Raw genomic sequence first — 72089 nt, 5'->3', positions numbered from 1 at the left:
TGTATGGCATTATGCCTAATGGAGGTACCTGTCCTCCCCATGCTCAATCCCCAAAATCTCCGGGAGTACCCCAACCTGGATATGGCAACCCTAGTCCCTGGCATCTCCATCTCAAAGGTTCAGGTATTAGGCAATGTGAAAGACTTCACCTGAGACCGTGGAAAGCTGCTGCCCATGAAATCAGACCATAACAGCTTTAATAGAACTGACTCATTCAAAGGCAGCTTTGTGTTTTCATGGGGCTCACAATCAATTAATCTCGACAAAAATAGCCAAGGCAATTTGATCATGCATATGCAAGCAAGGAAAGATGATCAAAGTAAGTCCCCCTGCTGATGGCGTTTTGTGTTTGCAGTATTCCTAATATCAAGCTGGTGTTTTGGGCGCAGAAGCAGAAATTGGTGATGTCCGACACTCTTAACTGTACTGGGGAGCATCTGGAAATCTAATATGGAAACCAAGCACAATGGAATCCAACTGTAGACTACAGAGCAAATGTTCTTTAAATCCCTCCGCTTAGGTGTCCTTCATCCTTTTTTTGCTTGTTCCCATTCCTTTGCTCGAGAACATCATCTGCTTTCAAGGCCTGCCTTCTGTTAATAGCATCCTTGAATGACAAAAATAAAGAAGATGGCTTCCTTAGTTAAAAGCCTGGGTACAGAGAAGTGGTTTCCAAAGGAAACCTACTTGGGGAAATCAATGAAATATGAACCAGGCACATAGGGTTGCCAACCTCCAGGTGGTGGCTGGAGATCTCTCGTATTACAACAGATCTCCAGCCGTCAGAGATCAGTTCACCTGGAGAAAATGGCCACTTTGGAAGGTAGACTCCAAAGCGGTACCCCATTGAAGTCCCTCCCCTCTCCAAACCCTGCCCTCCTCAGGCTCCACCTCCAACAACTTCAGGTCTTTCCCCACCCAGAGCTGGCAACCCTATGGACACTGCCTGCTCTAAACCCAGGATCTCTGAGAACCCTCTGCAGTCAAGGTATTTTCAGCTGCCTGCTCACTGTTTCTCATGTGCTGCAGATCTCTGTTCAAAGTCCCTACTTGCAAGAAGATGTCACAAGACTGGAGAATTTGGAAGCTCACTGGTCCCTTCTGGAAGATGAAGCATCTAGCCATCTTTAAGGCAAAACTGGTTATTCTTGTCCTGAACTTCCTCTGTGAAGGTAGGTATTAGAACCTTTTAGAAACATATTCTTTGGCTGCGTACAACAAAGTTAGCTTCTGTTTGCTTTCATTCGGACAGGAACTGGTCAACAAACAGACCTCAGCAGATGTTAGGGTTGCCAACCTCCAGGTGGTGGCTGGAGATCCCCTGCTATTACAACTGATCTCCAGCCAATAGTGATCAGTTCACCTGGAGAAAATGGCTGCTTTGGCCACTGGACTCAATGGCATTGAATTACTCCACTCTCCAAACCCTGCCCTTCTCAGACTCCACCCTCAAAATCTCCAGGTATTTCCCAACCGGGGGCTGGCAACCAGAGTTGGGGACAATGCTGTCATCATATACTAGAGTGGCCAAGTCTGGGTTGGGAAATGCCTGGAGGTTTGGGGGTGGAGCCAGGGAAGGGCAGGGTTTGGGGAGTGGAGGGACCTCAGCAGGTAAAATGCCATAGAGCCCACCCTTCAGAGCAGCCATTATCTCCAGGGGAGCTGGTTTCTGTAGCCTGGAGAGCAGTTGAGATTCTGGGAAATCTCCTGGCCCCACCTGGAGGTTGGCAACTCTATGTAGTATGTTTCTGTTAAAATTTCTGCTAAAAATTTCCAAGGTGCTGCTGGGGTGGTGTAGGGTTGCCAGCTCTGGGTTGTGGAATACCTGGAGATTTCAGGGGTGGAGCCAGGAGATAGTGGGACTTAGGAAGGGACCTCAGCATGGTAAAATGCCATAGAGTCCACTCTCCAGAGCAGCCATTTCCCCCAGGGGAACTGATTTCTGTAGGGTTGCCAAGTCCCTCTTCGCCACCAGTGGGTGGTTTTTGGGGCGGAGCCTGAGGAGGGCAGGGTTTGGGGAGGGGAGGGACTTCGATGACATAAAGTCCAATTGCCAAAGCAGCCATTTTCTCCAGGTGAATTGATCTCTGTCGGCTGGAGATCAGTTGTAATAGCAGGCGATCTCCATACCTGGAGGTTGGCAACCCTATCTGTAGTCTAGAGATCAGTTGCAAAAGTGGGAAATCTCCAGGCCCCATCTGGACGTCAGCTACCCTAGGGTGGTGGTAGGATGTGTGTTCACAGCACCTTCAAGGCTCCCATAACATGTCATGATTAGACCCTTCATATTCACTACTGCCTTTCCAGCCCTTCAAATGAAATTTGGAGAAGACAGTGAAGTTCTGTCCATCTCAAGGAGAACAATTCCAGCTCTTTGGCAGATATTAACACATTCGGAAACCAAAGGTGGTGGCCCCATCTTTTGCATAGTTGTTTGAGATTAATTTTGTCTGACAAGGCAAACACCTTGGAATATTTTTATACATGAGCTTTCAATTGCTCTTAAGGTTCTCTTGCACAATTTATGTGAGCATCTGAGGATGTTTTGTTTCACAACGGTTAAAGCAGTTACTGCTTTAAAGGAAATGCCACACAGCCAAGAATGCTCATTTGCATTACAAATATCTCCCCCCCCTTTCTTTCTTCTCTTAAAAAAAATCTGGCCTCTCCAGCACATCTACTTGACAATCTGGTCTTTGATCAGTTTCATCATCGTTCCTCCTTTAATTCAGATATGCAAACGAGCTGATTCAGCACAGCTGAATCTGCTCAGGACAATTGGAGAGCCGTCGATTGAGCGGGTGGACTTTGTGAGCGCTTTCCACAGAGATCACCGCCCTTTACTTGTTAGTCATTTTGGTGCCTGTCCGGCAATCCAGAAACCCACTGCAAATTAAATCCCTTCCTTCCTTGCAGTGCTGTTCCTGGCATTATTAAAGCACAGTAGACTGAAAGCCGGACCAAGACGTGTGTCCGGCATGCTGGCAGATACAACGGGGCCAGATAGCATAGTCAGGAAACTAGTCCAAGGTCAGGTACTGTACTGTTCAAGTTGGTTGCCAGGTGGCTTGGAATGGCGGGCAATTGCCCGCCAATCCATTGGCCGGCTCACAGCAAAGATCGCACACACCGCCTTGAGCGGCGTGATCCCGTCACTTCCGGAAGCGCCACAGTGTGACGGGACGATTTACCACTCAAATGGGGGTTTGAGTGGTAAATAGTCCCATTGTGCTGCGGCACTTCCAAAAGTAAACCGGAAGTGACGGGATCGCGTCGCTTGTGGCTGTGCGGGTGTGATCCCTTCCCCAAAAATCTCTCGCCGGAGGAGAGGGGGGACCTGGCAACCCTATGTTCAAGTCCAGTTCCTCGCAGAAGGGTAATCCAAATTCAAGGTCAGGTTCCGTTCCGAGATCAGGGTAACAGAAGTCCAGGAGTCCAGAGAACAAAGACACGAGGTAGCTACAAATGGACGAGTTGCTCCCATACAGTGCCGAACTTGTTGCCTGCCTAAATAGGCCCTATCTGCATGCAGACCAGCTGCTGGCGAAACGTCAGGAAAGAAAATTCCAAGACCACGGTTACACAGCCCGGATAACCTACAAAAACCAATGAACTCTGACCGTAAAAGCCTTCGACAATACATCCAAGACGAGTTTAAATTCCTGTTCCCACCGCGCCGCCTTTATCCGTTGCATGTGATAAGCCGGGATCAACGGGCATGCCCAGTCGGCGCTCGAAGCAAGAGGACGGCAATTGGTCCAGAGTCCATTAGGGAGGCAGGAGGAGTGGGGAACTGGCTGGCAGCAGGAAGTGGATTCAACACTGATTGCATGTTCCCACTTTAAGCTCCGGATGAGAAAGACGCTTCATTTTTTTACTTCGCAGTGTAAGCGGATCCTCTTACTGTGGAGAAATTGTGCTCTGATGACACTTCGGAAATCCTTCTGTTGAGAGTAAGTGGGAACATGCAAGGAAAGCCCGCAGAAGTCGGCGCCGCAAACGCCCAGTGTGGACATCGCAAACGCCCAGTGCGGACATCGCTGAGAGCTCTATGCAGAGCCTGTAGCCTTGCACTTTTCCATTGGCTTTCTATCATTGCCCTGATCTTCCGGCATCTCTGCTCAAGTGGTCTCGGCGACCCTCCGGGTGATGCCACCTCTGGCTGAACCCCAGATACAGCCGGTTCTCCTGAGCCGCCGGGCTGCAGACCCCGTGAGACTTCCTGCCCTTCACTCCTTTCACTGTCTTCTGTCTGTTGTGGCTGCTCCTCACCCTGCCGTCTCCCTCTAGTTCCTCTTCATTGGCAGGCTGACCCAAGACAACGTGGAAAGCAGGCTCAGCGTTGGTACTCCATTGTGAACTGATCCTAGTTTTTCAAGGTCAAAATCAGATTCTAAGCAGAGGCTCCCTGAACATTGAGCAATTCGAGCAAGACAGGTTTTGCATGTGTCCTGACGTGGCCCCTCAGCCCCCTCCCATGATTCTGGGCAGGGAGGTGCTGCCACAATGACCTTCTAAGTGCCCCCACCAAAAATAAATTATCCACTGTGTGTGTGTAGGGATGCCAGCCTCCAGGTGGGGCCTGGGGATCTCCTGGCATTACAGTTCATCTCCAGACTTCAGAGATCAGTTCCCCAGGAGAAAACGGAGGTTTTGGAGGGCATTGTACCCCACTGAGGTCCCTCAACCTAGATTTGGAAACCCTATCCCCTATTCCCCTTTCTGGTAACCAGGGGTAGGGTTGCCAGCTCCAGGTTGGGAAATACCTAGAGATTTTAGGAGTGGAGCCTGAGGAGGGCACAGTTTAGGGAGGGAAAGGACTTCTGTGGGGTATAATGCCATAGAGTCCACCTTCCAAAGCAGCCATTTTCTCCAGGGGAACTGATCTCTGTTGCCTGGAGATCAGTTGTAATAGCAAGAGATCTCCAGCCACTATCTGGAGGTTGGCAACCCTAGTCTAGAGTCATACTATTTGGCTGGTACACCAAATAATCCCCCAGACACCACAAACAGCTTTGTTGCCAGGTCCTTCTTCGCAACTGGCAGGAGGTTTTTGGGGTGGAGCCCGAGGAGGGAGGGGGTTGGGGAGGGAAGGGACTTCAATGCCATAGAGTACAATGGCCAAAGCGGCCCTTTTCTCCAGGTGAACTGATCTCTATTGGCTGGAGATCAGTTGTAATGGCAGGAGATCTCCAGCTAGTACCTGGAGGTTGGCAACCCTAGTTTTTCAGTACACTCCAGTGTGTTGAGTACTTGTGAAAGGAATTGGCAGAACCACTGAAGGACCAGTGCCAAACGGGACTTATTTAGTCCTCTGTTCACACGCCAGTTAACTGTCCTCTTTTCTCTCTGGAAGGTTTCCTGGGCCAGGACTCAGATTATACACTGATGATGGCTCCCTCTGTCTCCGTACGTCGAGGTCTCTGGGTGCACGTCCCCTGCCAGTTTACCTTCCCACGCCAGCCCAGCTCTGAGAAACCGCAAGGCTACTGGTTTAAGAACAAGTACCCAACCCGCTCTCACCCTGGTCATCTCGTGGCTACCAGTGACAAGAAGGCACCCATCGATAGATCCACCGCAAACCGCTTCCAATTCATAGGGGATCCCGAACAAGGCGACTGCTCCTTCAGTGTCACCGACGCTCAGTGGGAGGATGAGGGAAAATATTTCTTCCGAATTGAACAAGGAGGTTTGAAGTACTCTTATGTCAACCACAGCAACCGAATTCATACTTCGGCTTCTGTTTCCGTGTTAGGTGAGAGGTTTTCTATTTATTTGTTTTATTTTCTTGTTCCCTGTGCCCTAGCCTGGATGGCCCAGTCTAGTCAGATCGCAGAAGCTAAGCTGAGTCAGCCCTAGTTAGTATTTGGATGGGAGACCACCAAGGATGTCCAGGGTTGCTACGCAGAGGAAGGCACTGGCAAACCACCTCTGCTCATCGCTTGCCTTGAAAACCCTGTGGGGTCACCTTAAGTCAGCTATGGCTTGACAGCCCTTTCCACCACCACTACTGAGAACTAGCATGGTGGTGTAGTGTTTAAAAGTGGCAGACTCTAATCTGTAGAACTGGGTATGATTCTCCAGTCCTCCACATAGTTGACAGATTGTAATCTGGAGAAACAGGTTTCCCACGCCTACACATACAGCCTGTTTAGGGTTGCCAATCTCCAGGTGGTAACTGGAGAAAAGAGGCACTTGGTACTAATAGAATTTGGGAGAAAATAAGTACCAACACAACGTAAATGCAACCTAAGTTTAGTACAGTGAAAAAGTGCACAGTGAACAAACAACAAACATTACAAGCAGGAAAAATACATGGCTCTCAAAGAGTCTCACGGAATCTTCAACAATCTTCACTGAAGTTCTTACTAAAGTCCAAAAGGCTTCAACAAGCAAAGTCCATAAGAAGGACGGTGGAAAAAAACGGATAGTGTGAAACGCAGTCCGGATTAACTTTAACGTTTTCACCGCCGCGCAAGCGGCTTCATCAGCACACCGTTCTAATATTGGGAGACAAGGCTCCGCTGAGCCTCTCCATGGTCCCGGTCATGACTGAGTCGCGAGGGAGAGAGGGACGGAGGGAGGGAGACGCTCCCTCCGCGCAGCCCGCTCTCCCCGCGGCGCTCCTGACTCGCGCCCCGCCTGACCCCGGAGATGCGCCCTGCTCCTCCCGGCACGCAAACGCCAACCTTGCAGCCGGCTTGCCGGGACCCTCCCTGCCCGTTCCCTCCGTGCCCAGCGCCGGGTCTTAGCGCCCTTCCACCCACACCCTCCCCTCCTCTCCAAGAGCCCAGGCAATCTCCGCTGGGACAGGCTGCGCGCTCGCCCCGCCCTGCTTGTAATGTTTGTTGTTTGTTCACTGTGCACTTTTTCACTGTACTAAACTTAGGTTGCATTTATGTTGTGTTGGTACTTATTTTCTCCCCAATCTCCAGGTGGTGGCTGGAGATATCCCACTAGCTCCAGGAGACAGATATCAGTTCCCCTGGAGACAATAGCCGCTTTGGAAGTTGACTCTATGGCATTATACCTCTTTGAAGTCCCTCCCTTTCCCAAACCTCGCCTTCTTCAGGCTCCACCCCCTCCCCCAAATCTCTAGGTATTTCCCGACCTGGAGCTGGCATCCCTAAGCTTGCTGGGTGACCTTGGGCCAGTCGCAGTTCTCCCAGAACTCTCTCAGCCCCACCTACCTCACAGGGTGTCTGTTGTGGGGAGGGGAAGGGAAGGTGATTGTAAGCCGGTCTCTATCGCCTGGAAATCAGCTGTATTAGCGGGAGATCTCCAGCCACCACCTGGAGGTTAAATGACTTGGGAAAAGTACCAGTATGTAGACATAAAGCTGTTTTGTATGGGTTCGTTCATGGTATATTCTTGCATTTGTGAACTTTTATACAAAAAATTCAAAAAAAAATATTGAGCTAATGTACAAATGATATCATTCAGATAACATTAGACAAGGTTTCACAATTTGTCCTTGTTTCACTGCCACTTCTTCAGACATCTGTCTCTCTACTGATTCTTATCCCTGTTTACTATACAAAACAAAGTTCATATCATAAGTTTACTCTTCCTATATTAGTTTATACACTGTATTATTCAAGCAAAATAATATTCCTATATTTACCCAAGAACCTTGACCTTCAGTTAAACCTTGACAATTTCTGTAAGCTTTCTGAATGTAAAATATATGTAAGGAGCAAAGGAGTATAGCAGCTAAAGGCAACTAGCAGGATAGAAGATTTATTGTGTGATAGTAACTATTAACACAGACCTTGGTAAAGAGGCGTGAGCCTGGAGCAGCACAGTTGTCGAGGTTTAACTGAAAATGTTCTTGGGTAAATATAGAAATATTATTTTACTGGAATAATACATTGTATAAACTAATATAGGATGAGTAAACTTATGATATGAACTTTGTTGTGTATAAACAGGGATAAGAATCAGTAAGGCTTCTAAGGAAGCAGCTAAGATTCACCTGTGGAATTTAAAGAGACCGACTTCTGAATCAGCAGCAGTGAAATCACGAAACCTTGTCTTGTCTAATGTTATCTGAATTATATCATTTGAACACTAGCTCAAGATTTACCGTATTTTTCGCTCCATAAGACGCACTTTTTTCCTCCTCAAAAGTGAGGGAAAATGTCCGTACGTCTTATGGAGCGAATGCCGGCTGGTCGCGTGCGCATTGGGACGGCGCGAGCCGGTGTTCCTTGCCCCGACGGCCAGCTGGGAGGTGGGCGGGGCCGCACAAAGCAAGCCAGCGCATACGCCCAGCTGGCTCTGTGCGGCCCCGCCAGCCTCCCAGCTGGTTGTCGGGGCGGGGAACGCCGGCTCGCACCGCCCCGACGCGCACGCACCCAGCCGGCTCTGTGCACCCCGCCCGCCTCCCAGCTGGTCGTCGGGGCGGGGAATGCCGGCTCGCGCCGTTCCGACGCGCACACGCCCAGCCGGGCATTCGCTTCATAAGACAAGTTTTTAGTGGAGGAAAACAAGATTTTTTCTTGTTTTCCTCCTCTAAAAACTAGGTGCGTCTTATGGAAAGGTGCGTCCTATGGAGCGAAATATACGGTATGTTACAATTTTTGTACAAACGTTCATAAATGAAAGAATATACCATTAATGAACTCATACAAAACAGCTTTATGTCTGCATAGTGGTACTTTTTCCAAGTCATTTAGTCCTAGGTACTACTCCCCTCTTTATATTGTTTGGTATATACCACCTGGAGGTTGGCAACTCTACCGTTTTGCCCTTAATGGTATGCTGCAGGGGTGGGAAAAGCTTTACTTATAATTACATCAGCAGATCTGCACTCAATGTTGATGTGATAATAACGTCTCATGGTAACTCCCCAAATTGGTCACATGGGCACATGAAGCTGAATCAGACCCTTGGTCCATCAAAGACGAAGAAGAATTGGGTTTTATACCCTGATTTTCTCTACCTTTAAGGAGTCACAAACTGGCTTACAATTGCCTTCCCTTCCTCTCCCCAGGCTTCACATGTAGGAGTGGGGAAACCAACCCGTTTCACCAGATTAGAGTCCGCCGCTCAGGTGGAAAAGTGGGGAATCAAACCTGGTTCTCCAGAATAGAGTCCAGTGCTTTTAACCACTACACCATGTAGTCTGTATTGTCTACTCAGAGTGGAAGCCGCTCTCCAGGGTCTCAGGCTGAGGTCTGGCACATCACCTGCTATCTAATCCTTTTTAACTGGAGATGCCGGGGATTGAACCTGGGACCTTCTACATGCCAAGCAGACGCTCTACCGCTGAGCCATGCCCCCTCACAGATCTTTTGCCTCTCTTGATGTCAGAGTGACCTGTTCTTCTGGGAGAGACCCAAAAGCTGTTTTTCTGATAAAATCATGATCCTAGAAACTTGAGGGAATCATACCTTCCAGTCCCTTCTTGGCCACCAGAATAGCAGCTACTCCTTGAATGTTTATTTCTCCCCTCATGATTTCTTCCTTGGCTTCCCCCAACATAAACCTGCTTTATACGCAGGGGAGGATTTTTTAAAAATTTCATCATTGCTATATCAAAACCCACCTACTGGTGCACCCACCCCCCATTTTCCATTTCAAATCTCTGGTGTGCAAACTGAACTGGTGAGTCTTCATTTTCAGTTTCCTCGTGCCAAATATCCCCCATATTTATATGCATTTTCCAACAATATTTGTTCCTTTGTTGGCCAGACATTATACGTCTATCATACACGTAAATTCTACAAAGCATAAAAGACTGCATGGTTTTCGTACCAAAACTGTACAATGCGCTCTCAAAACCTAACAGGAAAAAGCAGAGACTGTTGCCTAAAATAGAAAGAAATAGAAACAGGAACCAAAGAGGGAACGTTAATTTGTCCTACTTAATGTAGTACCGGGGGTCTGGTACATACAGCTCATTATTAGCTATTCTGACTCGCAATAGTTCCCCAAGGTCTCTGTCAGGGAAAGGTCTCTCCCGGCAGCTGAAAGCCTCCTTAAGTAGAGATGATGGGGAATGAACATACAGTCTTGCATGCAAAGTAGATACTTTTCCACTGAGAACCAATTTCTTCCCCTAGGAAAAGTCATATTATCATAATCTCGAGCTGACCCCGAACCAGGTTTCTCAGTCTCCTCCCAGTGTCACTTGCTTTAGGACAGTGAGCGACTAAGATAGTTGAGTTGACCAGAGAGGGGGAATGTGTGGTTATAGAGGAAACTCACACCCCTCCAGGGATTCCTCCCTATCACCCCCCAACACCCCCCCCCCGCTTTTCCAGACTTTGGGGTGTGATAGTGTCCGGCCACCACCCCAGCATCTATTAACTCTCTCCCAGAAAATGGACTGCAGTGGAAGGGTGGAGGTTCCTGTCCCGATTTACTGCTGTTCCAATCAAACTTGGGGGGGGGGGAGAAGGGAAGGCCCCATGGCTACATTAAACTTTGGCACCCCTGGCTTCAGTTTGCTTTATGTTCTGTTTCAGGGTCCCCTCAGGTTTTCAGAATACTGGCGAATGTAACAAGCCATGGACACATTGGTGAGATATATATGAAGCTCCAAAGGCTTATTTTAGCCACCAAATCCCAGAAAACGGATGTTCCTGAGCCCATTTGAAAGCATCAATAGGAATCTGAATGGGGGGGTATATATCTGTCTGTATGTCTATCTATCTATTTTACTTGTGTGTGTGTGTTAAGTGCCATCAAGTCGCTTCCGACTTATGGCGACCCTATGAATCATAGTCCTCCAAAATGTTTTATCTTTGACAGCCTTGCTCAGATCTTGCAAACGGAGGGCTGTGGCTTCCTTTATTGAGCCAATCCACCTCTTGTTGGGTCTTTCTCTTTTCCTGCTGCATTCAACTTTTCCTAGCATGACTGTCTTTTCCAGTGACTCTTGTCTTGTCATAATGTGACCAAAATATTTTACTTAGATATTTTACTTAGATATCACATTTCCAGCAAAGTTCCTGAGGTTACACACACACACACACACACACACACACACACACACACACACACACACTTTATTTATAGTTCACTTTTCTCATTGTTAGACAATGCAGTCAATAGGATGAGACATAGAGATAAAAGCATAGAATCACAGAATCATAAGAGTTGGAAGGGGTCAGACAGGCCATCTAGTCCAACCCCCTGCTCAATGCAGGATCAACCTAGAGCATCCCTGACAAGTGTTTGTCCAGCCTCTGCTTAGACTGCCAGTGAGGGGGAGCTCACCACCTCCCTAGGGAGCTGATTCCACTGCTGAACAACTCTTACTGTAAATTTTTCCCCCTAATATCCAGCCAGTACCTTTCCACCCACTATTTAAACCCATTATTGCGAGTCCTATCTTCTGCTACCAACATGAACAGCTCCCTGCCCTCCTCTAAGTGACTGCCCTTCTAATGACTTAAAGAGAGAAATCATGTCCCCCCTCAACCTCCTCTTCTCCAGGCTGAACATTCCCAAGTCCCTCAGCCTTTCCTCGCAGGGCTTGGTCATCCTTGTCGCTCTCCTCTGCACCTTCTTGATTCTGTCCTCAGAGATGTTTACCCTTCTTTTCTCCTCAATGGTGACCCAAAGTAGCTTATGCAACACTCTTAGCTCCTCTTCCATTTTATCCTTACAACAACCCTGTATGGTAGAGGTTAGGCTGAGAAACTGGGAGGCTTCTGTAGCAGAGTGAGGGTTCGAACCCAGGTCTCCCTGCTCCTAGTCCAACATGCTAGCCATACAGATAGAGCCAGAGGTTCATGTTTCACTCACACCCAAAAGTAAATACGCACACACACCCCAAACCAGTTGAGATCCAAGAGTTCAGTGATGAAGGAGCGCATTGTCTCTCCATGGGATGGGAAAAAGGGAGTGCTGATTCAGGATCTGAAATCCCTCAGTGTCTGTACTTTCATGTAAAAGTATCAAGTACCCATTCCTTTATCCTGACGTAAATCTATATAAACCCCAAACATAGACTGAGTGCACTATTAGGCTTGGTAAGGCAGGAGAAGAAGAGTTGGTTTTTATGCCGACTTTCTCTACCACTTAAGGAAGAATCAAACTGGCTTACAATCACCTTCCCTTCCCCTCCCCACAACAGACACCCTGTGAGGTAGGTGGGGTTGAGACAGCTCTAAGAGAACTGTGACTAGCCCAAGGTTACCCAGCTGGCTTCGTGTGTAGGAGTGGGGAAACAAATCCAGTTCACCAGATTAGCCTCCGCCGCTCATGTGGAGGAGTGGGGAATCAAACCCAGTTCTCCAGATCAGAGTCTACAGCTCCAGACCACCCCTCTTAACCACTACACCACCTTTTTGAGTTCACATACACAACCTTGACATGGGGAGGTTGTGCTATAAACCCCTGCCCAATTACAGATCTCATCTCAGCATCCAAGTGAGGTTTCCTTAGCAACAGGCACCCCAAGGCGATCCTTTCAGACTTGGATCCTTTTGTCTTTCAGCTTTGTGCTCCCAGGAAGCCAAAGGAGATCTGGATTTGGCGGTGGCTCGAGAAGGTGAAAGCGTCAGCCTACAATGCAAAGTGAAGAGCAGGCCTGAACCCACCCTGAACTGGACAAAGGGGAACAAGACCCTCAGTGGGAGCAAAGAGGGCAAAGAATACAGGCTCTTGGTGTCGGAGGTCAGACCAGAGGATGCTGGGGAGTACGAGTGCCAGGCAGAGAATCCATATGGCTCGGCCAAGAAGACCCTCCAGCTGTGTGTGCAATGTAAGAACTGTGTCCCTTTAAATGGGGGCATTCATCTTCCATTGGCCACTCATTTCCCCCTCCCCTTGGCATTGATGACAGGCAGAAATCGTTCCCTTGGAGAAAAAGGCTGCTCTGGAGGGTAGACTCTGTGGCATTTTACCCCATTCGGGTCCCTCTCAAAATCCTGCCCGCCCCAGTCTCCAGGAATCTTCAGGAATTTCCCAGCCTGGAGTTGGCAACCCTAGCAGAACCTCTATGCAAAACACATCTTCTGCCTGCCACTAAACACACCACTTTGGACAGCCCCCTCCCACCATTTTTGCACATTTCCAAGACCAAAATGCAGTTTTCAGTGTATTTGCATCTAGTTTTCAAATCCATCCATTGACCATGCAGAAGGGGGAAATTTACCTTAGTTGTTTAACCTTCCCTAGTTCTTTTGTTGCTTGTAAACATTGTGCCTGAAAGGCCATTTTGCATCCTCTGCCCACCATTTTCCCCATGTATGGTTATGTCTCCCTACTAGGGTTGTCAACTCCCAGGTGGTCCTGGAGATCTTCTGGAATTCCAGCTGATCTCCAGACCACAGTTTCCCTGGAGAAATGGCTGATTTGGAGGGTGGAATGTATTATACCCAGCTGAGGTCCCTCCCTTCTCTAAACCTCAGCCTCCCCAGGCTCCACCCCCAAAATCTCCAGCTATTTCCCAACCTAGAGTTGGCAGCCCTACATCAACCCTTCTCTCACTCCATGTATGGAACGATCTCTTTGATTACTAGTTACAGGTGTATCTCCCTCATCCCGTACCTCTCCATTTTCCTTGATGAAGGATATGCTTACCATGACCAGTTTCTGCCCTCTCTTCAACCTCCCTACATGTAGGGTTGCCAACTCTGAGTTGGGAAATAACTTGAGATTTTGGGGGTGGAGCCTGAGGACGGTGGGGTTTGGGGGTAGAGGGACTTCAGTGGGGTATAATGCCATGGAGTCCACCTTGTAAAGTGGCCATTTCCTCCAGATGAACTGATCTCTGTCACCTGGAGATCAATTATGATCCCAGGAGATCTCCAGCCACCCCCTGGAGGTTGGCAACCCTATTTCTGCATCTGATTTCATTGGCTTTTTTGCACTTTCTCAGATGGCCCGAGGCACAGCAGCACCCAGCGAAATTCCACCTGTCAGCGTGAGGGCAACGACATCGTGTGTACTTGTTCTGTGCATGCCTGGCCTCCACCCCGGATCCAGTGGCAAGTGGACGGGGAGGCCATCAACAACAGCATCCCTGGAGAGGCTTTGCGAGTCACTTTCCAGGCACAGGGGAAGGAACTCACCAGCTCCTTAATCTGGGCAGGGAGTCAGAACGGGGACCGCAGCATCATCTGTTTTGCAACCAATCCTTCTGGGGTCTACACCCTTCAGTTTGTACTCAGTTCCTCCATAACAAGTGAGTCTCTCTCACACAGATTTGTTCCTGATAACTGGGCATGCCAACCAGGATTTAAAAACAAAAAAGAAAGATGTTGGAGCTAGGGTTGCCAACCTCCAGGTGGTGGCTGGAGATCTCCTGGGATTACAGATGATCTCCAGACAGCAGAGATCAGGTCCCCTGGAGAAAATGGTCACCTTGGAAGGTGGACTCTATGCATTATACCCCATGGAAGTCCCTCCCCTCCCCAAACCCCACCCACCTCAGGTTCCACCCCCAAAATCTCCAGGTATTTTCCAACCCAGAGCGGGTAACCCTAGTTGGAGCATACCCTGGTTCAGAAAACCATCCCACATTCATCTCTTTGCAGTCTGGATGCTCACAGCTCAGCTAATCATGTTCCTAAGAGGTTCTTACTTAAACACAGGGCATCAGGTTTGTTGGGGGGGCAGTCCAGTGGTAGAGCATCTGCTTGGTGAGTAGAAGGTCCAAGGTTCAATCCCTGACATCTCCTGTTAAAAGGACCAGGTAGTAGATGATGTGAAAGACCTCTGCCAAAGACCCTGGAGGGCCACTGCCAGTCTGAGTAGAAAATACTGACCTTGATGGACTGAAGGCCTGATTCAGTATAAGGCAGCTTCATATCTCTTTTGGTTTGTTCTATCTGAAGAGGCTGCTCTTAATGGTAAATAAGAGTTCTGAGCTCAATGGAGGTGCAGAAGTACTCCTAATAATTGCTTAGCTATCATCCAAAGAGATAGAGTTGGCCGCCTTTGCTTTCAGACCTATATTACAAAGCCAAAGCAAGGAGAGGAATTGGGCCTCTTAGACTCTGCCTCAGTCTCTTCTTCTTCTTCATCATCATCAAGTCTTTATTGCATTAGCCAATAGCAACAATACAGAATAAGGTGGAAATTCCACAATAAAATTAAAATAGTAACATAATTTAACATAATATTGTCGAAGGCTTTCACGGTCAGAGTTCATTGGTTCTCGTAGGTTATCCGGGCTGTGTAACCGTGGTCTTGGTATTTTCTTTCCTGACTTTTTGCCAGCAGCTGTGGCCGGCATCTTCAGAGGAGTAACACTGAAGGTACCTTTGTTACTTTTTGCAGGACAATGATTTAGCTCAAACCCAACCCCTTTCTGACTATATATTGCTCTTCCTACACACTTGACACTGAGAGACACTGTCCTTCAGTGTTACTCCTCTGAAGATGCCGGCCACAGCTGCTGGCGAAACGTCAGGAAAGAAAATACCAAGACCACAGTTACACAGCCCGGATAACCTACGAGAACCAATAATTTAACATAATTTAAATAATTAGACATTTCCCATGGAATATGCAAATGCAAATTCATCATTACAATATATATCTAATAGGAAAGAAAGAACATACAATCCAGAGACAAATAAAAGATTACAAGTGACCCAGAGTGACGCAGTCATGGGTCAGACAGATTATGGTCAGCATGCCCCATCATCTTTTTATGCTTCATGATGGTGGCAGCAAATCTTGCAATTTGAAAGTAATGAATTTGTCTCTGTCTTTCAATACCCAATTTCTCCTGATCTGACCTTTCTGGGAAGCAGGATAATATGGTCCGCAAAAATCTATTATGTTCAACCTCATATCTTGGACATTGAAATGTAACATGGGATAGATCCTCAATAGACTTTTGATCATGGGCGCAGACTCTTTTCCTATATGGGATCCCACTGAAACGGCCTTCCAAGACTGCGAGCGGTAAAATATCTAAGTGTGCCCCTGTGAAGGCCTTTCTATACTTGCAGTTCTGTAACAGATAAAGTATGCTGGGAGGAGGGAGAGGAAGATAGCTGTCTATAAAGTATAGATGTTCTCAAATTGTCTTCAACACCTACATCAGTTTGAGCACTCTGGTCTAACAATGTTTGTTTTATGAGTAGTAACTGCATAGAATCCAAGGGTCCTCAAATATTCTACTGAGAAGCCAAGACTAGCTACTATTCGCAACACAGAACTGCATCATGAGTAGGGTTGCCAGCTCCAGGGTGGAGCCTGAGGAGGGTGGGGTTTGGGGAGGGGAGGGACTTCAATGGGATATATTGTCATAGAGTCCACCTTCCAAAGTGGCCATTTTCTCCAGGAGAACTCTGTCGCCTGGAGATGAGTTGTAATAGCAGGAGATCTCCAGCCACCACCTGGAGGTTGGCAACCCTAGCCATGAGTTATCCTTCATCTCTGCATACACCAAGGTCAAAAGGCCTGAGGATGTACAGAGGAGGCTCTTCAGCTAGTAATTAATGGTTGTTTTATAATCTAGGGTTGCTATCCAGGGTACGGATAATTCTACTGTAATCGTAGCTGAAGGTGGAACAACTAGCAACTGGCTTGCAAACTTGTTTTGAGAAGATTCTAAAGATTGGAGATTTCCAAGGCCCAAAACCGCTGCTCCATACAGAAGTTGGGGCAGTAATTTCATTTTATAAATTTTACAGTTGGAGGAATCAGACAACCTTTTCTTCTATAAAATCAAAGCAGGCCAAGGACAGCTTTTCAAGGTTTGCTTAGCATAGTCAATATGGGTTGTCTAAGAGCCTGTCTGATAGGGTTGCCAGCTCCCGGTTGGGAAATACCTGGAGATTTTGGGTGCGGAGCCTGAGGAGGGTGGGGTTTGGAGAGGGTAGGGACTTTCATGCCATAGAGTCCAATTGCAAAGGGGGCATTTTCTCCAGGTGAACTGATCTCTATTGGCTGGAAAGCAGTTGTAATAACAGGAGATCTCCAGCCACCACCTGTTGGCAACCCTACTGACTGATGAAACATCACCCCTAAACATTTAAAGCTATACACCTGTTCTAAGGGTTTCTCATCCATTGTCCATTTCTAATAATGCTGTCTTCTACCAAAAACCACCATCTTGGCTTTATCATAATTAACATGGAGGACATTTTCTTTACAGTTGGAGCAGAACTGTCTCAACAGTCTTCTAAGACCCATTTGGGTATGGGAAATGAGCAGGGTGTCATCTGCATAGAGAAAAATTGAAATGGTTTTCTCACCTACTTTGCAGTCTCTTCTGATCTCATTTTAACATTGTAGGGGCTCATCCCAACATCCTGATCTCTGCTGTCTGCGGGCCTTTGATCACAGCCAGCCTCTTCTTGCTAGGAATGTGCCTGATCCAGTGAGTTGTTTCTCCCCTCTGTTTTCTGTGCCTGCCATTTACTCCCCAGCCCAGTTCCAAGCAGTTCCTGCCTGACTAGGGTTGCCAGGTCCCTCTTCACCACCGACGGGAGGTTTTTGGGACGGAGCCTGAGGAGGGCGAGGTTTGGGGAAGGGAGGGACTTCAATGCCATAGAATCCAATTGCCAAAGCAGCTATTTTCTCCAGGTGAACTGATCTCTATCAGCTGGAGATCAGTTATAATAGCAGGAGATCTCCTACTAGTACCTGGAGGTTGGCAACCCTATGCCCGACACCATCTAGCTCAGGGATCCCCAACCTTTTTGAGCCTGTGGGAACAAAACTGATCTCTATCAGCTGGAGATCAGTTATAATAGCAGGAGATCTCCAACTAGTACCTGGAGGTTGGCAACCCTATGCCCGACACCATCTAGCTCAGGGATCCCCAACCTTTTTGAGCCTGTGGGCACATTTAGAATTATGACATGGCATGGTGGGTGCAGTAACAAAACGGCGGCCATAAAATTGCTGTTGCAGGAAGCGTGTTACCATAGGCTCACAAACACGTGATCATACATTCAGCTTAACATGGGGAATCAGCTTGCCCATTTGCGCAGGGCACAGCAAACCAAGATGTTTTACCTAAAAGGGTGGCTGTGAGTAGCACTTCTTCAGTAGGAAAAGGATGGCAAAGAACTGATTTAAAAGTTATATATTCATTGAGGGATTTGGTATAATAGTGTGTCTGCGTGTGTTGGTGGTGGCACACATTCTTTAACCCCATTAATAGAGCAACATCTTACAAATATTCAGAAGAAGAAGAGCTGGTTTTTATACGCCAACTTTCTCTATCACTTAAGGCAGAATCAAACCGGCTTACAATCACCTTCCCTTCCCCTTCTCACCTCCAGTCTGGAGCAGGAGTTAATCTTTGAGCTAAAGGGGTGGAAAATGGGGAATAGTGGTTTGGAAAACTGGGGGATAGATCAGGGGGAGAGCAAAGATTACCTGTCCTATTCTGGGAAGAAATCAGATGGAAGAAGGAGGGATCCATTGTGCGTTGGGAGTCTGCTGCAGTTCACCTGGTATCCAGGATCGGAGAGACTCTCTTCCCTGGCTCTAAAGCCAGGTTAGTTATACAGTTTGTGGCCCATAGCATAAAATGGGTCCTTTTCAGGAAACAAAAGATTACGACAGAGGATAAAGAAATACTTGAGTAAAGTAATCGAGAGAAAACTAGAACTGACTAAACGGCACAAGGAAGGGCAGTTTTTGTTTGAATTAGAGTTCAGGATTACAAACGCTGGAGATATTAAGGTGTGTCATGTATTGGGCAGGAGCTTTGGGGACAATGGGAAGCTTTGAGTCGGAGGCTCCAGACTGTCACGGGGCGTTTAATGTCCAAATTGTGTTAATGGTCAGTGATTTCATATCATGTACAAGGCAATACAGGGACAGGCATCTTTGTCTTCTTGCTTCCTGTGGCTTGATTGCCAGGTGGTGGCAGGAGATCTCCTGCTATACAACTGATCTCCAGGCAACAGAGATCCGTTCCCCTGGAGAAGATGACCGTTTTGGCAATTGGACTCTATGCCACTGAAGTCCCTCCCCTTTCTATACCCAGCCCTCCTCAGGCTCCACCCCCAAAATCTCCCGATATTTCACAACCTGGAGCTGGCAACCCTAGCACAACCTGATTTCACCCAGAGAGGCTTCCTTGGAAGCAGTTGCTGTGGTCGTCATCCCAGGATCCTCTGCTGTGTTCACCGCTGCACTGCTCCCTGTGAGACACGAAACATGGCACTCGCACTGTTTGGTGTGTGCCTTGTGGGACTTGCTCACGGTGTCACTCCGGCAGTACATCCATTCAGGCTGGGAGGGAGGGTGTGCAGATGAAAGGGGAGCTGGCAACAAGTGGAGCCAGCCACAAAATTGGTGCCACAACTTACCTCCAGTGACACAGCGTAGATCCATGTGCTGCGGTGGGAGCAGTCACCAAAGCAACTTCTAAAACAGCTGCACAGCCAATCAGATCTGCAATGGCAGATTGGAAGCCCTGCAGGGCAAAAGCCCTACCTGGCCCCACCCTAAGGTTGCCAGGTCTCTCTTTGCTACTGGCAGGAGGTTTTTGCGGCAGAGCCTGAGGAGGGCAGGGTTTGGGAGGGGAGGGATTTCAATGCCACAGAGTACAGTTGCCAAAACAGCCATTTTCTCCAGGTGAACTGATCTCTATCAGCTGGAGATCAATTGTAATTGCAGGAGATCTCCAGCTACTACCTGGAGGTTGGTAACCCGACCCCACCCACTTCCTAAAAATACTTGGTGGGCATCGGAAAAGGGGTTGGCGGGTGCCATGGCATCCACGGGCACTGCATTGGGGACCCCTGATCCAGCTAATCACTGTATTCTGATGAAATTTACTTTTAGGCTTTGGAAGCGGAGGAAAGTTTTATCCGATTCACATGGCCAACAGGCAGCCGATGACACCAGTGAGATCTACAGCAACATGATGCCCAGGGATGGCATTGCACGCAGCTGTGTCCTCCAGGATCCTGCTGGCCGATACAGCGGGGTTTACGTCAACCTGCAACCCATGGAAAGCGTGGCATACAGCTGTGTTCTTCCGGAGTAAAGTAAACCAACATCTGGAGTGAAAAGAAATATACAGAAGGGCCCCAATGGCACGTCATCCAAATTCATGCACTTTTATCTGAGATTAAATAGGAATAATATTGCCCTGTTGATTCTGCACTCACAGTTCCATTCCACATGTGGATGAAGACAGCAACCGCGCAAATACATGAACAGATATTGAATGACTGTTAATCACACTTTTCAGCAATACTGAACATTAATTCCCAAGGTGGTTTCAATGTGTCACTAAAGCAGGGGTCGCCAACCTTTTTGTGCCTGTGGGCACCTTAGAAATTCTGACACGGTGTTGTGCACAACCATAAAATGGCCGCTATGTCAGAAGGTGCCACGGTGCCCATGGCCACCACATTAGGGACCCCTGCTAACTAGAATAAGTAATCACTATGAAATCATGTCAGGTGTTTGTCCTGTAAACAGGGCCTTTGAGAGGAATTTCAGGGCCCCTTTCCTTCTCCATTAGCCATCTTTTTTATCCACAATGGTTTTAACCATAAGGTCGGAAAAGGTATAGAAGTTGAGAGAGGGGTGGAATGGAGCGCTTCCCTGATTTTCTGCATTTGAGGACTTCTGCCCCATACTTCCTCCTACATAATAAAAAGTGAAAAGATAGATCAGAGAGAAGAATGCACATTTGGACATCTTTATATGCTACAATGCCCTGACCTGGATGGCCCAGGCTAGCCTGATCTCGTCAGATCTCAGAAGCTAAGCAGGGTCAGCCCTGGTTAGTATTCGGATGGGAGACCACCAAGGAATACCAGGGTTGCTGTGTGGAGGAAGGCACTGGCAAACCACCTCTGTTAGTCTCCTGCCATGAAAACCCCAAAAAGGGGTCGCCATAAGTCGGCGACACACACATATGCTACAATGCAGATCAGGAGGGAAAAAAACCCACATTTTAGCAGCCTTTTATTTATACTACAATTTGGCAATGTGTAGGAGGTGAAAGAATTATGAATGAAAAGTGAAACAAAATAGGCTTTTTATTTATTTAAAAAGGAGCTTGCCTTGCCTTTTTTGTGAAAAATGTCTAATGACAGAATCAAAAGTAATTGTTCTGGCAATATTTCATTCAATTCTCAGCCTGGCCAAATCCACAAGACATTCTTGAGACATTGTAGACCTTAAAACATTCTTAATCAGCTTGAGTTTGCGAAATGATCTCCTTGCAAAAGATGCTGTTACTGGAATTGTTAAAAAAAAAATCGTAATCTGACACACCCATTTGGAAACAGGTCACCAAGTCTGTATTCTGTTAATATTTTCCACAGATCCAATGGTTTTAACTGTGCATTTCCAAAATTTGCCTTATGTACTGAAGGTAAATGCTGCATATTTGTCGAAAAAATCGTCATCATTAGGATGGCCAGCTCTGGATTGGGAACTACTTGGAGATTTGGGGGAAGGAGCCTGAGGAGGGAGGGGTTTTGGCAGGGGAGGGACCTCAATGCCATAGAGTCCACTATCCAAAGCAGCCATTCATTTTCTCCAGGGGAACTGATCTCTGTTACTGATGGAGTGAAAACGACTCAGCATACCTGGACATTGGGGGCACTAATTTACTCTAAGTGCATAGGCATTATCTCTTGAGTGGGATGCTCCTCTTTGTCTGAACCTGGGAGCTGCCCTCTGACCCCTCCTCCTTCTCTCTCAGTAGCCACTGTCTCTCTTTCTCTCTTTCCACATGGACCTGTATGGAGGCAGACGTTTCTACAGGTCTCTCCTGTGGAAACAATATATCATACTTGCACTCATGTGATGCTGGATTAGCTAGCTACTTGTATACGGAAATGTATTCTTTAGATTAGTCTATTTCTTTCATCAACAGCAACAAGAATGTGAACCAAATATACTTAAATAAATGTAACTTTTACTTTTTGCAATTTACTTCTTGGGAGGATTGATTTTTACTGCACTCAATATCATGCTTCCATGATGGGGCAAACTCTGCGATATCAACCACCCAATAGTTACCTGGAGATCAGTTGTAATAGCAGGAGATCTCCAATCACCACCTGGAGATTGGCAACCCTAGAGTCACGTGATCTTCTAACTGGTACATGCTTAGGGTTGCCAGGTCCCTCTTTGCCACTGGTGGGAGATTTTTGGGGTGGAGCCTGAGGAGGGCGAGGTTTCGGGAGGGGAGGGACTTCAATGCCATAGAGTTCAATTGCCAAAGTGGCCATTTTTCTCCAGGGGAGCTGATCACTATCGGCTGGAGATCAGTTGAATTAACAGGAGATCTCCTGCTACTACCTGGCAGCTGGCAACCCTATGCATGCTGCTTCTAGTGGAAGACCTTGAGAACACAATGTAACAACAATGTAAAGAATATGCTACGTAGGTCAACATAAGGTATAAACACTAGTCTTCATATGCAAACTTTTTATGGGCCTCCAGGAAACTCTCAAACCCTTGGGGTCCCTTTGGGCCTCCTCTGGGCCCTCGCTGGGTCCATGGGCCCCGGTGCAATGCACCTGATAAACCCCCCTCTCAAAGGGCCTGCCTGCAAATGGGAGATTTGGAGGGAGGTGGGTTGTTTGCAAATGTCTGAAAGGCGGTTGCTTTGTTCTGTACCATTCCTGCTATATTCATGCATACCCCTGAGTTTTCAATCCCCTCAGGACCAGCTTCTCTTTTTCACTCTATCCAAGATGAAGACTGATTTTGCATTCAGGTATTTGACAACCATTTTTGGCTTTGTCTGCAAACTTTTTTTTATAAATACCATTTGCACAGCATGACTGCAAAGAGTTTTAGCCTATACAAACAAGCCAAAATGGTCTTTTCTAAGTTACAATTTATTTGTGCAAACCTTTGGTAGACCATTATCCATAGAAAATAAAATCATGATTTCTCGAACAGAAAGTAATTCAAAAGGCAAATGTCAAATGAGTGAAATGTCTTACATGAATGTACGTTTTACCAGGCTCCAAGGAGTTGCATTGGGTGGAATTTATTAACAGTGAAAATGCAGGCAAATTAAAACCAGCCTCGTGGAAGCTGTTAATTTATTTACAACATTTGTATCTCATCTTTCCGCTCAGAGCCACCAAGTTGGCTGATAGCATAATAAAAAAAACTAAAAGCAAACCCTGCGGAAATCTAAAACTACATAGATAAAGGAGAAAATCGCTTCAAACGTGAGGCTAGAAGGAGGTATCATGGAGGGAACACCAGACAAAGCAAAGTCTTCATCCACTGGCAGAAGGCAGTGATGGAAGGGGGGGCAAATACCCTTGAGGAAGATGTTCCATGATTTTGGCAGCCCGACTGAGCAGGCCTTCTCTGTGGTTGCCTCTGCTGTGTGTGCAGCAATCTTGATCACTGGCAAGGGGTGGCCGGCAGATTCAACAAAGCCATCTTAATGGCTAGCTTGACCAGCCATGGCTAATTTGAGGTGAGATTTGCAGTTTTGTAGCCAGTATAGCACAGACTTTAGCATGTTTTGGCCTAGGACTGGGGAGACCAGAGTTCAAATCTTCACTGTACCACGAAGCTTACTGGTTGAATTTACCGCCTTCTCTGGCAGGGTTGCCAACTGCCAGGTAGTAGCAGGAGATCTGCTAATACAACTGATCTCCAGCCGATAGAGATCAGATCACCTGGAGAAAAATGGCCGCTTTGGCAATTGAACTCTATGGCATTGAAGTCCCTCCCCTCCCCAAACCTTGCCCTCCTCAGGTTCCACCCCAAAAACCTCCCGCCGGTGGCGAAGAGGGACCTGGCAACCCTGTGCTCTGGACCTATAGGGTTGCCAGACCCCTGCTAGGGTGGGGCTTGTGCGACCGGGGGCGTATGTGTGTGTGTGTGGGGGGGAGCCGGGAACCTCTCTCTCTCTTTCTTTCCCTCCCTCCCTCTCTTTCCTTCCTTCCTTTCCTACCTTCTTTCCCTCCCCCCTTCCTTCCTTCTCTGAATAGCCTCTCCTAGGGTTGCCAACCTCCAGGTGGTGGCTGGAGATCTGGCAACCCTAGCCTCTCCCCCCCGCCGCCGGGAGATCTACGCCCGGTATGGCCCCCAAATGATGTTATAAATATGCAAATAGCCTTTGCCGGGAAAAAGGTTCCCCACCCCTGATGTAATGCCTTTCTAATGCCTAAAGGGGAAATTGACCTGTTTCAAACTGGATTCTGCTTGCATGGAGATTATTGGAGCCTGAACAATTAGTCATGTGGTTCCATATGAGTTCATGGTGGAAAGCTGCAGCCAGGTTTTAAAGGCAAGAGACAGAGGTGGTTTACCACTGTCTGCCTCTTCACTGGAATTTGTTGGTGGTCTCCCGTCCAAGTACTAACCAGGGCTGACCCTGCTTAGCTTGACATCTTGATATCTGCCAAGATTGGGTTAGCCTGGGCCATCCAGGTCAGGGCATATGAGTCCGTACTGGGGGAGGGGGAGGAAGAAGAAGAAGAAGAAGAGGAGGAGTTGGAGGAGGAGGAGGAGTTGGTTTTTATACCCTGCTTTTCTCTACCTTTAAGGAGTCTCAAAGCAGCTAACAATCACCTTCCCTTCCTCTCCCCACAACAGACACCTTCTGAGGTAGGTGGGGCTGAGAGAATTCAGAGAGAACTGTGGCTGGCCCAAGGTCACCCAACAGGCTTCATGACACCATGCTAGCTCTCATCTTTATAGGATGTAGGATTCCGCTCCTGAAGTAAACTTTATCTACAAGTAGCTTTGGTTGTTGTTTGGGTGGCCTTCATCATTATCACTGGCATCATCCTCAGTTAGGATGGAGGTATCCACAAAAGCTTTCTTCAGCAAAGCATGAACGGACGTCTTGCAGACGTCCTGGAATTTCTCCCCAACAAAGAGATAGAGGATGGGGGTGACGCAGAAATTCAAACACATGACGATGATAAAAATTGCTCGCAGATACAGTCGTAATCCATCAGGTGTTTCCTTGAACAGCAACGAAGCATGGTAGAGATGATAGGGTACCCAGCAAATGAAGAAGGAGGTCACGGCAACCACCAAGACTTTGAAGGGCTTTCCGTTCCTCGCCAGCCTTTTCTTCTTCATTTCCCATCCCAGTCCACAGTAGCAGCCCATGATGATGCAGAAGGGAATCACAAAGGCCAGCAGGAACCGAACCAAAAAGAGAGTCCAGTGAATGCGATGCTTCAGGGCTTCTATTCTGGGACCATCCCCGTCACTGGAGATGGCATAATTGTTGGCACATTCAATTCTGCCATCCTCTAGCACTCGAGTCTCCCGGAATGCCAGGTAGGGAACACTCAGGACGAGAGAAGTGAGCCACACTCCTGCGATCAGTCTCCGTGCCCGGGAAATAGTGCGGTTATACTGGGACCAGATAGGGTGGCGGACAAGGAGGTAGCGGTCCAGGCTGATGATGGAGAGGAGGAAGACTGTGGTGAACATCCCCAGTGAACCGACAGAGTTGATAACTTTGCACATCGCTATGCCAAAGACCCAGTGGAAGCCAAGGAGGACATGGACAGCCAGGAAAGGTAAGTAGGAAGAAGAGGTTACATAGGTGAGAATCAGGTGGAGGAACCAGAGGGTATTCACTGTTTTCTTCATCTTAATCCCCAGCACCCATAAGAAAAGCCCGTTGACCAATATCCCCACAAGGAAGGACACTAACATAAAGATGGCAATGATCAGGTTCATGGGACTTATGTCCACTGGGGAATGACTGGTGCTTATGACTGTGGTTGAAGCATTCTTCTCTGAGGGGACAGTGATGCTGGTTTTCTCCATAAGGTTCTAGAGGAAGATGAGAGAGAGAGTTAAGACAAGTGCTTATGCTATTTCAAGGCATGGGATCTGCTAAAGTTTTGATCTTCCATACCACTAGAATAACACGAGAATCCTCAGGCCACGTAAAGAGAGAGGGTGTGCTACAGCTACTCCCTATCCCAATTAATTGGCTAATTAATCCTGAGGCAACAATTATATGGGAATGAGCCTATTTCAACTTATTCTAGAATCATAGAATCATAAGAGTTGGAAGGGGCCATACAGGTCATCCGGTTCAACCTCCTGCTTAATGCAGGATCAGCCCAGAGCATCCCTGACAAGTGTTTGTCCAGCCGCTGCTTGAAGACTGCCAGTGACGGGGAGCGCACCACCTCCCTAGGTAGCTGATTCCACTGTCGAACAACTCTTACTGTAAAAGAGGAGTCTGAGTGGTAAAAGGCCTGTTGCGATACGGCACTTCTGGGTGTAAACGCATCGCAAGGGTCCATTTACCACTCATACTCCCAGTTTGAGTGGTAAAAGACCCCTTGCAATTCGTTTACACCTGGAAGTGCCGCATCGCAAGGGGCCCTGGGAGTTTGAGTGGTAAACAGTCCCTTGCGATGCGGTGCTTCAGGGTGTAAACCGGAAGTGACATGGCGTGGCGGGCAGGCACGCGTGCACGCATTGCCCGGAAGCCAGGTGGATTGGCGGGGGTTTGCCCGCCACCACCTGGCACTTGGCAACCCTAGAGATGGTGGTGAGCACAACCATAAAATAGATGCTACAGGAGGTAGTGCCAACAATAAAATGGCCATTGTGGGAAGTGGAGCCCCCACACACACACACTGAAGAAGCCCCTGTGTAGGGTGCAAGAGGAGCAAAAAATTCCTGGGAAAGTGTAGAGAGGATAAGAAGAAGAGCTGGTTTTAATACCCCGATTTTCTCTACTGAAAGGGGTCTCAAACCGGCTTACAGTCACCTTCCCTTCCTCTCCCCACAACAGACACCTTGTGAGGTAGGTGGGGCTGACAGAGATCTGAGAGAGCTGTGACTAGCCCAGGGTCACCCAACTGGCTTCATGTGGAGGTGTGGGGAATCGAACCCGGTTCTCCAGATTAGAGTCCACTGCTCTTAACCACTACACCACACTGGCTGAATAAGAGCAACCCTGCAACAGCAGCTGTCACTTAAACAATATCATTTTAAGCGGTACAACCAATCAGATCTCTAATGTCCAATCAGAAGACCTGCTCAGAAGGAGTTCCACCTTACCCCACCCATTGTCTAAAACAACTTGGTGGGCACCAGGTAAGGTGTTGGTGGGCTCCATGGCACCCATGGGCACCCTGTTGGGGACCCCTGCCTTAGAAGCACAGGAAGGAGTGGTGCTTCTGGGATTATACAACTATCTAATCTGAGGGTTGGCGGCAGAGGAGAGGAAGAGAGACAATGTGGTGATAAAACACATGAAAAAGCAGAGAAAAACAACAGGGTAGCGAATAGCTGAGAATGGCAATATAGAATGGCAAAGTCCATGTAGGCCTAGAATAAACAATATGGTGCAGATGCAACCATTCTCTTTTTCATAAAACTTATTTTACTCACAGATTTTCAAAGATTTTGTATCCTCCTCTTCCCTGCCCTGCCCTGCCTATACAAGAAATGCAGACAGCAAGAAGATAAGGGCATGCATACTGAGATCAGAGGAGATCTGATTTTTTTTCCAAATGGAAAAAAAAAGTGTTTAGTTAATTTCAACAGGAGTCTTGTGGCACCTTAAAGATGCACAACATTTTATTCCAGTGCAAGCTTTCGTGGACTTCAGAAGCAATGAGTGACATGCTGGGAAACAAGGTTGCCTGGAGATCTCCTAGAATTACAACTGATCTCTAGACAACAGAGACTCGTCCCCCTGGAGAAGGGCTGCTTTGGAGGGTGGACTCTATGGCATTATAACCGCTAAAGTAGGGGTGTCAAACATAAGGCCCGTGGGCCCGATCTGCCCCCTTGAGAATTCTTATCTGACCTCTGAGGCAGCAACCCCACCCCACCCACTCTCAATCTGGGCCGGCGAAGCATGACCCGACCGGACCAAGTGGCATTTATGTCATAGCCAACCCTTGTGACAATTGAGTTTGACACCTAGCGTTGCCAGGTCCCTCTTCGCCACCGGCAGGAGGCTTTTGAGGTGGAGCCTGGTGAGGGCGGGGTTTGGGGAGGGGAGGGACTTCAATGCCATAGAGTCCAATTGCCAAAGCGGCCATTTTCTCCAGGTGAACTGATCTCTATCGCCTGGAGATCAGTTGTAATAGCAGGAGATCTCCAACTAGTACCTGGAAGTTGGCAACTCTATCGACACCCCTGCGCTAAGGTCCTTCCCCCTCCCCAAACCCCAACTGCCCCAGACTCCACCTCCAAAATCTCCAGGACTTCCCAACCTGGAGTTGGCAACTCTAGTTGCGATGCCATGATGTGCCCCTGCCGTGGCTGTGCTATTAACCTGAAAATACTAGGTCCTAAGCAGCCAAATAAAGCCATAAAAACTGACAAGACAATGCAATGAACATTTCTGCACAGATAATAATTTCAGGTAAAAATCCTACCGTTTGCAGACTGTTGTTAGACTGGCACTTCAGCTACCAAACGGTAGTTGCCCTTCGACACCTGTGGAAGGTTTGCAGAATCCCTGGAGCTGTCCGCAGAGCCCTTCCTGGAACAGATCTTGGGCTACTGGTGTCTGATATAACTCGGAGGAGGCTCAGGAATCCTGAGAAGCCCCCGTTGGGTCAGACAGATCTCACAGTGCTCAGCCGGAAGCAAACTTGCAGAGCCCTTTCTGGCCAGCCTTTCCACCCACGATAACCACAGGAAGTTCAATCTATCTGTCCCTATCTAATTACAGGGAGAGGGAGGTGTTAAAATGACTGCAAAGGGGCAATTGTTCGGGTAAGGCAGGCTTGCTATCTTTTAACAGCGGAGCCTGCTTTCCTGCATGCTGGCTCTGGAGTTAACTATACACTCAAGAAATACTTTCAATTTTTCATAAAAACATCAGAGGTTGATCTATTATTCACTGAAGACATTAACAGAGCCATAGTTGCATATCCTGCTACTTTATTTGTCCATTTAATTACATCTGAGCAATCTTCTGCTTTCCACTTTCTTGCATAGGCTACTCTTGCCACTGTCACCCCATACTTAAATAACCCATTATATATATATTTGGCATATTGTCTGGCAAAATATGTAACAACATAATTTTTAGATCTAACACAAATTTGATTTTCAATATTCTTTGCATTTCATAATGTATCGTTTTCCAATATTTTCTTGCTTTTTTTGCAGAACCACCACATGTGATAGAATGTTGCATCTATGCTTTGACATTTCCGGCACTTTCCATCAAATCCCTTACTGGCCTTTGCGATACCTTTAGGCTTCATATTCCGAGAGATGGAACTGTTGTCATTATGAAGAATGCTTCACCAGCTGAACTTCTACCATAAAGCTTATTCAAGGTTCAGGAGCTTGGACAGGAAAAAAGAGAAGTCTTGCTTCCCACCTGGACACTTTTCCTAATGCTTCTGCTCATATTTCATGTTCCTCTGTAATATATTTAATTACAAACCAGGCCATGGAATGTGGATTAATAGATCTGCAAAATGGAGTTAGGGACAAATAAGGGGAATTTCTCAACAAACCTAAAGGAGGTCCTAAAAGTGCAGAATAATCTGAAATCCAAATGTAATACATCTGGGGATTTAAAAATCCCCAAAAGAATAGGGGGGGAAAACACCTGTAGCTGTAAGAAAAGAATGTCCACTAAGATCTCGGTAGTCAGTTTGGAGATCGCAAGGTAAACACAGCAGTATTGCCGAGCCTTCTGAACCTTGATTTCTGTAGCAAAGCCATTTTGTGTGTGTGTGTGGGTGGGTGGGTGGACTTTGATGCTACAACAGCCCTAGAAAGTATCTAGGGCTGCCAACCTCCAGGTGGTGACTGGAGATCTCCTCTATTACAACTGATCTCCAGGAGACAGGGATCAGCTCCCCTGGATAAAATGGCCTCTTTGGAACATGAACTCTATGGCATTATACCCCATTGAAGTCCCTCCCCTCACCCAACCCTGCCCTCCTCAGGCTCCACCCCCCCCCCCAAAAAAAATCTCCAGGTATTTCCCAGTGTGGAGCTGGCAACCCTAAAAGTATCCCAGCCCCAGCCCCTGTTATGTCCCCCGATGGAGGAGGACTCACCAGGACAGAGCTAGCAGCAACCGGAGACTCACTGTTGCCAGCCCCTCTTTCATCTGCACACCTTCCCTCCCAGCCTGAATGGATGTGCTGCCAGAGTAACGCCATGAGGAAGTCCCACAAGGCATACATCAAACATGGGGAGCAACTGCCATGCTTTGTGTCTCATGGGGAACTGTGCAGTGGTGAACACAGCAGAGCATGCCGGGACGACAACCACAGCAGCTGCTTCCAAGGAAGCCTTGTTGGGAGAAATCAGGGCGTGCTGACAGCAGTCAAGCCATGCCAGGCAAGAAGACAAAGATGCCTGTCCCTGTATTGTCTTTTATAGGATAGGCGATCGCTGACCATTTACACAATTCGGAAGTTAAGTGCCCCGTGACATGACTCACTTTAATATCTTCAGCTTCTGTAATCCTGAACTGTAATTCAAACAAAACCTGCCCATCCTGGTGCTGTTTGGTCAGTTCTAGTTTTCTTTTGATTGCTTTACTCAAGTATTGCTTTATCCTCTGTCGTAATCTTTTGTCTCCTGAAAAGAACCCATTCAATGCTATGGGCCAAAAAATTGTACAACTAACCTGGCTTTAGAACCAGGAAAGAGAGTATCTCTTAGGGGTCTGCATTTGGTAAACCTGAACCGGGAAAAACCTGAAAAATACCTTTTCAGTATATGGGGGGCTTTTTTTAACCGGTAAAAAAATGGCAGCAATAAAGGGGACCTGAAAAAGCAGATCCCGAATAATGCCGAATTTTTTTCAACATTATTCGTGGCTGCTTTGGCCCCCCACCATTTTTTTCCTTTTCTTTCCCTCCCCTCCTCCATTCACCCTTACTTACCTGCTGGCTGAGTCAGATCCCTGCCTCTGTGGACTTCAGAGACTGCAGGCTTGTTTGTAAGTCTCTAAAGTTTAACTATATACTTTACAGTGACTACATTCAGTTTACCCTCTAATCTTTGGTCCCTCTCCACTTTTTTCATAATCTCATCTATTTTTAATCTAATTCTTGAAAGTCCTTACCTTCCTCATGATGACATGTTGGGTTTTTTCCCGCACCTTCAAATGAAATGAACTATCTCAGGAAAGCCCCTCACTGTTCCCCATTGCACAGATGAAAATAGGGACACACATCTATATTTGTGGCATCTGAATTCTCACACCACAGGTTCTCACCCACTCTGCATCACACTTTTCTGAATGCTGGTCTTAAACAGCTGGTCTTCCCTTGCCTTCAGAAATGATATTGTCAGTGATGGAGCCTTGTGAATTTTATTACAGAGAGAGTCTGCAATCTTACAGGCAAGAATTTTGAAACCACAAAAAGGTAATCCCTTGAAAGACAATTAAAAAAAAAAACTGCTGTGATGGGTGGCCTCAAGAAAATCTCAACTGGTTAGATATCCAGACTCCATGAGATTAGGAATTTACTTGTCTTTCACAACGGGGTAATGATTCTCCTACCATTCCTGCAGGAAATCTTAGAAAAGATTTGGAGTTTACTCATTTACTCATGAAGCTCACCGGGACAAGACTATTGAACCTGAGCTTGTCAAGACAGATGCACAGCCCTGGGTAACTAGTTGACTCTGTCTCATTGTTACTGGATAATTGGGACAGATACAGGCTGCCTTAGCCTTGCTAGGTCTCAAAGATTTCCAGATTGAACTCTGACAGACTCACTTCAGCCTAGGGTTGGCAGGTCCCTCTTTGTCATCGGCGGGAGGTTTGGGGGGCAAAGCCTGAGCAGGGTGGGGTTTGGAGAGGGGAGGGACTTCAATGCCATAGAGTTCAATTGCCAAAGTGGCCATTTTTCTCCAGGTGATCTGATCTCTATCGGCTGGAGATCAGTTGAATTAGCAGGAGATCTCCTGCTACTACCTGACAGTTGGCAACCCTAAGTAGGAATCCCTAAGGTCCCCAGACTACCTGTAGATCAGTGGTTTCCAACCTTTTTTTGGCCATGCCCCACCTAAGCATCTCTAAAATCCCCCCCCCCCGTGACATAGAATTCTTAGCGGGCTTTCCCCCTCTCCACTGTCACCAGCTGACCGCCATATACATTCTGATTTTAATTTTAAAAATGTGTATGTCACAATATATATATATATACTGTATATGAAGACCCTAGAACCGTAAGAAATGCAAAAAAATCACTGTTAATAACTCATTCTCGAATTGCCCCCCTTAAAAATCAAATTGCCCCCCTGTAGGGCATGTGCTGATTGTTGGGAACCACTGCTGTAGATCGTGGACCTGGATCTTCTGGAGACACAAGCTATAAATAAATGGATTGTGATTAATTTAATCATGGCTACTGTCAACATCAGAAGTTAGCAGCTCTTCAGCCAAATATAAAGTGACCATGATATTCAGTTTGAGCAGGATTATCATATGGAACTAAGGGGTGGACTATGTAAAATGGAGCCAGAACCAGAACTCCAGTGGCACATTTTCAGCTTGAGGATACAGCTGGTTAATCCAGTCACAAAGGAAAGTGTAAAATGCTCAACAGTAAACTGAAAGTTGAAAACTTCAACAAATTGTTAGTGAAAGAAGCAAATCCTGGACATTTCTTTTATAATTGTTTAGGCCATGGTAAAACTAATAAGTTGAAGCTACCTTAAGCACAGAAGGCCTTTTTAAAGATAAACTAGCCTGTCATTTTCTTTCAACAGTTTTTATATGCTGATTTTCTCTACCTTTTAAGGAAAATCAAACCAGCTTACAATAGCCTTCCCTTCCTCTCCCCACAACAGACACCTTGTGAGGTAGTCAAGTCAAGTCAGGTTTATTAATACAGTCTAGTTGACCAGCCAGAAGTAAGTTTATCATATTGTCCAACTTGATAAAACTGTAAAAACGGTTAAAAAATTACAAAAATTGTGAGGTAGGTGGGAGTCGTGGGACTGAGAGCGTTCGGAGAGAATTGTGACTAGCCCAAGGTCATCCACAGGCTTCATGTGGAGGAGTGGGGAATCAAACCCGGCTCTCCAGATTAGAGTCCACCACTCTTTTTTTTTTTGTATAAATTTTATTAGGTTTTATACTATAAATTTTCCATTGCAATAAACAACATCTATAACAATATAAAATTTCAATTCTAACTTAAAGTTGTTATAATTCCATAACATATAGTAATAAAAAAAGAAAATGGAAAATCTGTGACTTCCCCCTCACCTCCATCTGCCTCTTAATAAAAAATTCATCCCGTCGTAGTTAATCTAATCTTGATGCTCTATCAATATCATTTAACAAAAAGAAAACCATAATCTGTTAGTAAATATAATTATACTTATTCATTATAAAAAAGACAAAGAAATCCTCTGGATCAGATTAGAAAATATTCTTCCATTTTTCCCAATTTTAACTCATATTCACAATAATGCATCCACGCCTCCCATTCCCCCAAAAACCGAGCCTCACTTTCTTCATTTAAAATAGCTGTGAGTTTTGCCATTTCTGCCACTTCAAACATTTTAACAATCCAGTCTTTTTTCTCGGGAGTTTCGATCCCTTTCCATTTTGCTGCATAAAGCAGTCTCGCAGCTGTTGTGGCATAAATCAAGAAGGTTCTTTGTGTTAATAAGTCGTCTGGAATCATCCTCAGTAACATCATTTCTGGTGTTTTGGGTATATTTTTTTGTAATATTAGTCTCAATTCATTGTAGATCATGTCCCAAAAGTCTTTAGCTTTATCACAGGTCCACCACATATGATAAAAGGAACCAATTTCTTTGTTACATTTCCAACAGATAGGGGACATTGTTTTGTAAATCTTTGCAATCTTCTTAGGTGTTAAATACCATCTATACATCATTTTATAAATGTTTTCTCGCACTGACTGTGCTTTTATTCCTTTTAGATCTTTAGACCACAGTCGTTCCCATTTATTTAAGGCAATATCATGTCCCACATTTTGAGCCCAATCGATCATAGTTGGTTTGATCGTGTCCTGCTCACAATATAATGTTAAAAGGAGATTATACATTTTAGAAATCAGTTTTGTATTATTATCTAATAGAATCCTTTGAAAGGAAGATTTTTCTTTAGAAAATCCTTTTTTGACATCTTGTACAAAAACTGATTTAATTTGATAGTATTGAAGCCATTGTAAATCGTCCTTAAGAAGTTGAAAGTCTTTTAGTGAGCATTTCTTTCCATCCCATTTAATTAAATCTTGATAGGTGATAAATTTGTCTGGTCTAAGTGGGCGCAATGTTAACATTTCTTGAGGCGATATCCACATTGGTGTTTCTGGTTCCAAAATATGTTTATATCTCATCCAAATACGAAATAAAGAGGACCTGATTATATGATTACGGAATGTTGCTTGTAATTTAATTTTATCATACCACAAGTAGCCATGCCATCCGCTTAAGTTATTATAACCTTCCAAGTCTAGCAAACGTGTATTTGACAAGTCCATCCAGTCTTTTATCCATACTAAAGCTACCGCTTCAGCGTAAAGTTGAAGGTTAGGTAGTGCTAAACCTCCTCTAGTTTTTAGATCCACTAAATATTTATAAGCAGTCCTTGGTTTTTTCCCTTGCTAGATGAAATTTGAAATGTCTTTCCTCCAGGTATCAAAGTATTTAGTATGTGATATTATTGGCAAATTTTGGAATAAAAAGAGCATCCTTGGTAGAACATTCATTTGAATCGTTGAAATACGTCCCATTAATGACAATTTTTTATTTGACCATATAATCATATCAGTTTTAATCTTACCCCATAGCTTGAGGTAATTGTTAATTATCAGATCTTTATTCTTTGCAGTAATCCAGATTCCCAGGTATTTAACTTTGTTGGCTTTCTCCCAACCAGTATATGATATAAATTCCTGTTGCTGTATTTCCGGTAAATTTTTAAATATTATCTTTGTTTTTTCTTGATTCACTTTAAAGCCTGATATTTTCCCAAAATCGTCCAAAGTCTCCCGAAGTATGTTCATTGACTGTGTTGGATTCTCCAAAATTAACAGGAGGTCATCCGCGAATGCTCTCAACTTGAATTCATGTTTTTTAATTCTTAATCCGCGGATGTCCTCCATACTTCTTAGTTCCACACATAGCGGTTCCAACACCAACAAAAATAAAAGTGGAGACAGGGGACATCCCTGTCTAGTTCCTTTCGTGATTTGGCAATTATCTGACATTGATTCATTAACCAAAATTTTCGCCTGTTGGGAGGTATAGATAGCCGATATACCTTTCTGAAAACGATCTCCAAAATTCAATTTACCCAAAATCTGTTTTAAAAAATTCCAAGAGACCATATCAAAGGCTTTTTCTGCATCTAAAAATACAAAGGCCGCAGTTTGTTGGATGTTCTGATCATAGTATTCCAATGAGTCTAGTAAAATTCTTACATTGTCTTTTATTTGCCTACCTGGTATAAAGCCTGCTTGGTCTTCGTGTATAAGATCCTTAATAAATTGTTTTATCCTACATGCCAAAACCGAAGCAAAAATTTTGTAATCCACATTTAACAGCGATATAGGTCTGTAATTAAATGTTTTTTCTGGATCCCTTCCTTCTTTAGGTATCAATGATATAAATGCATGTGACCAAGTCTCCGGGGATATTCCCTCGTCCAAAATTGCATTATAGAGTAAACCAAAAAAGCCAACTAGATTGTCACTGAACATTCTATAAAATAGTGCAGTAATTCCATCTGGTCCAGGTGTTTTATCCGTTTTTTGTCTCAGTATTGCTTCTTGTATTTCTTCTCTTGTAACTGGAGCTTCAATACATTCTCTCTGGGTCGTTGATAAAGCTTTCATCTGTATTGAATTTAAGAATTTATCTATTTTCTGCTTTGGAGTATTTTCTTTCTGATATAACTTGGAATAAAATGAAACAAATTCTTTTTGAATTTCTGAAGTTGAATAGACTGGTCCTTTAACAGTTTGGATTTTTGTTATAATCTTCTTTTGAAATGAATCCTTCAACTGTGTTGCTAAAAATTTTCCTGGTTTATTTGCATATTCAAAATATTTTTGTTTAGCAAGTTTCAAATTTTTATTCATTTCCTCCATTATTACCAAATTTGATTGGTGTTTAGATGCAGAAATCTTTATTTGAATTTCTCTTTTCTCCTCTTCCTGTGTTACCATTACCAATTTCTGCTCCAAATTTTGTAAATTCCAAAGTATATTGTTTGTAAATTGTAATTGAGTCTTCTTCCAAGCCGAATGTTTCTGTATCATAAAACCTCTCAAAACAGCTTTAAATGCATCCCAAACTGTATTCAGAGAGGTTTCCCCATTAAGATTAATTTCAAAGAAGTCTTTCATTAAAGCCTGTAATTCCTTTTGTATCTTATTGTCTTTTAGAAGTTTATCATTCATTCGCCATCTAAATGCTTGTTTATTGTTCCAATCAAAAGTAACAGGATTGTGATCAGAAAAAGTTCTAGGTAAGATATGGATTTTGCGTAGCTGAGTGAAGATTGATTTACTGGCCCATATCATATCAATTCTGGAGTGTGAATCATGTCTCGCTGAATAAAAGGTGTATTCTTTAGCCGTTGTGTTCATTGTTCTCCAAATGTCTTGTAATTCTAATTCTGAAGCCATGGTGAAGAAAGTTTTAGGTAAGCATCCGTCATTGACGTCTTTTGCTTTTGATTTTTTGTCCAAAGATGGGAGAATAATTCCATTGAAGTCGCCCATCAATAAGATTTGATCTTTTGCATGTTGGGCTATCAAATCGTGTAGTTTTTCATAGAAGGATTTTTTCCCTTCATTGGGTGCATAAATTCCGACCACTATTGTCCTTTGTCCCAATATTTTAGTTCTGATAATTACAATTCTTCCTTCATTATCTTTATATACTAATTCTGGGCAAAGACTGGGGTGGGCATAAATTACCACTCCCTTTGTTTTAGTTTTGGCTGAGGCGATAAATGCTTGTCCAAGCACCTGTTTCTCCAAGTATTTTTTATGCTTTAAAGCTATATGAGTCTCTTGTAGACAAATTAGGGAGTATTTATATTTCTGTAAATATTTGAAGATTCTAGCCCTTTTAGTTTTCTCATTCAGTCCATTTACATTCCAAGAAATTGCTTTTGCCATGGTGTAGTATTTTTTAGCAAAATAGAAAGTCTATAATTTGGTACCTCCTTCTGCACCCTGTACCTCTTCTTCTTCCTCTTCTTCTTCCTCCTTCTCCCCAGGTAATTCTTTAAGGTCCATTTTATATTTTCTCAGAAATTTCCCCACATCTGCTTGGGATAGAATTGTCGTTTTCACTTCCTTGTAGGTGAAAGCCAATCCTTGTGGCATGATCCAACGGTATTTGATACCATTAGCTTTCAATGTAGACACGAAGTCTTTGTAATTATTCCTCTGTGAGAGTAGATGCCTTGGAATATCCTTCAGTAATATAAGAGAGGAATCTCCTGCTGACACTGGATTTTCATAGTGGATCTTCATAATCTTGTCTTTAACTCTAGTGTCATAAAACACTATCATCAAATCTCTTGGCTTAGATCTTCTCATTCTAGCAGGTAGTGGTATCCTGTATATTCTGTTAATGGCTTGTTTTAGTTCTTGTTCATCTATCTGAAATAAGTAGGCCAAATTTGGTAATACAGTTTCTTTATTGTCTCCCATCATATCTGGAAAGTTGCGTACACGAAGATTAGTCTCTCTCACTCTCATCTCCATCATTGCCATTTGATTTTTTGCCGCCATCTGATCAGTTTGTATTGTTTCAATCTGTTTTTCTTGGCTTGTTAATTTTTTCTTTGTATCCTTGTGCTCATCCATCACTTTCTTAATTGATGCATCCATTGCTTGCATATCTGTCTTCATAACAGTCATTTGAGTTTTTACTTCTTTCAAGTCTCCCGTAACCACATCCAACTTCTGATTAATAGCTTGGGATGCTTGACCAAGATTTGTCATCATAGAAGTCAACTGTGCCATCTGTGTAGACATCTGTTCAAACTGTTTATTTGTTGCCTCAGTTTGTTTAGTTAGCATGTCCTGTAATTTTTTTTCCATGGTTGAGGTTTGTAATGAGTCCCTTAGTTTGGTATAGGCAGGGCTGTGTAATGAGCCAGAGCGGGGTCGAGACATTTACATTCAAAAGAAGCTGGTAAAATACATGTCCACAGACAGGGCCTTTAAAGTACTAATTAAAAGATAATAGTTCAAACATCAGCCTTATAATTTTTTCGGGTTGAAAAGAGTCGAAATTGGCTTTAGAATTGCATTTTAAAGTTTTGAAATACCAGTGAGTTTTTTCGGTCGCTCTAGATCGGGTTAATCAGGAAGTATACCGGAAGTTGCTAGTGTTGCGGACCTTCTACCGCCTCTTCTCGATGGTTATTCCTTCAGGAATGATTTCAAAGTAACTCGAGTGCGACGCGTATTCAGTCCCACGGCTACTTCCTGTTGTTTTAGTTCCAATGATAGAGAGGGTGTTATAGAGAGTCTTCCGTTCCAGGCACTCCCTTACTACAGACGTGGCAGGAAATTCTTTTCGCCGGAAAATCAGGAAGAAAGATCACCCTCCCCTTTCCTCGGACCTTCTCATTGGTGATAATTCTTGTCAATCTAAAAGGTATCCTTCCAACTCTTTGTTATGGTTTAGGCTGATCGATTTGATAAGGCTCCTGTCGCTAATCCCGATGGTTAACTCAAGTCAAACTTTTTCAGTTCGAATTAAGGGGGAGTGGGGGTCCCAGAAATATTCTTATCAGCCCCCCGTCTGTTCAAGTTTCCAGTAAGTAGATGCAGAGTTCTTTTGTACTCACTTGGGTGTCAAGAGGTGAGGTTCTTTTCTTTATGTAGTCCTTATGTTGGTATTAAGGTGGTGGAGGGTAGAGCTTGAGGCCAAAGTTGCGTTTTGGCGATGTCCTTCCCTAGTGCCCTCGCAGGACCGGCGTCCAGGACTCCGAGGGGCTTAAAAAGCCCCCTCAGAGTACCTAGGAGGTCAAACCGCGTTTGCGGGCTGCAGGGAGTTCCTGCTTTCCAACCCACTTGCAAGGGTCGGATTGGGGTATCTATGTACCCCAGAAATAACGCAAACTTGGATTTCTCCCAGGACAGCCTGGGGAAATGGAGTGCTCTCTCCAGCGGCACCACCGGAAGTCCAGAGTCCACCACTCTTAACCGCTACGCCACCACTATGCGTGCCACCATGACCTCCTTGCAGGAAAGATGGGATAAAAATGTGGTCATTTGATATACTGAACATGATAACATTTCCTGCTTAAGAGAAGGAATTATAGTGATAGAGAAGCAGCAACAGCCAATTGTCTAACTCAGGGGTAGGCAAACTGCGGCTCGAGAGCCGCATGCGGCTCTTTGGCCCCTTGAGTGCGGCTCTGGGCTGCAGGATCGCGGCCGCCCACCCGAGAGAAGCCACCTTTCCCGGGCGCGGAGGGCGTGGGGGGGATGGCTTCTTTCAGCGGAGGATCGGGGCTGCATGTCGCGACGGAGGAGAGCCTGGCATCCCTTCCCTGCCCCAGCCGGGCAGAAGTCCTGCAAAAGTTGTCTGCCTTTCCACCAGCCCAGAGCCGCCGCCGCGCCTGGGGCGGGGGGGCGGATCTTTGCAACGTGCTGGCCCGAGCACTGGGGAGAGGGAGGGAGGCCCCGATCCAGCACACACACACCCTCCCCCGCCTTCCTCACCTGCAAGCTCCAGCATGTCGCCCTCGTGGCCTGCCCTTCCCTTCCGCTGCTGGAGAACTCCAGCGAGAGGGGAAGGGGAGGACACCCCTCCGCCTTCCTCCTCCTCTTCTTCCTCCTCCTCCTCCACCTCGGAGGTCGAGGCACTGAGGAGCGGCAGACAGGCAGGCGGATGGGCGGACGGCAGGCCGGCCGGGGAGGGAAGGAAGGAAAGAGCCCAGGCGGCGGCGAGGAGGAGGAGGCCGAGAGGCGAGCGCGGGAGGCCGAGGCAGCCGGGATGGGCCAGGGTGGCCGCTGAGAGGTCAGTGGAGGTCGGGGAGATGCAAGGCCATTGTTCGCATTAAGTGTTTGTCAGTCATTGTCATGATTTAATTTTACGGATACCTTACTTACAATTTAATTTTTATCAATAAATAAGATCATTATTAAGTATGATATCAAGTTTTATTCAGTGTACCTATAGTTTAATTAAGACTTAAAACTAATTAAAGTTTATTAAGTTAATAAACAGTGTACCTACCTATGTAGTTTAAGTTTAAGAAATTTGGCTCTCAAAAGAAATCTCAATCGTTGTACTGTTGATATTTGGCTCTGTTGACTAATGAGTTTGCCAACCACTGGTCTAACTACCTTGCAGGTGTTCAGTGGATGACTTAGGACTTTGGAGACAGGAGGAAAATGTGGCAAACCACAGCTTCCCCAACATGTGCATTTTACGGAACTTTCCCCCACTCTTTCACTCTTATTTAATTCTAACGTTCCTGCCTTATTATTTTGAGTGTTTTGCCAAAGTCCTCGAGTTGTCTGCTGAAGTTACCAGCCCAAGTCAGAGGCTCGGCAGGTCCTGTTCTAAGGCAAGTACATGTATAGTTTTTCCTCCTTCCGCATGATTCTGTTCCCTTCCACAGATGCATGAGTATGAGAGGGATAGGGGATGATCAGGTACGTCCTCCACCCAGAGAAAAGCTGCACATGTGAAACATCTGCCTGAGATGGAATGTTTGAAGCCATACTAAGGGAGGGGAGGCAACCATAGAGGGGGAAGAGGGCAGGAATGGGGAAAGAACTAAGAAGAAGAAGAGTTGGTTTTTATACCCTGCTTTTTCTCTACCTTTAAAGAGTTTCAAAGCGGCTTACAATCGCCCCCCCCACACACACACACACACATGCACACAACAGGCACCAATATAGGATACAGCTTGCAGTATCCTGGTGGGAACAGTTGAAATGTTGAATTTGTCTGTACAATCTGTGTATTGACAATGTTGTATCCTGTATTGGAACCTTAATTTGAAAGACCATACACAGCTTGATCTCCTATCAGTTTGAGAAAGAGACTGTATTTAAATTGGATAACCTGATGTGCATATAAGAGAAACTTGAACTAAATGGAACTGATGAAGAATACAGAAACGATCGTCTTCCTAGCAACTTCTATATGAAGAATTCCTTGATGCTTGGCTCTTAAACTAGCATTTTGTACCTTGGACTTTGAAAGAGTTTTGTATTATATTGTGTGTTTGTTATATGTTAATTTGTACACTTGAGACACTTTGATACACTTTGTCACACTTGTGTGTTGTCCGTTATATCTCAGTAATTCCAGCAATTCCTGCACTACCTGGAGGTTGGCAACCCTAAGGAGGAAAGGCAGAATGGTATAGCCCAATCTTGTCAGATCTCTGAAGCTAAACAGGGTCAATACTTGGCAGGGAGACCTCCAAGGAAAACTCAACAGAGGAAGGCGAAGGCAAGTCCCCTCTGCTTCTCACTTCCCTGGAGAGGCCCTTGCTGGGGTCGTCGTAAGTCAGTTGTGACTTGACAGCATATATATACGAGGCTGGGTCCAGTCTCATTCTAGCCATGAACGCTCTTAAGCAAATCTTCATCTCTCTTAGCCAATTTGGGAAACAATAATAATAACAGTTTACTTTAAAAGGATAGCTGTTGGAGGCAAGGGACTTAAAAAGTACCTTCTCCCACCCTCTCCAAAGAGCTTCAGTTGGAGCTCTGGTCTCCTCTTGGTCAAGAAGAAGAAGAAGAAGAGGAAGAAGAAGAAGAAGAAGAAGAAGAAGAAGAAGAAGAAGAAGAAGAAGAAGAAGAAGAAGAAGAAGAGTTAGTTTTTATATGCCGATTTTCTCTACCTTTTAAGGAGTCTCAAACTGGCTTACAATCTCCTTTCCTTCCCCTCCCCACAACAGACACCCTGTGAGGTAGGTGGGGCCAAGAGAGCTCTAAGAGAACTGGGACTAGCCCAAGGTCACCCAGCTGGCTTCATGTAGAGGACTGGGGAATCAAACCCGGTTCACCAGATTAGAGTCCACTGCTCCTGACCACTACACCACACTGGTTCTCATTCAATCACCTACTTAGCAGGATGCCTTAAATCCTGGTCAGGATTTAATCCTATTTCTCATATCTGTGGCATTTTTTCCCTGCACTTGAAACTAGGCTTGTGATATTGAAAAGAAGAATTGGACACCACCAGCTTTGCCAAAACTTTTGCATTTTCTACATCAGGTTCAGCATCTAATTTTTGGAGCCCACTCCCCCAACACGTGCAAAGCCTTCTGCTTTTAGAAGGGACCAGGGTGAGAAAAGAGGAACTGGGTTGTAACAGCTGAGCAGGGTGTTTCCCTACTCCTCCTGTCTGCAATGGAGTGAGGTGTTCAGGGGCTGGGATCGGAGTCAACATGTGGGCAGGGCACTACATTTTTAAAATTAAAAAATGCTTGTGTTCAGATCTGTCTGGAAGCTTTGACCCTTAATTCCATAACAACAGAGGCAAGCTCCAGATGTTTAATGCTGAACATTTTGCATATGCTCACAGATACCCTATTCAGGTATTGTAAGCTGGTTGCAAAGTTCTGAATTTGCAGGATTTTGTCTGCATTCATAAAATTGCCTTATACTGAGTCAGACTTCTGGTCTATCAAGATCAGTCTTGTCTACTCTGACCGGCAGCAGCTCTTCTGAGTCTCAGGTAGAGGTGCTGTGGTTTAGGGAAGGAGCTTCTGCTTTGCATACAGAAAGTCCCAAGGTGAATCCTTGGCATCTCCCATTAAAAAGGACCAGGCAGTAGATGGTCTGAAAGACCTGCGTGAGACAGTGGAGAGCTGCTGCCAGTCAGAGCAAGCAATATTGACCTTGATGGACCAATGATGGACCAATGGTCTGATTTGGTATAAGGCAGCTTTATGAGTGCTCATGTGTACATGTCTATCACAGCACCTGATCCCTTGCTAAAGTTGGAGATACCAGGTATGGAGAAATGTGCTTTACTTTGGAGGGTTGGACTGAATAAAACCTTCACCTTGAGTTTCAGAAAGGTTTTCTGTCTCTCGGCAGAGAACAGGAAGGAGGGGAAGAGTCAAGACTAACCCAGCCCAGTGCTGTAAAAATGCTAATGGCTTCCTGGCTGGAGACAAGGAGATGGTCAAGTCGCACAGCTGGCTGGAAGACAATGACCCTTAGCAGGGAAGAGAAATGTTGGAGGTTTACAATGCTAGAAAGAGCCATCGTGGTGTAGTGGTTAGGAGCGGTGGACTCTCATCTGGAGAACCAGGTTTGATTCCCCACTCCTACGTATAAAGCCTGCTGGGTGACCTTGGGCTAGTCATAGTTCTCTCTGAACTCTTTCAGCCCCACCCACCTCACAAGGTGTCTGTTGTGGAAAAAGGAAGGGAAGGTGATTGTAAACCAGTTTGATTCTCCATTAAAAGGTAGAGAAAGTCAGCATATAAAAACCAACTCTTCTTCTTCTTTCTGGACAATTCAGGAATGTTTTCTTTGACATAGGGGAGTGAGCAAACAGATAGTAAAGCTCCTTGGCAGAGGGAGATGTGTTCTTTGGCTGATTCAATCTACGCAGAAGCTCTTACAACTGGGCTCTTGCTGAAAGTGGACATTGTCATGTGGAGGGCTACATGCCTGAACTAAGACTCCACAATAACACGAAGCTTGTAGAACACTGTAACTTGTAAGTTAAATAACCTGGTTTAGTATAAGATTAGTTAGGGCATGTACAGACGGAGGGACAGAGGAATTGCATGTTTACACTTTTCTTTTGGATCCCTTGCTCTATTTATTGCTATGCTGAGAGTATGCATGTGGATATTTTCTTTTAATAAATGTTGCATAACTTTTAATGGTGGCAGCTGTTCTCTGTACCACATAGAGTGATGGCGAACCTTTTACAGACCGAGTGCCCAAACTGCAACCCAAAACCCACTTATTTATTGCAAAGTGCCAACACTTTGTGCAGGGAAGGAAGTGGGAGCTTTGAACCGCTCCGTGCGGCAGCGCAGCACAGTTTGGCATGGTTCAAAGCCCCCGCCACCCAGGTGGCGGGGAGTGCAGGGAAGGGGGCGGGAGCCGCGCGAGACAGCAGAGAGGGCTACGCGTACCAGAGTCGGCAATCGTGCCATAGGTTCGCCAACACAGACATAGACCTTCACCACACATAGATGCAAACCCTCACCAAGTGTGGTGTAGTGGTTAAGAGAGGTGGACTCTAATCTGGAGAACTGGGTTTGATTCCCCACTCCTACACATGAAGCCTGCTTGGTGACTTTGGGCCAGTCATAGTTCCTTCAGAACTCTCTCAGCCCCACCTACCTCACAAGGTGCCTGTTGTAGGAAGAGAAAGGGATTGTGATTGTAAACTGCTTTGAGACTCCTTGTTGTTGTTCTTCAAGGTGGCCAGCAGATAAATTCAAATTTTCTCCTCCCTCTTACATGCGTACTGCTGTAGGAAGAATTTTGGAGCAGCAGGATGAGAGAAAGGAAGAGGAGGCAGCAGCTTGCAGTTCCTTCTAAGAAGGGAGTAGGATTGGATATAATGACAACACTGATCCTTGCCCAGCTCTGCACAGGTGAGCATGATGTATGAAAATGGAAAAAATCAAGCATTCATTTATTATGGCCATAGTTCTGCAAGATAAAGTATACATTAACAAAACAGTTTCTCTAACTAAGGTTCAAGATACAAGGACTGGAAAAAATTATCTCATTTTCTTCATATTCTCTTCCTTTGCTTTACTCATATTCTTTGATCTGCATTTTGCTAACCTATGAGACTTATCCATTTTGTTTATGGATATTTCCAGAAAAATCTAGATTCATCAGGAAAGGCAGGACATTTTTTTTTGGGGGGGGGTAATAACTGCGGAGGGCAGAGTTCGAGCAGGGGAGGGAGTTCAGCAGGGCAGTGATGCCACAGAGTCCATCTTCCAAATCTGCCAACTGATCTCTGTAGTCTAGAGATCATTTGTAATTCTGGGAGCACTGCAACTCCTCTCTTGAGGTTGCTAATCCTATTTCCAATTTATCTTCACCTTAGGGTTGCCAACCTCCAGGTGGTGGCTGGAGATCTCTCGCTAATACAACTGATCTACAGGTGACAGAGATTAGTTCCCCTGGAGAAAATGGCCACTTTGACAATGGGACTCTATGGCACTGAAGTCCCTCCCCTCTCCAAACCCTGCCTTCCTCAGGCTCCACCCCCAAAATCTCCATATATTTCCCAACCTGGAGCTGGCAACCCTACTTCACCTTGTGAGTTTGGTTTAGACTGAGAGAAGGTGACTGGCCTAAGGACAGCCCAGCAAGCTTGCATGGGAAAGTTAGGTTTCAAACCTGGGTCTCCCTGATCCCTGTCTGATACTCTAACTCAGGGGTGTCAAACATAAGTCCCGGGGGGGCGGATCCGGCCCCTTGAGACCTCTTATCCAGCCCGTGAGCCAGCTGAGGCAGCTACCGCCCCACTCTCTTGATCTGGGCTGGGGAGGCATGGCCTGGCCCGACCAAGTGGCGTTTATGTCATATCTGGCCGTCGTAAAAATTCAGTTCGACACCTCTGCTCTAACCACTTCTGTTTCTTGCTGTAGGAATTTTGGTGTGTTGGGTAGGGGCCTAGGTTAGGGTTGCAAACCTCCAGGTACTAGCTGGAAATCTCCCACTATTACAACTGATCTCCAGCTAGTAGAGATCAGTTCACCTAGAGAAAATGGCTGCTTTGGCAATTGGACTCTATGGCATTGAAGTCCCTCCCCTCCCCAAACCCTGCCCTCCTCAGGCTCTGCCCCTAAAACCTCCCACTGGTAGCGAAGAGAGACCTGGCAACCCTAGCCTAGGTGTACAACTCTCTTCCTCAACTAGGGGTGCCAACTCTGGGTTGGGAAATTTTTTGGAAATTTGGGGGTAGAGCATGAAGGGAGGAAGGGTTTGAGGAGTGGAGAGCCCTCAGTGGGATATAATACCATAGGGTCCACCCTCAGAAGCAGCCTTTTTCTCCAGGGGCACTGAACTCTGCAGTATGCTGATCAGTTGTAATTCCAGGAGATCTTCCCACCCTAGCTGGAGGTTGGCAACCTTATCCTCAACCCTTCCAGAACTGTTAGGGAATCTGTTAAGTTTCTAGGCCACAGCAATGATATTTTCTCCCTTGTATGTTTCTTATTACCAGCATGGGATTGCTGGATAACAGACAAACCATTCCTGACAGGTCAGTTGGCTTTCGAGGTAGGAATCAAAGAATGTGACCCTACAGGAGGTTAAAACCGGCTGAGTTCAAACTAGAAGAGCTTTCACTCTGGCCAGACATGAGGCTACAGCCTCAGCTGTACTTGAAGGCAAATATTTAAAAACTCCATACTCAGAGAGACTCTGCCCATGTACATTGGGTGAGATGGAGACTATGGTACATATCTTTTTTATGTGTCAGTACTACACTGAATTGAGGGCTAAGTTCATTTCTCCTTTACTAACTAAACTCCAGGAATGCTCAGAGTGGGTATGGTTGGGAAAGCTATCGATAGATGAAGATCCCATTATTTTGAAGCGAGTGGCCAAATTTTGTGCTTATGTGGTGAAAATTCAAAGCAAGAAAAGGGTTGTTGGAAATGATAAAGAATAGCATTAATTGTAGATCTACCCTTATATTGTTTTATACTGTTTTGCATAGAATTTTATATAAGGTATTAGTTGTTAGACTTGATATTTTCTGGTCTATGACTGCAATAAATTTTATTATTAAACCGGCTGAGCCAATAGCAGCAGAGGGGCTTCTTTCATTGCATTAGTTATATCAAAGAGTATGCGAAACCAGGCTGAGATGTTGGATCTCGCTGGATCTTGACACAAACAATCTTGAAAAGTCTTGCCTGAGACCCCCAAAGGTAGACTGCTAGGGGTTGTAATGGTTTACTTTACTGTAATGATAGTTCATATGGCTAATTGGGCCCTGAACAATGTCACACTGAGATCAAAATAAAGAAAAATAAAGGCACTATCTAAAGAGCCCCCAAATTAGTATTTTTTAACCTTGATTGACTGGGAGAGAAATTTGGCGACTGACAATGTAGTATTAAAATCCACCCCTGCTAAAAGAACCCTCAAATTATCCAGTTTAGAGGCAGATTCCCATATAAAAGGCTTTATCCACCTGTCTCTAGCCTCGTTGAGCAAGCTGCAGCTAAACAAGGAATGCCGAAGAGTATCTATCTGGCCAGAACCACATAGACATACCCTCTCACAGTATGGTGTGTGTTTGTGTGTAAAGTGCCTTCAAGTCGCAGCTGACTTATGGCGACCCCTTTTTAAGGATTTTCATGGCAAGAGACTAACAGAGGTGGTTTGCCAGTGCCTTTCTCTGCACAACAACCCTGGTATTCCTTGGTGGTCTCCCATCCAAATACTAACCAAGGCTGACCCTGCTTAGTTTCTGAGATCTGAAGAGATCAGGCTAGCCTGGGCCATCCAGGTCAGGGCCACAGTACGGTACCCTATTTAAATGACCCATTAGCTTCCCTGCTGGGATGGCATTCAGGCTAGCTAACATAAATAATCATCTGTACCACAGGATTGTCAGAAAATCAAAATACATTGGGAGGGATTGTGGCAAGTTTAGACCTAGGTATAGAGGTGAGCAAACTCTACGTGCTCTTATGGGTTGCAATGGTTAGCGATACTCCTGGGGTGCAACTGCTGGAATAGACCAGAGAGGGGGACAATGCCGGGGAATGCTTGGTCTAAGCATCTCTGGATACCAGCCAAATAGTTCCTTTATCTTTTCTCTTGCCGTTACAGGGAGCAATCTGATGCCGGGATTTTTGCTGACATCCCCCGCCTACGTTTCTGTGCAGCATGGCCTCTGCGCCCTCATCCCCTGCCAATTCACCTATGGCGATCCTCAGCCGAATATCACCGAGGAGCTATTTGCCTACTGGTTTAAAAAGAAAAATGGGTCCAAGTATTTTATCTCCTCCCCCCGCTATGTTTCAGGTCTCCTAGTGGCTACTAATGACCCTCGTCACAGCAGCCGGGTATCTTTTATGAACCGTTTCCAGTTAACGGGGAACCCAGAGCAAGGAGACTGCTCTTTCAGCATCAGTGATGCCCAGCTACAGGACAACGGGTCGTACTACTTTAGAATTGAGAGAGGAGAGGATTTCAAAAGGAGTTATCATATTCCAGATGGTGGTTCACTTCTTCTTTTTGTGATAGGTAAATGAGTTCCTTTGGCGTTATTTGCTTTTCCTTGCCTATTTTTGCCTCTCCTTTCTACTGGAGAAGCAAAGAAAACTCTTCATACAATTACTTCAGGTCCAGTTAATAGTTAATGTTCTGCTTTTCTTCCCCAATTTCAGGAGAAAGGCCCAATAAGGAATAAAGCATGCATGTGTTCATAAATGTCCTTTATTTTGGATCCCAGAAACACTACCAGTGAATGCTCTGATGGCTACCTGCATAGACAGCTTTAAAAGGGCATCAGACAGATTTATGGAGGAGAAGTCCATCAGTGGCTACTAGCCATGGTGACTAAAGGGAACCTCCATGTCCAGAAGCAGTAGACTAGAAAACACATACATGAAACTGTCTTACACTGAATCAGAGCACTGGTCCATCTAAGTCAGTATTGTCTACTCAGACTGGCAGCAGCTCTCCAGATCACTTACTGCCTGGTCCTTTCAAATGGAGTTGTTGGGGATTGATCCTGGGACCTTCTGCATACAAAGCACATGCTCTACCAATCAGCCACAGCCCCTCTCCAAGGGATGAGGAGTAGGATTGTCAACCTCCAGGTACTAGCTGGGGATCTCCTGCTATTACGACTGATCTCCAGCCAGTAGAGATCAGTTCACTTGCAGAAAAGGGCCGCTTTGGCAATTGGACTCTATGGCATGGAAGTCCCTCCCCTCCCTAAACCCCGCCCTCCTCAGGCTCCTCCCCCAAAACCTCCCACTGGTGGTGAAGAGGGACCTGGCAACCCTAACGAGGAATCCCATATATGAGTGGGTAGCAATGAAGATTCGAAACAGACACTTCTCTTGTTGAAACTCAAGCCATCTGTGTTTCAGGTTTTTTTTGTAAAAACCCTGCGCACAAGAAACATGGTCTGTTTTAGCAAACAAGATACAGATATTCCTAGGGGAAGCAGGGAGTGAAAAAGGCACAGAGATAACAGGATTGAGTCAAAGTCCCCGGCATGATTTGACATTCTGGTTCCTGAATGTTTTCCCTCTACTAGAGCAGGCGTTGTATTCACTATATGGTTAAAACTGGGAGCCATCGTAGGGCTCCCTACCACTTTTCCTAGGTTGATGTTTGCAGTATCTAGGTTGACTGTAACATTGGCCCTCCATTTCCATGCTGAAAAACATCCCTGGAAAGGAGCCAGTTTTCCAAAGAGAGGGCTGCTTAATCCTTCCCTCACTAACCCCTTCACCTGGAACAAGGACTCCCCAGTCCCCAGCACTTAAGAACATAAGAACATAAGAAAAGCCCTGCTGGATCAGACCAACGCCCATCAAGTCCAGCTGTCTGTTCCCACAGTGGCCAACCAGGTGCCTCTAGGAAGCCCACAAACAAGACAACTGCAGCAGCACCATCCTGCCTGTGTTCCACAGCACCTAACAGAATAGGCATGCTCTTCTGGTCCTGGAGAGAATAGGTATGCATCACTACTAGTAGCCATTTTGACTAGTAGCCATGGATAGCCCTCTCCTCCATGAACATGTCCACTCCCATCTTAAACCTTTCCAAGTTGGCAGCCATCACCACATCCTGGGGCAGGGAGTTCCACAATTTAACTATTGTAGAGGGGAAAGCAGCAGGTAGGGCAAGAGCTAAGCAATCCTCCCCCATCCACCATTTTCCAGGTGAGAATCAGCCCCTTTGCTTTTTTAAAAAAGAAGCATGTTTCTGTATAACATACTGCTACTTAGCATCTGTCATCCTCAGCCATAGACGTGGCATGCCCTTCACAGCATGCGGGCCGATGCACACGTTTCAGCTGTTTCGAACGATACTTCGTTCTCTGGTCTCTTTCTAACTCCTTCCTGGGGGCTCTGTCTTGTTCAGGACTGACAGCCAAACCAAAGATCTTGAACTCATCTGAGCTGGTTTTCAGGAAGCCGGTGATTTTCATCTGCCAAGCACCAGGCACCTGTTCAGGGACTCCACCCCAAATCTCCTGGAGCGTCGGGATCAAGGATTATAGCACATCTCCATGGAACCTTCGACACAGAAATGGGAGCTGGACCTACGGATCTCTCATCACATTCACACCCTGGGTGGCTGACCGAATGAAAACCCTCACTTGCCAGGTCACGTACCCTGCAATAGGGAGAACAATTAGTAATGCCATCCATCTAGACATCGTCTGTGAGTTTCTCCCTAACTTTTATATTGTCTTTTCTCTTTCCATAAATCACTGTCTCTCCTACCTTAAGGATCAGATTCCCCCCCTGCCCTTTTTATTCTCAGTTTACCTCATTCCCTTCTCCTTTTGTTAGAGGCAAGTGAGGACTACATAGCCAATGGGCAAGGAGGACGCTCCCTTTATGTGCATCTTACAAAGAGGCAGATGCCATTGCTAACCCTTTCTTGCCTAGTTTGACCAGCCTTTTCCCCAAATGTTGCGTCAAAGTGATGAATCGAAAGATGAGATTTACTCATGACAAAGATTTTTTTAAATTTGCTTACACCTCCATAGTGCTCTCTAGTGCTCAATTGTGCTATCACAAGTATAGTCCCCCCCTCTGGACCAGTGGTTCTAATCATAGGGATGTATACCACCAGTGGGTCACAAAAGAAGTCTAGGGTTTCATATTTATTAAGAATTCACTCTTCCTCATTTCCCATGTCTAAATGCAAGTGTGATATGTTGCTTAGCTCCTACTTGCCACATATCATTAGGGGTGCCAGCTCTGGGGTAGGAAATACCTGGAATATTGGGAGTGGAGCCTGAGGAGGGTGGGGTTTGGGGAGAGGAGGGACTTCAAAGGGGCATAATGCCATAGAGTCCACCTTCCAAAGCGGCCCTTTTCTCCAGGTGAACTAATCTCTGTCACCTGGAGATCAGTTTTAACAACGGGCGATTTCCAGCCACCACCTGGAGGTTGGCAACCCTACGAATCATCCATCTGTGACTTTTGGCCATGCCAGTAGGACTCATTAACAGTGGTTCTCCCAAACCCCCATAGCTTCTGCCCACCAGCAAGCATCTTTGACGTGCTGTCTCCTGCCGCCCTACCTGCCAAGGATTATCTCTTGTGCTTCAGCAACATTAATGTCCTTTAAAACTTACCATAAATGCAAAACATAGTAATTTATGTATGTATTTATTTATTGGTTTTATATCCCGCCCTCATCCCTGACCGAAGCCAGGCTCAGGGTGGCCACCAACAAATATTAGACAATATCATAAACAATAAAATACAATTAGACAGTTCTAAAAGCCGCAATAATTAAAATAAACAAGATCAGAGGATGGCGGTATCACTAAGGTATGATTCCCGTCGCATGATGCCACCAGGTCGCCAGACCCTCCTCCATACAAAGTTAGTGGTCAATGACCAAAAGTAAGGGGGGGGGAGGGAGGCCAGTTCTGATGGAAACCATGGCTGTCCTCAACTATGGGCCTGGCGGAACAACTCCATTTTACAGGCCCTGCGGTCCCACAGGACCCCAATCTCATTTGGGAGGAACTTCCACCTGGCCCTAATTGAGAACAGCTGAACCCTCTTTGAATGCCTGTAAACATATCAGCGTTGTTCTTGGGACAAAGTTGGGTTTTGGGGTCTATCACGGTGGGACTCAGGTTAGGTGGGTCATATGATATGAAACTAGGGTTGCCAACCTCCAGGTGGTCACTGGAGATCTCCCTCTTTTACAACTGATCTCCAGCCAAGAGAGATAAGTTCACCTGGAGAAAATGGTCACTTTGGCAATTGGACTCTATGGCATTGAAATCTCTAGGTATTTCCCAACCTGGAGCTGGTAACCTTATATGAAAGGTTGAAAGCCACTGCTCTAGAAAGTCAACTCGTCCACCATTTTTGCTTCTCCCCAGATGGCCCCAGGCCCACCAGCACCCACCCAAATACCACATGCCAGAGGAAGGGTAATGGCTTCCATTGTACCTGCTCCCTGCACTCCTGGCCTCCGCCAGAGATCCGGTGGCAAATGGATGGGGAGACCCTTGACAGCAACAGAACCAAACCCACCACTCTGGTCACTTCCTCAGAACGTGGTGATGAAACCATCAGCATCCTAACTAGGAATGGAAGCCTGGATGGAAGTCATAGCATCATCTGCATTGGGATAAATCCTCTGGGGAACTACACCCTGCTGTTTCAACTCAGCACAGATACCAATGGTGAGAGTTGCAAGAGGCCAAGTCCAGTCTGTATGCATCCAGACATTACTCCACCAATTTGCACCAGCAAGGGGTCAGTCACTCCAGCTCCTGTGTCTAAGGCAATGAAGCCGAATTGAATGCAAGTCATGCACTGACTTCAGGATTCCAGTTGCATGCCTGCTTCTCAGTTAGGGTTGCCAACCTCCAGGTGGTATGAAGAAGACAAAAACAGCACAAATTTCCAATGCAATTAAATATATTAAGTGCAAAGAGGTGTACAGTGAAAACACATACAACAAACAATACACAAAATACAAAGGATCAAAAAGATAAGGTAAGTACTAAATGTTGTTGCTTATCAATGGCTTGACAATTTCTTTTACAGAGTTCAAATTTCCAGGTAAGTGCAATTGTCCAAGAGTTTTGAGGACATATGAACAACTAGAACAGCTGGAAAAGATGAAGATGGACGTGTTGTCTAGATCGTTATTCAGGTTTCGCCAAGGCTTCACCAGCTGATCAATTTCTCAATAAGAATTGTATACAAATATATGACCATAATAGGTACAATTCCAACTGCCCACAGGCTTAATGATGACATTTCAAGTTAATTTTTCACACAGAAAGTGCGCTGTTCCTGGTGAGTTTTCTCTGGGCAATGCCACAATCGAGGAAGCAGATAGATTAAAATATTTTATTTTTCAAATATCTTGAAATCATTCTGGAGGGGCAGAGAACTTTACATTGAGGCAAGGACTGTCACTGACAACTGAGATCAGGTTAATTCATGCCATCGTATTCCCTGTTACTAGGTATGGGTGTGAGAGCTGGACAATGAAGAAAGCTGATAGGGAGAAAGTAGATTCCTTAGAAATGTGGTGTTGGAGGAGAGTGTTACGGATGCCCTGGACCACCAAAAAAACAAAGACAAATCAGTGGGTTCTAGATCAAATCAAGCCTGAACTGACCCTAGAAGATAAAATGACTAAAATGAGGCTGTCGTACTTTGGACATATTATGAGAAGTCAAGAGTCGCTAGAAAAGACAATCATGCTAGGAAAAGTTGAAGGCAGCAAGAAAAGAGGAAGACCCAACAAGAGATGGATTGACTCTATCAAGGAAGCCAGGGCCCTCAATTTGCAAGATCTGAGCAAGGCTGTTAAGTTAGGACACTTTGGAGGACATTGATTCATAGGGTCGCCATGAGTCGGAAACGACTTGACGGCACTTAACACGCACACAAGGACTGTTCAGAAGTAATAGGCTGGGGGAGCAAATACATGCAGCGGGGAGCAGGAGAGGCACTACCCCTGTTTCCCTTCACTTTAACTTGTGAACAAGAACCTATGCGCTTATATGGGGTGATTTATAAGATAGTGTAGAAAACATGCAAATGAATAAGTTGATATAAATTCAAATATTAATAGTACCATTCCTCTTAGTCTATAAACTATATATGTTAGGTATTAACTTAGTAGAGGAGTACAAATATGTATTGTTTAGATATGGCTAATAGACTTGATAAACAGTGTTAGTATATTAATATAATACAATATAATATAGTGGCGTAAGGTAGCTAGATTATATGCAGGATTGAGTATTAATGTGTGTTAAAGACTTAATCACTTTCAGTGACTTATCTCCACTCCAGTGCGGAAGTTGGTGAGGATCTTGTTACAGATATGGAGTAATGATTATGTATGGGGAATGCATGTTATATATATATATATATATATATATATATATATATATATATATATATATATATATATATATATATATATATATATATAAAGAACCTATGTGCTTATATTTGCATGAATATGACCTGAGTGTGTGGATAGTTTCATCGGCCAACAGTGTGGTTCCCCTGTATTTACCAGTGTTCCCAGTCATGTGGACAAAACCCTATACACATTCATTTCACAAGTTATAGCTGCCTACACATATACTCATTCACAAGTTATAGCTGCCATGTGTAGTGGTGGGATTACACTCACACTTCTGCGTCTGATTTCACCAAACTGTAACTTCTGGACATTCATTTCAATGGGCTTAGACTGGAGTAACTCTCCTTAGGAATGCACTGTAAGTATCTTATGTGATGATCCGTATTTTTCTCACACTAAGCAACACTGACATAAGTATCAAATTGCCTATATCCAAACTAATGATGTGCTTGGCATTTTGAAGACTTCTGTTTGTTTGCTTTTTGTATCACAAACGCTATCAATAAAACTTAGCTGTGTTCCTGTTCGCTACATTTTTTTTCTTTTTTCTGCTCAATAAAGCGGCACTTTTTCAGGTTTTCTCATTCTTATTCTCTTTTCCTTATTATGCTGGTTTCTTTCACAATGCTTCCCAGTTTCGATAAATCAGTGGACCCCCCCCCCCCCACATGTCGGTTTTGTTCTGTTCCTTCGTCACAACTTTTGGCGGTCTTGGGCATCGGGCTGGATCCATTTATGGGGAAGATGTGCCTGTGTGCCTGCCTTTCCCTGTTTGGGGACCCCCATAAGGGGTCTTTGGTTCAAGCCTACTGCTGATGCAAAGCTCGGGGGCATCGTGTGGCTCCACTCCCAGGTGGCCAAGGTACCACTTAAAAGGTCTGTGTCCTACTAGTGGAACCACTAATTTGACACTTCATGGTTGCCCCCCCCCCAACATTCGGGTTGGGGATCATTTCATCGGCCAACAGGGTGGTTGCCCGATGCCTGGATCTGTGCCCTATGCTTCGCCAATGCTCCATCTGCTGCCTGTAATGAATAAAGCTGTGGCCTTTTTTGACCCATTTCCTGGTGTTATATGTTTACTTACTGCATTTTCACACGGTGCTGCTCATGTCCTTAGGACCACAATGTGAGTGTGTGTACACATTTCAAAAATCCTCTCCTTTTCTTCACACCTGGCATTTCCCTGCCTTTCTCTAGTGATCCTTTTCTGGATAAAAGCAAGCTTCACTCAGACTTTAACACAAAATGTCGAGATCTTTCTTGACTGTTAAATTCTTTTTTTTTTACTCTGCTTTAGTAATATTCTCCCACTGTCATACACATAAAGTTTTGTTTTTACCGCATAACCCAGACACTCTGCTTTTGGATTGTTGTGAAAGTCTGGTGCCTTAAAACATGAAGTTCGCTTCAGGTTTCCACAAGTGAATGTTTTTGCTCTCTGTTCCTGTTTTTTAAAAATTAAAACAAATTCTGATTGTGTTGTTTATATACCGCATTTCTGGCAAAATATAAAAGTGGAGAAGAATTTAAAAAAATTACTCCGGTAGTCATGTCAAGTCGTTGAGGGTCCCTTCAAGAGTTGCCCGTGAAATCTGTGGCCTGGGTTTCTTCTCTCTTGCTATCTCCTCTGACCACATGGGCCCCACTCCCTTCACTCCTCTCAAAATTCTCCCTCTCACTGGCCTTCATAAACTCAGCTCTGTCAATGCAGAGAATGGCAAACAAATTCCCCCCCCCCTGCCCAACTGCAGCAATTTACCTCCTTGTTAGTTGGCAATTCTCTAACTTTTAAGTCTAACACTAATCTTTGCTGTATCTACATTCCGTTTACCATCTAATCTTTGGTCCTTCTCTACTTCCTTTATCATCTCAGTTATTTTTAATCTAGCATTTCCTGTATTTTGATTTTTTTTTTTCTATATCCTTACCTCTTAACATAAGAAAGTTAACATAAGAACATAAGAAAAGCCCTGCTGGATCAGACCAAGGCCCATCAAGTCCAGCAGTCTGTTCACACAGTGGCCAACCAGGTGCTTCTAGGAAGCCCCCAAACAAGACGACTGCAGCAACATCCTGCCTGTGTTCCTGGAGAGAATAGGTTGAAATTTAATCAAAAGAGTTTCTGACTAAACATTAGGAAGAACTTTCTAACAATTAGAGTGGTTCCTCTGTGGAATAGGCTCCTCGGGAGGTGGTGGGCTCTCCTTCCATGGAGGTTTTTAAGAAGAGGTTAGATGGCCATCTGTCAGCAATGCTGATTCTATGACTTTAGGCAGACCATGAGAGGGAGGGCAGGAAGGTTTGCATCAGTGTTTGTCTCTCGTGGCCCTTTCTTGCATGCCACGGTAGTGCTGATCACCATTTTGGGGTCAGGAAGCAATTTGTTTGTTTCCCCACTCCTCCACATGAAGTCTGATGGGTGATCTTGAGCTAGTCACACTTCTCTCCAAACTCTCTCAGCCCCACCTACCTCACAAGGGGAGAGGAAGGGAACACAATTGATTGTAAGCCAGTTTGAGACTCCTTAAAGGTAGAGAAAATTCGTGTATAAAAACTAACTCTTCTTTTCTTCTTCTTCTACAGTATACAATAAAATAACATCAAGAGCGTCCATTATCTAAGCAGCAGTTAGTGACAAGGGAAATTAAAAAGCTACCCAACCCTTTCAGATTACACAAATGTAAAGAATGTCTGAACACTGATTTAGAACACAATAATGCCTATCCATGATTTTAAGGAAACTCTCTGAACTGATAATGTTTAATGTCCTCCTCAGCTTCAGTGGATGGCTGATCAGTCGGTCAATTCACACTGGATTCTTCCTCATAGGGATTATATTTCATAGACTCAAGACCGAAAATCCATCCATTGGACCTCTCTGAGTAAGGAGGAAACCATCTTTGCATACTTAGGAGGGGATCAGATCTTTGAAAGGTCTTGGCCCTTTGAAATGTCTAGTTACCGCCTTTCTCTTGGTGTGATCCAAGGTAGGTTCTTTAGGAAGATTGTAGGTCACTGCTTTATCTTCAGCTCCATGCTCCGGTTTCCACGGGTCTACTGGCCCTCTTTACCAGTATTGGTATTGTCCACAGGTATGAAGAGTGCATCCACAAAACCTTTCCTTAACAGAACAAGGGATGTTTTGAAGATCTGCCGAAATTTCTCCCCAACAAAAAGAGAATGGGGGTCAAACAAATATTGAAACACACTCCAATGACTGTAAATAACTGCAAAACCTGCCATATCACTTCAGGCATACTGGTAAGCAAAGATGATCCTTCACAGAAATGGTAAGGAAGCCAGCAGATGAAGAAAGAGGTCACGGCAGCCACCAAGATTCTGAAAGGCTTCCTATTCCTCACCAGCCTTTTCTTCTTCCTTTCCCATCCCATTCCACTATAGCAGCCCATGATGATGCAGAAAGGAATCATGAAAGCCAGCAGTAACTGAACCAAAAAGAGAGCCGGGCAAATGTGATTCCTCAGGGCCTGTCTTTCAGGTCCATCCCAATCACTGGAGACAACTTCATTATTGACACACTCGATTCTGCTATCCTGTAGCACTTGAGTCTCCTGGAATGCCAAGTACAGAGCACTCAGAACGAGAGAAGTGAGCCACACTCCTGCGATCAGTCTCTATGCCTGAGAAATGGTACGACTATTCTGGGACCAGATAGAGCATCGGATAAGCAGATAATGGTCCAAGCTGATGATGGTGAGGAGGAAGAACATCCTCAGTGAAACAAGGGAGTTGAGAACTTTGCACATCAATAGGCTGAAGACCCAGTGGAAACCAAGGAGGGCGTAGATAGCAAAGAAAGGCAGGGACAAGCAGGTGGTGAGCGCTCCTTCTCTGGAGGTTTTTAAGAAGAGGTTGGATAGCCATCTGTCAGCAATGCTGATTCTATAACCTTAAGCAGATGATGAGAGGGAGGGCATCTTGGCCAACTTCTGGACATGGAGTGGGGGTCACTGGGGGTTTGGGGGGGAGGTAGTTGTGGATTTCCTGCATTCTGCAGGGGGTTGGACTAGATGACCCTGGTGGTCCCTTCCAACTCTATGATTCTATGATTCTAAGTAGGCAAGAATCAGGTGGAGGAACCAGAAGGTATACACCGTTCTCTTCATCTTCACCCCTAGCATACAGAAGAAGAGTCCATTGACAGCCGTCCCCACCAGGAAGGATACCAAGATAAAGATGGTAAGGGTCAGGCTCATGGGAGTTATGTCTGCTGGGGACACACATGCTGGCATTCGTTTTTGTGGCTGAGGCATTCCCCAAAAGGATAGACATGTTTCCTGGTGAAAGATGGAAAGGAGATTAAGCAGGAGGTGGGAAGACAGTCTTACAATCTCCTTCCCTTCCTCTCCCCACAACATGCACTTTGTGAGGTAGGTGGGGCTGAGAGAGTTCAGAGAGAACTGTGACTAGCCCAAGGTAATCCAGCTGGCTTCATGTATAGGAGTGGGAAAGCCTATCCGGTTCACCAGATTAGAGTCTGCCACTCATGTGGAGGAGTGGGGAATCAAACCAGATTAGAGTCCACCGCTCTTAACCACTATATCAAGAAGCTATTAGAGGCAGCCTCTGACCTGGATGGCCCAGGCTAGCCTGATCTCGTCAGATCTCAGAAGCTAAGCAGGGTCAGCCCTGGTTAGTACTTGGATGGGAGACCACCAAGGAATACCAGGGTTGCTGTGCAGAGGAAGGCACTGGCAAACCACCTCTGTTAGTTAGTCTCTTGCCATGAAAACCCCAAAAGGGGTCGCCATAAGTCGGCTGCGACTTGAAGGCACTTTACACACACATTAGAGGCAGAGAATTTCTGGGTGGATATTGAAAGGGGGATGACTAAATATTTTAGTCAGGTTTATGTACTGTGCACATGCAAATAAATAAACAAACAGGACCATAAAAAAATAACCAGCACACATGCAAATGCAAACCATGTCAACTCAGACTTAAGAAGAAGAAGAGTTGGTTTTTATATGCCGGCTTTCTCTACTACTTAAGGAAGAATCACACTGGTTTATAATCACCTTCCCCTCCCCACAACAGACACCCTGTGAGGTAGGTGGGGCTGAGTGAGTGTGACTAGCCTGAGGTCACCCATCTGACTTCATGTGTAGGAGTGGGGAAACAAATCCAGTTCACCAGATTAGCCTCCGCTCAGAGATGGTTTGCAATTGTCGGCCTCTGCGTAGCGACCCTGGTATTCCTTGGTGGTCACCCATCCAAACACTGAGCAGAGCTGATCCTGCTTAGCCTCCGGGTTCTGGTAAAATTGGGCTAGCTTGGGTTGTCCAAGTCAGGGCCTATCGCTCCTGGCTAAGCCCATTCAATGTAATTAGATATCAAAGCCAGCAGAATAGGAGGAGATTGCTTTTCTTAAAGTGCATAAAGTGGAACAGTTTACTGTATTAGTCCAATGGCCATTACAATTAGGACCTACGAAAGAAGATACAGCCAACTACAGCAAAAACAAGAATATTATAATGTTTAAAGATTATAAAAACACATTAAAAATGCATAAACACCTTCTCTGTATACAATTAAAATGTTTCCGCCTTTGGATGCAGCTCTCACCAGTATTTTCTCTGCTGCCAAGGCAAACTGTCCCTCTCTACAAAAAATGTACTGATCTGAATCAAAAAGAAGGAAAATTAGTTTCTCTACCACAGCAAAAGAATTTATACAGTTTAAAATTTCAGCAAGAAATTTATTTCTGGGCTCTACATACAAAGGGCAAAACAGAATATCATGTGGGAAATCTTTTGGGACCAAGGTTCCACTAATACATAGACATGCAACGATTGGTGTTTGTGCGTGACAACCATCTAGAATTGCAGAAGGCATGGTTTGGAACCGCACAGATTGCTTCTCTTTGAGAGCCAGCATGGTGTAGTGGGTAAAAGCAGTGGTTTGGAGCAGTGGAGTCTGATCTGGAGAACCGGGTTTGATTCCCCACTCCTCCACATGAGTGGCGGAGGCTAATCTGGTGAACTGGATTTGTTTCCCCGCTCCTCCACATGAAGCCAGCTGGGTGACCTTGGGCTAGTCATTGTTCTCTCAGAACTCTCTCAGCCCCGCCTACCTCGCAGGGTGTCTGTTGTGGGGAAGGGAAGGGGAGGTGATTGTAAGCCGGTTTGAGTCTCCCTTAACTGGTAGAGAAAGTCGGCATATAAAAACCAACTCTTCTTCTTCCTTTTTGTGAACAGAGATCATAATCTCACCCTCCCGCTTTTAAATGCTAACACTTCCCCAAAAAATTGGTTTAGGGGAAAGAATCTCTGCACCGTTTTACACCAACCTGTCCTGGGATCTTTTCAGTACTTGGAAGTTAGTGCTGCGTAACAGGTCATGCTCTGACCGCTGCACTACAGTTCCCTTGCCGTAGTTTTGTGAGGGACCAAGTAGTAGGATGTTACAGCTTGTCATTTCCCGGCACTTGTTTTGTTGCAGCACTGTGGTTTGGTAACACAGAGGTGGAGCTGTAAGGATCTTTCATTCTTTGTTGCAATCTGGTCCCTTGATCTGCACCCATTTGCAGAATCCGCTGAAGAGCTGACTGTACAAGAGATCCCCATCCCAGCCTGGAACAGGCTTGCTGTCAGAGATTGCTATTTTGAAGCAGTGCAAGGTAAGTTCTGTTACCCCAGAAGGTCAGACCAGAACCAATGTGTTGAAATCAAATCAGAAGAGTTTTCGGCTAAACATTAGGAAGAACTTTCTGACAGAAAGTGGAACTGGCTTCCTTGGGAGGTGGTGGCTCTCCTTCCTTGGAGGTTTTTAAGCAGAGGCTGGATGGCCATCTGACAGCAATGCTGATTCTGTGAACTTAGGCAGATCATGAGAGGGAGGGAGGGAAGGAAGGGTTGCATCAGTGTTTGGCTCTCGTGGCCCCTTCTTACATGCCCAGGATAATGCCGATTGCCATTTTCGGGTCAGGAAGTAATTATCCTCCAGGCCAGATTGGCCAGGGATCCTGGAGGGACCAAGTAGTAGTCCTTACTGCTGCCTCAAGTTGTCAGCGATACGTTTTGTCTGTCAACAAGCATGGCCCTGTCTTACTCAAGGACCTGTTTTACAGCAGGTCTCCTGTCCTTGCTAAAGAGAGGGAAGCTGGCTCACTCATCCAGAATAAGGAAGTTGTGGTCTCTTCTGAGCCCACATTGCCGGGTGGTTTCTCAACCGCTCTTTCAGGCTGTAAGAAGTCTTGTGCATGGAGTGAAAGTGGGGATCAGTGGAGCTCAAGGGAATTCCAATCTGTAGTTTCAACTTTGAGGAAAACATGGGGAAATTATAGATTTGAAACAAGGCTTTCTAGAAGTAGATTTGAGCTGTGATATTGGAGAGAGAGGAATATATCTGATGACGTCATGGCCATGTCTCACTAGGGGCAATTTTACAAATCCTCGAGCCAAGAGATTAAAACCAGGGTATTACTATTTGCAAGATCTGAGAAAGGCTGTCAAAGATAGGACATTTTGGAGGACATTGATTCATAGGGTTACCATGAGTTGGAAGCGACTTGACAGCACTTAACACACACACATTACTACCACACCTGACTTGGATGGCCCAAGATAGCCTGATCTTGTCAGATCTCAGAAGCTAAGCAGGGTTGGCCCTGGTTAGTATATGGGTGGGAGACCACCAAGGAAGTCCAGGGTTGCTGTGCAATGGCAATGGCAAATCACCCTTTGAAAACCCCAAGGGCTCGCCCTAAATCAGCTGCGACTTGACAGCACTTCCCACCGTCACATTACTGCCATCTCCAAAACTATCTTTCATACTCAGATTTACTAAATCCTTACAGGCTTAGGGTGTGGTATACTGAGCAAGAGCTGAAGTTTAAAGCGGGTCTAGAACGCTCAATTCTCCTGACTCAGATTTCCTTGAAAATTTTTCAAATGTGTAGTTACCCAATGGGAGGGAAGGTGGCCATGGTAGAGCCCAATCTCATCAGATCTCAGAAGCTAAGCAGGGTCGGTACTTGGAAGTGAGACCACCAAGGAGGGTTTTGCAGAGGAAGACAACGGCAAACCACCTCTGCTTCTCACTTGCCTTGAAAGCTCCTTGCCGGAGTAGGGCTGCCAGGTCCCCCCTCTCCTCCTGTGGAAGATTTTTGGGGTGGGGATCGCATGCGCGTGGCTGCAAGCAATGCTATCCTGTCACTTCTGGTTTATTTCCGGAAGCGCCACAGGACAATTTTCCACTCAGATCCCCATTTGAGTGGTAAATTGTCCCGTCACACTGCAGCCCTTCCGGAAGTAAACCGGAAGAGACAGGTTCATGTTGTTCTCAGCTGCGTGCGCACAATCATTGGTGTGAGCCAGCCGATGGATTGCCTGCCATTCCAAGCCACCTGGCAACCTTATGCTGGGGTCACCCTAAGTCGGCTGAGACTTGATGGCACTTTACACATGCATTCAAGCACCCTGGTTAGGGGTATACCTGCTCCAGGTCTGGATTTGGCAGGCTACCTGGGACCTTAGCCATGTTCTGACAAATAGCCCTCCCTGGTTTCTCTTCAGATTGTACAGATGGTTTTGGGTTTGGAAAAAGGGGTCAGGTATTAATATCTGGTTAGCTTCTTTCTCCACACAGGCATCATGAACACCTCAACCACTCACCTCAACGACACCACCTCCAGTGTGGACGAGGCCATGCGACAGATCGCCATAGCGACCAACGTCATCATCCTTGTCTTGGGTGTGTTTGGCAACGGGCTGGTGGTGTGGGTGACAGCCATGAGGAAGAAGCGTTACAATTTTACTTCCACCTGCTATCTCAACCTGGCCATGGCAGACCTTCTCTTCTCTTTAGGCCGCATCCCCGCCCTGGTGCAGGAGATCATGTACAGCCGCTGGCCCTTTGGCAATCCCTTATGCAAACTGCATGCCTTTGCACGCTACCTCACGGTCTTCGCTGGGGTCTTCATCCTTACTCTCATCAGTGTGGACCGCTGCTTGCTGGTAGCACAACCTGTCTGGACCCGAAACCACCGAGGGCCCCGCTTTCAGGCCCTGATGTGTGTCGGCGCTTGGATCTTAGCTTTGGCCTTCAGTGCCCCCTATCTGGTGGTCCGGGAAGTTACCCTCAAAGATGGAGCAATGTATTGCGGCTATCGGAAAGATCTCAGGATTTCCACAGAGCTGCCCCTTAGGCTAAGCAGGTTCTTTGGGGGGTTCCTGGTACCCTTCATCATTATTCTCTCAGCCTACTTGGTTCTGGTTTTTAAGCTTCGCAGACGGCGCTGGGAAGGGTCTCACCGAACCTTCACTCTGGTGGCCACCATTGTGGTGCTGTTCTTCATCTGTTGGCTTCCCCATCATGTTGTCGCACTTATCAGCACCATAGGGGGCTCGAAGGAGGCCTGGGGCATTCCACTCAAGCTGTCAAATGCTCTGGCCTACCTCCACAGCTGTATCAACCCTGTGATCTACGTCTTGGTGGGTTATATCAGGATCCGAAGCCTCCACCGCCGGGCCTCCTTCCTCGGACTGTTCCGCAAGGCTCTAACTGAAGAGGACGAAAACTCCACAGGGGCTGAGGTGACGCGAAGCCTGAATCAGAAGACCAAAGAGCAGTTAGATACACCCATTCTTGTCTCACCGGGGAAGCCTAGTAAGCAAGGCTCCTAGCTTTTGTGCACATCTGTAGCATACGGGAACTGGTGCTCTTCATTCTGACCATCAACCTCTGAGCTTCTTGATACCAAAGACATTTTTGGCCATACTGCTTATGTTTTGGTGTCAATTAAGGCCAATATCTTTGGACAAGATACTGGAAACCTCTCATTCAGATCCCCCATCTTTTCTAGTATCTCTCAGAAGTAGTTGTGTGTGTGTGTGTGCATGCAGGGACTGAATCAGGACTTCGGTGCAAGGGGAAGGGAGTAACCCTTTGCCCTGAACAATTTCCTGAGCTTCCTAAAGCTGCTGTGCCCCACTGGAGAAACAATATGAAGAAACCAAACCATAGTGGGGAGATGAGACTTTGAAAGAGGAGAGTGTCTATGTGTCAGTGCTCACATTTCTTTGACAAAACTTGGTGAGTGCCTGTCTGTCTATTTATTTGGTTATAGTCTATCTAACTAAGACTTACTATTTGCCTGGTGGCAGCAGGGAATTTCCTGCCCCCACTCTCAGCCCTCCTCAATAATTTCAGCAGCCGGAAAAAAAATAGGGGGAATTGTGTCAAAGATGATGCTCTAGGAATTTCCCCCAATCTCTACGGTCTTTAACAAAGAGATTGAGGGGATTCCTAGAGTGTTACTGTGATGGACAGGAGGCTGTCCTGCCCCTGAAGGGAAAATCAGCCACTCAGATGAGCCCAGAGGAGTGCTGTCCGATCACCTTCGAGAAGGGGGATGAGATGTTGGAGGAAACACAGGAGGAGGGGGAGTTGAGTTCTGCCTCAGGGGGAGAGCAGTGACAGCTTAGGTCTGGTTCAGGAAAAAGAGCAGACAGAAGGAAGCTTAGATCTGCCTCGTAGTGTAGCAGAGAGGTTTAGCTCTATCTCTGGGAGAGAAGATAGTCCCCCATTTCTTAGGCCTGACTCTGGGGATGAGCGGACCTTGTACCATTTAGTCTGACTCTGGGGAAAGGGCAGGCTGGTATGGATGGAAACTCGTGTGTGAGAGAGAGGATCCAACCTAGTGGCTAGTCAATAAAAGTCTGTTTGTGCCTGAAAGCATTCCAGAAAAGTCTAACTACTCTCTGGAGTCATAACCAGTTTAATTTTTTGTGCCTCAGCCAGGTTTCTACTTCGTCTACCTGGAGACCTGTGCTGGTTGTTTGCTCCTTTAAAACCAACCTGTAAAGAAATAAATCTTCTTAGTTGTTTATATATTAAACCAGCCTCATTGATCTCAGTAATCTCCTTGTGCACCATACAACTTACCTCACAGCAGCAAACCCAAAGCCTATACATTCGCTACCTGTAGAACATCCAGAAACTGAGGGGAAAGTTTATAGTTCAAAATGAACCCAAAAATCTTAGTATGGTGTGTGCATCCCATCCCTTCAATAGGAAAAAAGGCTTGTCACAGTTACCTAGAAGTGACAACACTTTCATCAACCCTGCACCTGGAAGTGATGTCACATCCTTCATGCCATTCTAGGAACTTCCAAAACTCTGCGGTAAAGACCATAGAGATATGGGAAAATTCTGGAGCATCACCCAGAAGTCAGGTTACATTCCTCTGAAACGCCACCTTCTCCAGGCACCTTTCAGCCAAGTGCACAGTTGGCAACTCTATTCTATCTGCTTAGTTATACTCTGCCCATCCAGATAATGTGAATACTTTTCCCGTGAGAAATAATTCATGCAGGGGACTTGCTTGGAGTATTTGTGCTGTGTCACAAATTGTGCTGAGACTCAAACTCACTCCCCTAATACATGGCTCTACAGAATACGTGAGGCCCATAGCCTAGCTTCCCACTATTCCTTCTAACCTTGTCCCTCAACCAGAGGCAGCTGTCTATGCAGAAATTGCAAAGGGGTAGCCATGTTAGTCTGTCGTTTTTGTTGACTTACAGAAACCCTGTAGGGTTTTCAAAGCAAGAGATGTTCTGACATCTGCTGGTATTCCTTGGAGGTCACCCTGCCGAATACTAGCTAGGGTCAGGGCTCAAAGAGTGTGACTGGCCCAAGGTCACCCAGCAAGCTTCCATGGCACGAGTGGGGATTTGAACCTGGGTTTCCCAGGTCCTAGTCCGACTCCTTAACCACTACACCATGCTGGCTCTCTAGTCTGTTGTGGGGGGAGGGGGAGTCCAGTGGCACCTTAAAGACTAAAAACATTTATTTCCATATAAGCTTTCATGAGTCGCAGCTCATTTCTTCAGATAGCTATGTGATGGCTTGATGTAAATTATACCATGGGCATATATGCATGGCTGTTTCCTTGAGGTCACCCCACTGACTACTTTGGGGCTTTGCTTTGATTATGCTTGCATTTTCTGACTGTCAGATGTTGCCTCACTCTCCCCGCATGTTTCCGCACATTTTCTGGATGCTGGCTAAACACAAATCCAGAAAACATGGGTAAAATGCACAGAAATGTGGGGGGGGGGAGGCGACTCTGACGGTCGGAAAATGCAAGCATAATCAAAGCAAACCCCCAAAGTAGATGGCGGGGTGACCGTGAGGAAACAGCCATGCAAAAATACCCACAGAGTCCTTTAAGTAAGTATAAATCTCAATGTAAGGGGGAAAGGGAGGAGTTGATGTAGAAAGATTAGGTGCAAGTCCCATCATAAATCAACAGACTTAGCAGTTACACATACTAGATAGTGAGAGAGGTCAGAGGTTTGAAGAAATAAGCAAATAGTTTAAGGGGAAAGTAACTGATATTGGAAGAGGCAGGCAATGGCAAACCGCCTCTGAACATCTCTTAGGTCTTTTATGCATGGGAGTTTTAACTGAGGTTCAAGGCTCTCTTGACCCACACTTTTCTGTACTGAATTCTAAAAATGCTCTGCATGTTGTTGTTTGCCCTGGAGAAAGTCCTGGGGTTTCTGGAGTACTGTAGACTCACCAGCAGAAATCTGGAAGCATCTGAGTCTCCGCCCCTTGAAAACACTGCTTTGTAATTGGCTGTAGTGCTCACTGTTGAGAAAAACATTAACCCCCCCCCCAGCTCCCCTCTCCCACGCTTTGGCTTATGCATGGAAGTGGGAATGATTTGACCCAGGTTGATCTCAGGGGAGATAGAAGAATCACGTTACAACAGGATCGGAAAGACCTGGACATTGTGCCGCCTGGGCGCGAGGTCATCTCTAAGGGATGTAAAACTCATGCATGACCCCAGCAAAAAAACGAGTCAGACCAGAGGAGAAAGTAAGTCAAAGTGCCCAGGCATAAAAGGCCTCATTATAAAAACTCTATGGGGTCTCCGTAAGTCAGCTGTGACTTGACAGCACTTTCCATCACCAACAGATATTGGCACAAGATTATAGTCTGATAAAACATGTGAAGAAGATCCAATTAAAATTTCCCAAAGTGGAGTCCTGTAGAACTATTACAGACTGTAGTGACGGAGGAAATCCATGACTTTGTTTAAGCTAGGATGACACAGTGGTGTTTAATTTGTTTCATGAGTTCTTTTAGCACTTTCTTGTTGTATATTTCCATTGAAGTTGCTTGTTCATTTGGGTGTGTGTTTTTTTGCAGAACAATGACTCTCTAATAGCATGTCTAGGGAGATTAAAACGTTCTCCCGCTGGTTTCTGAATGTTGTGCCTTTGTACTTCTGATTTGCGTTGATCGATTCTCTCACACAGAGACCGAAGCATTTGTCTAATGTAGACAATAGAAGGGCATTATTGGCACAAAAAGGCATGTAATAAATTAGATGATACACATGTGGAAATTCACAGGTTGGTGTTGTGACCACTCACAGCTTGGCCAGCTGGTTCTACTCTTTCTCAGCTGCCTGTGTTTAGAGAGGTTTGTGTTACACGGATCCAGTTTTTAAAGGTCACTCTTTCATCCACGCAAGCCTACACAAACAATACAGAGTCTAGACAATCTAATAAAAACATATATTCTCTGTTGACTCCATTTGTCCTTTTTTTCTGCTTCACTTAACATGTAAGAGTGTACCTCTTCACAATCTTTATTCAATCGTTAAGATTTTGGTGCACGACTCTCATGTAATGGGTACGCACATGACCTGCAGATCCCTTGAGATGCACAGTCAACTTAAGCCTGTTAGGCACGGCTGTTTCGCTCCCGGTCACCCCTTTGACGACTTCGGGTCTTTGTCCTGAGTATGCGTGCTGTTTACGACCGTCAGAGGTCACCTCGCTCTTTCCCTCCATTTCCCTGTGTTTTGCCCGTGTTTTCAAATTCGAGATAAGACAGGTCCCTGAAAATGCGGGCAAAATGCCGGGAAGCGCAGGGGGGAGAGCGAGGCGACCTCTGATGGTCGGAAACGGCATGCATAATCAACACAAAGACCCGAAGTTGTCGGGGGGGTGACAGCAAGTGAAACAGCCATGCATAAAAGACCTTTGGCATCTTGCATATTTTCAGCTTTAGTACATGCATACCCTCAAGAATCTGTATTTCCAATGGTACCATTGGACGTTGATAAGCTCCTGGTGTAAAGCCTGTGTTATAGTATTAATTTCGAATTAATATAACACAGTGGGAGGTTGATAGTTCAAAGCAGTAGTTTTATTGAGCTCAATATACATACCGGATGAAACTGCCCTAATGCGCAGGACAGTCTTCATACAGAACAAAGATTGCTACCCCAGTTATAACTTCTGGTTAGGGATGTTCCAATTACGTCGACTTACTAAACATTGGTTGTCTGCCTTTCTTTAATTAACATAGTATATAGAGATTGGTAGAAGCTGTCTCTAAGCAAGCACTTGGTTTTGTGATTTACATTCCTAACAGTGAAGGTAAGACACTGTTTTTCTCTACAGGGGAAAGCCTGTACCAGGCAATGTGTTCTGTTGGCCTCTTATAGTTATGGATGCCAACGTTCCCAAAGTTTCCATGTGTGGGTAAAATATATCTGCCTGATGCTATGCTCTATTCTTGAGCATAGCACCTCATGAACCTATGAATGTTTATACATATGAAAGAATATATGTTTTCCTATAAATGAAGTTTATAGGCACTTCACTGGGATCTGTGAAGGCCATTATTTGTGCCTTGAATCCTTGCCCATCCTGGCTGCTAAAATCATGTAAAGACCACATCAACACACCCTTAGTATCTATTATCAATCAGTCACTAACTCAGGGGATCTTCCCTCGGCCACTCAAAAAGGCAGATATCCATCCGCTATTTGGAAGAAAAAAACACCATCCCTACAGAAAAAGGATATAGAAGAAGAGTTGGTTTTTATATGCCGACTTTCTCTACCACTTAAGGAAGAATGAAACCGGCAGCTTACAATCACCTTCCCTTCACCTCCCCATAACAGATACCCTATGTTCCCACCACCCTCATGTCTTTCTCTCCATGTTCGCCTCTGGTCAAACAGGTTTCTAAAGTACTAGAAAAATCCACAGCACCTGTGGATAGAGAGCATGTTGGGATGAATGTACAGAACACAGACAATGGTGTTCATATCCACTACTGACTATTTTCCTCATACAGGGATGGATCCTACCCTACCCATTCTACCCTTTCCTGCCACTTCACTGATCAGAGTATGGAGCATTCCTCCGGCATAAGGAACCTTCTTCTGATTTTCATGGATCTTTCACCAACTAGGGTTGCCAACTGTGAATTGGGAAATTCCTGGCGATTTGGAGGCAGAGCCTGGGGAGGGCAGAGCTTGGGTAGTGAAGGGAGCTCAGCAGGAATGTGAAAACAAACAGGTCACCTTTCAGAGATGCCATTTTCTCCTGGGACCTGATCTCCATGCTGTAGAGAACTTAGGCAGATAATGAAAGGGAGGGTAGGAAGGATTGCATCAATGTTTGGCTTTCGTGGCCCTTTCTTGCATGCCCAGGGACAGGTAGTGCTGATCGCCACTTTGGGGTCAGGACGCAATTTTCCTCCAGGTCAGATTGGCCAGGGATCCTGGAGGGTTTTTTCTGCCATCTCCTGGGCATGGAGTAGGGGTCACTAGGAGTGTGGGAGGAGGCAGTTGTGAATTTCCTGCATTGTGCAGGGGGTTGGACTAGATGACCCTGGTGGTTCCTTCCGACTCTATGATTCTATGTGAGTTGTAATTCCATGAGAACCCCAGCGAAGCTGACAACCCTTTCGCCAACAGAAAAGACACTTAAGTTGGAGAAAGGGTTCTTGGAGGAAGGTTAGATCCATGCTATTGCTTTTAGCTGAGGTTTTTGTTTTTAGTCGCCTTGGGTGCTCTTTGAGTAGAAAAAAAGGATGCAGATTGCCTAATTTGATGATGATAACTACTCCAACCCAGCCTGTTGTCTCTCACTAGCTTATCCTCAAACCTGGCAACCACCCTCTGCCCTGGTATCCTATCCTGTTTTCATCAAATCAGAGCAAGCCCAGCCACCCCTAATCCAGTGTGTGCAGCACACACAAACACGCACACACTACCTGGTGCCTTCCCCTCTTCCCGAGCCTTGAATGCTTCAAACCAGTCTAAATGTCAGAGTAATAATAGAATTTCACCCTGAAAACGCCAGCTCAGCAAACATGCTAATCTACAAACTCATCCCCGCCATACAGATAGAGAGGCTATTATCAGAATCAGGTTTATGCTGCCACCTAGAAGCCACTAGCGTTATTGCTGTTCCCGCTCCTTATCATCCAGATGTTTTGTGAACTTGATGACTTAATTTTATTATCCAAGGTAATAATTTTTTAACAGTACTTTTTGCACTGTTGTTTGTTTTTAAAATTATATCCTGCTTTAACTTCCTGGGCCATTCTATTTTTTAAAAAAAATATTATCCTGCTCTGCCCTAATGAGATGATGAAAGGAACCAAGATGTTACTGGATTCATGGAATCCAGATGACTTCCCGCAAGGTAGGACTTCTGCTGCTCAGAAGCCCCAGTGAGCAAAAGATATTCTGTGTATGCTTGGTGGCACTCTCTTTCATGATACTTTCCCAAAGGTATCAAAAGAAACACCAAAAGCAGTTGTTCCTCAAATTAAGCCCTGATTCTAGCTTAGCTCGAGTTTATCTGGGCTTGGGATCTAAGCAGGATCAGTAGGGTTGCCAGGTCCCTCTTCATCAATGGTGGGAGGTTTTTGGGGTGGAGCCTGAGGCGGGCAGGGTTTGGGGCAGGACTTCAATGCCATAGACTCCAATTGCCAAAGCGGTCATTTTCTCCAGGTGAACTGATCTCTATAAGCTGGAGATCAGTTGTAATAGCAGAGGATCTCCAGCTAGTACCTGGAGGTTGGCAACCTAAGAGTCAGCCATGGTCATTACTTGGAGAGGAGACCACCAAAGAAGTCCAGGGTTGCTACGCAAAGGAAGGCAATGGCAAACCACCTCTGCTTGTTTCTTGCCTGGAGCACCATGTGGCTGGGGCAGCCGTGAGTTGGTTTTGACTCAACAACACTTTCTTCTTCTGTCTCCAGAAGGAGGCTAAGTCTACATTCAGAAGCGATGGTGGGAATTGCATCTCCAGAGGTGTATTTCAGCCACAGAATGCAGCTGTGATGAAGCGCAAAATGGAGCAGGGCTACAGCTCCAGTTGCCAACCTCCAGGTGGGGCCTGCAGATCTCCTGGGATTACAACTGATTTCCAGACAACCGAGATCAGTTGCCCTGGGGAAAATGGCACCATAAAGAAGGTGGACTCTATGGCAATGTATCCTGCTGAGGTCCATTCCTTCCCCAGACCCCGCCCTCCCCAGGCTCCACCCCAAAAATCTCCAGGTAGTTCCCAACCTGGAGTTGGCAACCCTAGCCACAGCACTGGGGGAAAGGGTGGACTTACCCTCAACACCATTTCCTGTGGCAACATGGGCTGCTTTAAACCCTGGAAAGGGACTGAGAAGGGCAATTGTGTTTTCTTTTTGTTCCTGGAACTTAAGGCAACCCGGAGGAGCTATTTCCAATGGGGGAAAGAGGGGAGAAAGAAATATGAACCCCTCTTATCCTGTGAGGCGACCCTGATCAACATCCCCCTCGTTCCGGGCGACAGCTTCTTTTGCAGCTAAAATGCATGGTGAAGAATCTGAGCCCAGTTCCTCAGTGTCATGGTGGTTGACCTCAAGACCCAAGAACATAGGAAAAGCCCTGGAGGATCAGACTGGTGGTTTCTTTAGTCCAACATAACATCTCTCAGAGTGGCCAGTCAATTACCCCAGAGGGCCAACAAACAGGGCAGAGCGGCCAAGGCCTCCCCCGATGTTGCCTCTTAGCACTGGCTAGAGATATCTAGGGATTCGAGATTTTCCCACTTGTGCCATGGAAGCTTGCTGGGTGACCTTGGGTCAGTCACACACACACAGCCCTGACCCTGGCTAGTATTTGGATGAGAGACCTGCAAAGAATACCAGAGTCATGACGTGGAGGCCTGCAATGGCCAACCACCTCTGAATGTCTCTTGCCTTGAAAACCCTACCAGGGTCGCCTGAAGTCAACTGTGACTTGACAGCAAAAAACAACAAAATACATGGAACAGTGTGTCGTTGTGCGTAGACCACAAAACTGTGCATGGAGACCTGTATTGAGATCAAACTAAATGG

At 45.6% G+C, this 72089-nt stretch overlaps 2 protein-coding genes and 1 pseudogene across 2 annotated transcripts; 1 reads left to right on the top strand and 2 right to left on the bottom strand.

Annotated features, from left to right (window-relative positions):
- Positions 1-24615: 24615 nt before the first annotated feature.
- LOC130474669 (probable G-protein coupled receptor 33) lies at positions 24616-30937 on the bottom strand. The gene is made up of 2 exons (XM_056846368.1): positions 30929-30937; positions 24616-25680 (listed from the first exon to the last, which is right to left on the bottom strand). The coding sequence occupies exons 1-2, from the start codon at positions 30935-30937 to the stop codon at positions 24616-24618; spliced, it is 1074 nt and encodes a 357-aa protein (XP_056702346.1).
- A 26041-nt stretch (positions 30938-56978) lies between these two features.
- Positions 56979-58177, bottom strand: LOC130474668 (probable G-protein coupled receptor 33; annotated as a pseudogene).
- Positions 58178-62539: 4362 nt separating this feature from the next.
- On the top strand, positions 62540-63571 carry LOC130474667 (C3a anaphylatoxin chemotactic receptor-like). The gene has a single exon (XM_056846367.1). It carries the CDS (start codon positions 62540-62542, stop codon positions 63569-63571), a length of 1032 nt encoding a protein of 343 aa, XP_056702345.1.
- The last annotated feature ends 8518 nt before the right edge of the window (positions 63572-72089 follow it).

This window comes from Euleptes europaea, chromosome 3, assembly GCF_029931775.1.
Source record: "Euleptes europaea isolate rEulEur1 chromosome 3, rEulEur1.hap1, whole genome shotgun sequence".
NCBI lineage: Eukaryota > Metazoa > Chordata > Lepidosauria > Squamata > Sphaerodactylidae > Euleptes > Euleptes europaea.
The sequence above is the reverse complement of the archived record's forward strand: the minus strand, read 5'-3'. Positions and strand labels throughout refer to the sequence as shown.

What these genes read in the sequence shown, in the direction of transcription:
- LOC130474667 (XM_056846367.1), top strand. Translation starts at nt 62,540, where the DNA reads ATGAACACCTCAACCACTCACCTCAACGACACCACCTCCAGTGTGGAC.